Source organism: Protomyctophum parallelum (assembly GCF_964188405.1).
Source record: "Protomyctophum parallelum genome assembly, chromosome: 1".
NCBI lineage: Eukaryota > Metazoa > Chordata > Actinopteri > Myctophiformes > Myctophidae > Protomyctophum > Protomyctophum parallelum.
Genome location: NC_139697.1, coordinates 9,491,056 through 9,552,003, shown reverse-complemented (window position 1 = coordinate 9,552,003; position 60,948 = coordinate 9,491,056). Strand labels below are relative to the sequence as shown.

Genomic DNA, 60,948 nt, shown 5'->3' with positions numbered 1-60,948 from the left:
GGCGAGCAGGCTACCTTGTGGTAGGCCGTTCTTTTGGGCTTTCCATTTACTCCTCTGGTCATTTAACTGGACATAGAAGCGCCTGTTGTTGAGGAGGCTTTTCCTGACCATTGTGCGGTGTTGGACAGTGTCGTAGGCAGCAGAGAGATCTCTGAATGCTGCTCCAGTTATTTGTTTTCCCTCAAACCCATCCTCAATGTGTTGGGTGAGGTTGAGCTCTGTCCAGCACAGGAGCGGCCAGGACGGAAACCAGCTTGGTCTTTAGTCAGCTTGGTGTCTATGAGTGGCAACGAGGCGTTGGAGTAGCAGCTTCTCATATAGCCTTGTAGGTGATGCAGAGGGAAATGGGTCGGTAGCTCTTTGTGGATAATGGGTCTTTGCCAGGTTTAAGGATTGCAACCACTTTGGCCTTTTCCCAGACAGAAGAGATGGTTTTCTGTGCTATGCATGTGTTCAGCATCCCCACAAGCCAGGTCTTTGCGTTGGGTCCCAGGTGCTGTAACATTTCTGCCAGTAGGTCATCAATCCCTGCTGCTTTTCCGGGTTTCAACTTTCCCATTGCAGTTTCAAGTTCTTCTAGGTCGAAGGGTTTGGTTTGAGGGCTGGCTGATTGTGGTTGGTCTGATACCACTGTGCGATGGTATTCTCCTGTGGGTCGGTGGCGGTCTTGGTCACAACTGGTGGCCAACAGTTGTAACCAACACCGCCACCGACTCACATAGAATACCATCGCACAGTGGTATCAGACCAACCACAATCAGCCAGCCCTCAAACCAAACCCTTCGACTTAGAAGAACGTGAAACTGCAATGGGAAAGTTGAAACCCGGAAAAGCAGCAGGGATTGATGGCATACTGGCAGAAATGATACAGCACCTGTGACCTAACGCAAGGACCTGGCTTGTGGGGATGCTGAACACATGCATAGCACAGAAAACCATCCCTTCTGTTTGGAAAAAGGCCGAAGTGGTTGCAATCCCTAAACCTGGCAAAGACCCATTATCCCCGAAGAGCTACCGACCCATTTCCCTCCTGCATCACCTACAAGCTCTATGAGAGGCACTAACATTTCTGAACAGACTATATTTACATCAATATGTCTGGGTCCCCACCTACTCACTCAGGGTTGACGTGTCACACCTGCAGTGATGGGAGGGGCACCAAAATGTGGTGTTTTGATTGGTTGATGGGGGCACTCCCTTAGTATAAAAGTGTATGTTTTGTGTACACATGACCTGATGAAGATCAAATAGATCGAAACGTTGTCAGTATTTCAATACAGAACGTTTTTTTTATACCTGTGATGTGCAGGCTCCATCCAATACCTACACCAGTTGTGATGCAACAGAGTTTGCTGTGACTGTTGTGAATTATGGGTGGTGTGGTCTTTGCCAAGACGGTGGATTGTGGCTCATGCCTTCCTGCTGTTATTTGTCATGTTGGTGTTCTCTATATCTTTTCGTCCTGGGCATGACGTTAAACTGTTCCGTTCGAGAGTACCAGCGACCCTCGAATGTAAACAGCCACGAAAGGAAATTATGTGTGTGTGTGAGGTGTTCTCTATGGGTTGGGTTTAGGGTGGTTGTATTGTAGTAGCTTGACATTTCTTGGAGGGCACTTTCAAGGACAGACTCAATCTTCTGGAAGTCTGCTTGTTGGGTCGTAATGCAGAGGTTGTCGGCGTAGATGAAATGCTGGCATTAGGCATTGGGTAGTGGCTGGTAGTTTGTGTAGATATTGAAAAGGAGGGGGGCGAGCAGGCTACCTTGTGGGAGGCCGTTCTTTTGGGCTTTCCATTTACTCCTCTGGTCATTTAACTGGACATAGAAGCGCCTGTTGTTGAGGAGGCTTTTCCTGACCATTGTGTGGTGTTGGACAGTGTCGTAGGCAGCAGAGAGATCTCTGAATGCTGCTCCAGTTATTTGTTTCCCCTCAAACCCATCCTCAATGTGTTGGGTGAGGTTGAGCTCTGTCCAGCACAGGAGCGGCTGGGACGGAAACCAGCTTGGTCTTTAGTCAGCTTGGCATCTATGAGTGGCAACGAGGCGTTGGAGTAGCAGCTTCTCATATAGCCTTGTAGGTGATGCAGAGGGAAATGGGTCGGTAGCTCTTTGTGGATAATGGGTCTTTGCCAGGTTTAAGGATTGCAACCACTTTGGCCTTTTCCCAGACAGAAGGGATGGTTTTCTGTGCTATGCATGTGTTCAGCATCCCCACAAGCCAGGTCTTTGCGTTGGGTCCCAGGTGCTGTAACATTTCTGCCAGTAGGTCATCAATCCCTGCTGCTTTTCCGGGTTTCAACTTTCCCATTGCAGTTTCAAGTTCTTCTAGGTCGAAGGGTTTGGTTTGAGGGCTGGCTGATTGTGGTTGGTCTGATACCACTGTGCGATGGTATTCTCCTGTGGGTCGGTGGCGGTCTTGGTCACAACTGGTGGCCAACAGTTGTAACCAACACCGCCACCGACTCACATAGAATACCATCGCACAGTGGTTTCAGACCAACCACAATCAGCCAGCCCTCAAACCAAACCCTTCGACTTAGAAGAACGTGAAACTGCAATGGGAAAGTTGAAACCCGGAAAAGCAGCAGGGATTGATGGCATACTGGCAGAAATGATACAGCACCTGGGACCTAAAGCAAGGACCTGGCTTGTGGGGATGCTGAACACATGCATAGCACAGAAAACCATCCCTTCTGTTTGGAAAAAGGCCGAAGTGGTTGCAATCCCTAAACCTGGCAAAGACCCATTATCCCCGAAGAGCTACCGACCCATTTCCCTCCTGCATCACCTACAAGCTCTATGAGAGGCACTAACATTTCTGAACAGACTATATTTACATCAATATGTCTGGGTCCCCACCTACTCACTCAGGGTTGACGTGTCACACCTGCAGTGATGGGAGGGGCACCAAAATGTGGTGTTTTGATTGGTTGATGGGGGCACTCCCTTAGTATAAAAGTGTATGTTTTGTGTACACATGACCTGATGAAGATCAAATAGATCGAAACGTTGTCAGTATTTCAATACAGAACGTTTTTTTTATACCTGTGATGTGCGGGCTCCATCCAATACCTACACCAGTTGTGATGCAACAGAGTTTGCTGTGACCGTTGTGAATTATGGGTGGTGTGGTCTTTGCCAAGACGGTGGATTGTGGCTCATGCCTTCCTGCTGTTATTTGTCATGTTGGTGTTCTCTATATCTTTTCGTCCTGGGCATGACGTTAAACTGTTCCGTTCGAGAGGACCGGCGACCCTCGAATGTAAACAGGAGTAGCAGCCTCTCTTGTAGGTGATGCAGAGGAGGGAAATGGGTCGGTAGCTCTTTGAGGATGATGGGTCTTTGCCAGGTTTGGGGATTGCAACCACTTTGGCCTTTCTCCAGACAGAAGGGATGGTTTTCTGTGCCATGCATGTATTCAGCATCCCCACGAGCCAGGTCTTTGCGTTAGGTTCTAGGTGCTGTATAATTTCTGCCAGTATGTCATCAATCCCTGCTGCTTTTCCGGGTTTCAACTTTCCCATTGCAGTTTCGAGTTCTTCTAGGTCGAAGGGTTTGGTTTGAGGGCTGGCTGATTGTGGTTGGTCTGATACCACTGTGCGATGGTATTCTCCTGTGGGTCCACTACTTTGGGTAGTGGCTGGACGTTTGTGTAGATATTGAAAAGGAGGGGCAAGCAGGCTACCTTGTGGGAGGCCGTTCTTTTGGGCTTTCCATTTACTCCTCTGGTCATTTAACTGGACATAGAAGCGCTTGTTGTTGAGGAGGCTTTTCCTGACCATTGTGCGGTGTTGGACAGTGTCGTAGGCAGCAGAGAGATCTCTGAATGCTGCTCCAGTTATTTGTTTCCCCTCAAACCCATCCTCAATGTGTTGGGTGAGGTTGAGCTCTGTCCAGCACAGGAGCGGCTGGGACGGAAACCAGCTTGGTCTTTAGTCAGCTTGGTATCTATGAGTGGCAACGAGGCGTTGGAGTAGCAGCTTCTCATATAGCCTTGTAGGTGATGCAGAGGGAAATGGGTCGGTAGCTCTTTGTGGATAATGGGTCTTTGCCAGGTTTAAGGATTGCAACCACTTTGGCCTTTTCCCAGACAGAAGGGATGGTTTTCTGTGCTATGCATGTGTTCAGCATCCCCACAAGCCAGGTCTTTGCGTTGGGTCCCAGGTGCTGTAACATTTCTGCCAGTAGGTCATCAATCCCTGCTGCTTTTCCGGGTTTCAACTTTCCCATTGCAGTTTCAAGTTCTTCTAGGTCGAAGGGTTTGGTTTGAGGGCTGGCTGATTGTGGTTGGTCTGATACCACTGTGCGATGGTATTCTCCTGTGGGTCGGTGGCGGTCTTGGTCACAACTGGTGGCCAACAGTTGTAACCAACACCGCCACCGACTCACATAGAATACCATCGCACAGTGGTTTCAGACCAACCACAATCAGCCAGCCCTCAAACCAAACCCTTCGACTTAGAAGAACGTGAAACTGCAATGGGAAAGTTGAAACCCGGAAAAGCAGCAGGGATTGATGGCATACTGGCAGAAATGATACAGCACCTGGGACCTAAAGCAAGGACCTGGCTTGTGGGGATGCTGAACACATGCATAGCACAGAAAACCATCCCTTCTGTTTGGAAAAAGGCCGAAGTGGTTGCAATCCCTAAACCTGGCAAAGACCCATTATCCCCGAAGAGCTACCGACCCATTTCCCTCCTGCATCACCTACAAGCTCTATGAGAGGCACTAACATTTCTGAACAGACTATATTTACATCAATATGTCTGGGTCCCCACCTACTCACTCAGGGTTGACGTGTCACACCTGCAGTGATGGGAGGGGCACCAAAATGTGGTGTTTTGATTGGTTGATGGGGGCACTCCCTTAGTATAAAAGTGTATGTTTTGTGTACACATGACCTGATGAAGATCAAATAGATCGAAACGTTGTCAGTATTTCAATACAGAACGTTTTTTTTATACCTATGATGTGCGGGCTCCATCCAATACCTACACCAGTTGTGATGCAACAGAGTTTGCTGTGACCGTTGTGAATTATGGGTGGTGTGGTCTTTGCCAAGACGGTGGATTGTGGCTCATGCCTTCCTGCTGTTATTTGTCATGTTGGTGTTCTCTATATCTTTTCGTCCTGGGCATGACGTTAAACTGTTCCGTTCGAGAGGACCGGCGACCCTCGAATGTAAACAGGAGTAGCAGCCTCTCTTGTAGGTGATGCAGAGGAGGGAAATGGGTCGGTAGCTCTTTGAGGATGATGGGTCTTTGCCAGGTTTGGGGATTGCAACCACTTTGGCCTTTCTCCAGACAGAAGGGATGGTTTTCTGTGCCATGCATGTATTCAGCATCCCCACGAGCCAGGTCTTTGCGTTAGGTTCCAGGTGCTGTATAATTTCTGCCAGTATGTCATCAATCCCTGCTGCCTTTCCGGGTTTCAACTTTCCCATTGCAGTTTCGAGTTCTTCTAGGTCGAAGGGTTTGGTTTGAGGGCTGGCTGATTGTGGTTGGTCTGATACCACTGTGCGATGGTATTCTCCTGTGGGTCCACTACTTTGGGTAGTGGCTGGACGTTTGTGTAGATATTGAAAAGGAGGGGCGAGCAGGCTACCTTGTGGGAGGCCGTTCTTTTGGGCTTTCCATTTACTCCTCTGGTCATTTAACTGGACATAGAAGCGCTTGTTGTTGAGGAGGCTTTTCCTGACCATTGTGCGGTGTTGGACAGTGTCGTAGGCAGCAGAGAGATCTCTGAATGCTGCTCCAGTTATTTGTTTCCCCTCAAACCCATCCTCAATGTGTTGGGTGAGGTTGAGCTCTGTCCAGCACAGGAGCGGCTGGGACGGAAACCAGCTTGGTCTTTAGTCAGCTTGGTATCTATGAGTGGCAACGAGGCGTTGGAGTAGCAGCTTCTCATATAGCCTTGTAGGTGATGCAGAGGGAAATGGGTCGGTAGCTCTTTGTGGATAATGGGTCTTTGCCAGGTTTAAGGATTGCAACCACTTTGGCCTTTTCCCAGACAGAAGGGATGGTTTTCTGTGCTATGCATGTGTTCAGCATCCCCACAAGCCAGGTCTTTGCGTTGAGTCCCAGGTGCTGTAACATTTCTGCCAGTAGGTCATCAATCCCTGCTGCTTTTCCGGGTTTCAACTTTCCCATTGCAGTTTCAAGTTCTTCTAGGTCGAAGGGTTTGGTTTGAGGGCTGGCTGATTGTGGTTGGTCTGATACCACTGTGCGATGGTATTCTCCTGTGGGTCGGTGGCGGTCTTGGTCACAACTGGTGGCCAACAGTTGTAACCAACACCGCCACCGACTCACATAGAATACCATCGCACAGTGGTTTCAGACCAACCACAATCAGCCAGCCCTCAAACCAAACCCTTCGACTTAGAAGAACGTGAAACTGCAATGGGAAAGTTGAAACCCGGAAAAGCAGCAGGGATTGATGGCATACTGGCAGAAATGATACAGCACCTGGGACCTAAAGCAAGGACCTGGCTTGTGGGGATGCTGAACACATGCATAGCACAGAAAACCATCCCTTCTGTTTGGAAAAAGGCCGAAGTGGTTGCAATCCCTAAACCTGGCAAAGACCCATTATCCCCGAAGAGCTACCGACCCATTTCCCTCCTGCATCACCTACAAGCTCTATGAGAGGCACTAACATTTCTGAACAGACTATATTTACATCAATATGTCTGGGTCCCCACCTACTCACTCAGGGTTGACGTGTCACACCTGCAGTGATGGGAGGGGCACCAAAATGTGGTGTTTTGATTGGTTGATGGGGGCACTCCCTTAGTATAAAAGTGTATGTTTTGTGTACACATGACCTGATGAAGATCAAATAGATCGAAACGTTGTCAGTATTTCAATACAGAACGTTTTTTTTATACCTGTGATGTGCGGGCTCCATCCAATACCTACACCAGTTGTGATGCAACAGAGTTTGCTGTGACCGTTGTGAATTATGGGTGGTGTGGTCTTTGCCAAGACGGTGGATTGTGGCTCATGCCTTCCTGCTGTTATTTGTCATGTTGGTGTTCTCTATATCTTTTCGTCCTGGGCATGACGTTAAACTGTTCCGTTCGAGAGGACCGGCGACCCTCGAATGTAAACAGGAGTAGCAGCCTCTCTTGTAGGTGATGCAGAGGAGGGAAATGGGTCGGTAGCTCTTTGAGGATGATGGGTCTTTGCCAGGTTTGGGGATTGCAACCACTTTGGCCTTTCTCCAGACAGAAGGGATGGTTTTCTGTGCCATGCATGTATTCAGCATCCCCACGAGCCAGGTCTTTGCGTTAGGTTCCAGGTGCTGTATAATTTCTGCCAGTATGTCATCAATCCCTGCTGCTTTTCCGGGTTTCAACTTTCCCATTGCAGTTTCGAGTTCTTCTAGGTCGAAGGGTTTGGTTTGAGGGCTGGCTGATTGTGGTTGGTCTGATACCACTGTGCGATGGTATTCTCCTGTGGGTCCACTACTTTGGGTAGTGGCTGGACGTTTGTGTAGATATTGAAAAGGAGGGGCGAGCAGGCTACCTTGTGGGAGGCCGTTCTTTTGGGCTTTCCATTTACTCCTCTGGTCATTTAACTGGACATAGAAGCTCCTGTTGTTGAGGAGGCTTTTCCTAACCATTGTGCGGTGTTGGACAGTGTCGTAGGCAGCAGAGAGATCTCTGAATGCTGCTCCAGTTATTTGTTTCCCCTCAAACCCATCCTCAATGTGTTGGGTGAGGTTGAGCTCTGTCCAGCACAGGAGCGGCTGGGACGGAAACCAGCTTGGTCTTTAGTCAGCTTGGTATCTATGAGTGGCAACGAGGCGTTGGAGTAGCAGCTTCTCATATAGCCTTGTAGGTGATGCAGAGGGAAATGGGTCGGTAGCTCTTTGTGGATAATGGGTCTTTGCCAGGTTTAAGGATTGCAACCACTTTGGCCTTTTCCCAGACAGAAGGGATGGTTTTCTGTGCTATGCATGTGCTCAGCATCCCCACAAGCCAGGTCTTTGCGTTGGGTCCCAGGTGCTGTAACATTTCTGCCAGTAGGTCATCAATCCCTGCTGCTTTTCCGGGTTTCAACTTTCCCATTGCAGTTTCAAGTTCTTCTAGGTCGAAGGGTTTGGTTTGAGGGCTGGCTGATTGTGGTTGGTCTGATACCACTGTGCGATGGTATTCTCCTGTGGGTCGGTGGCGGTCTTGGTCACAACTGGTGGCCAACAGTTGTAACCAACACCGCCACCGACTCACATAGAATACCATCGCACAGTGGTTTCAGACCAACCACAATCAGCCAGCCCTCAAACCAAACCCTTCGACTTAGAAGAACGTGAAACTGCAATGGGAAAGTTGAAACCCGGAAAAGCAGCAGGGATTGATGGCATACTGGCAGAAATGATACAGCACCTGGGACCTAAAGCAAGGACCTGGCTTGTGGGGATGCTGAACACATGCATAGCACAGAAAACCATCCCTTCTGTTTGGAAAAAGGCCGAAGTGGTTGCAATCCCTAAACCTGGCAAAGACCCATTATCCCCGAAGAGCTACCGACCCATTTCCCTCCTGCATCACCTACAAGCTCTATGAGAGGCACTAACATTTCTGAACAGACTATATTTACATCAATATGTCTGGGTCCCCACCTACTCACTCAGGGTTGACGTGTCACACCTGCAGTGATTGGAGGGGCACCAAAATGTGGTGTTTTGATTGGTTGATGGGGGCACTCCCTTAGTATAAAAGTGTATGTTTTGTGTACACATGACCTGATGAAGATCAAATAGATCGAAACGTTGTCAGTATTTCAATACAGAACGTTTTTTTTATACCTGTGATGTGCGGGCTCCATCCAATACCTACACCAGTTGTGATGCAACAGAGTTTGCTGTGACCGTTGTGAATTATGGGTGGTGTGGTCTTTGCCAAGACGGTGGATTGTGGCTCATGCCTTCCTGCTGTTATTTGTCATGTTGGTGTTCTCTATATCTTTTCGTCCTGGGCATGACGTTAAACTGTTCCGTTCGAGAGGACCGGCGACCCTCGAATGTAAACAGGAGTAGCAGCCTCTCTTGTAGGTGATGCAGAGGAGGGAAATGGGTCGGTAGCTATTTGAGGATGATGGGTCTTTGCCAGGTTTGGGGATTGCAACCACTTTGGCCTTTCTCCAGACAGAAGGGATGGTTTTCTGTGCCATGCATGTATTCAGCATCCCCACGAGCCAGGTCTTTGCGTTAGGTTCCAGGTGCTGTATAATTTCTGCCAGTATGTCATCAATCCCTGCTGCTTTTCCGGGTTTCAACTTTCCCATTGCAGTTTCGAGTTCTTCTAGGTCGAAGGGTTTGGTTTGAGGGCTGGCTGATTGTGGTTGGTCTGATACCACTGTGCGATGGTATTCTCCTGTGGGTCGGCGACGGTGTTGGTTACGACTGTTGGCCACCAGTTGTGATGCAACAGAGTTCGCTGTGACCGTTGTGAATTATGGGTGGCTCCCTGAGGTCCTTGATCGCCATTGGGTCCAACAGTGGTCATTGTGGTCACACATGCACCTACACACGCACAGGCGCACATGCGTATGCACACCTGGACCTTTAAATGAACAACAACACAAAAACTAAGGCACTGGTGTCGGACTTCTGGTTTACCGGAACGGGGTTCAACTCCCTGCAGTGCCCTGCTCAATGTGTTGTATTTCATTCATTGGTCCATGGTCTCAGAGGTCATTGAGCGGCGCGCTATAGTGCGCGATTCTTCATCATTGTTGAGGATTTTAAAAAAAGGTGAAAATCAAGGAAAAGCAAAAGGCTATAGTCCATGGTCACGGACCGCATACTGGTCAAGGTCATTTATACTGGTGAAGATCATTTACTAGTCTTATGAAGGTCATTTATACTGGTCAAGGTCATTTACTAGTCTCATGAAGGTAATTTATAATGCCTTCCTGCTGTTTTTTGTCATGTTGGTGTTCTCTATATCTTTTCGTCCTGGGCATGACGTTAAACTGTTCCGTTCGAGAGGACCGGCGACCCTCGAATGTAAACAGCCACGAAAGGAAACTATGTGTGTGTGAGGTGTTCTCTATCATTTCATTCCAGTACTACTACTTTGGGTAGTGGCTGGACGTTTGTGTAGATATTGAAAAGGAGGGGGCGAGCAGGCTACCTTGTGGTAGGCCGTTCTTTTGGGCTTTCCATTTACGCCTCTGGTCATTTAACTGGACATAGAAGCGCCTGTTGTTGAGGAGGCTTTTCCTGACCATTGTGCGGTGTTGGACAGTGTCGTAGGCAGCAGAGAGATCTGTTGCTCCAGTTATTTGTTTTCCCTCAAACCCATCCTCAATGTGTTGGGTGAGGTTGAGCTCTGTCCAGCACAGGAGCGGCCAGGACGGAAACCAGCTTGGTCTTTAGTCAGCTTGGTGTCTATGAGTGGCAACGAGGCGTTGGAGTAGCAGCTTCTCATATAGCCTTGTAGGTGATGCAGAGGGAAATGGGTCGGTAGCTCTTTGTGGATAATGGGTCTTTGCCTGGTTTAAGGATTGCAACCACTTTGGCCTTTTCCCAGACAGAAGGGATGGTTTTCTGTGCTATGCATGTGTTCAGCATCCCCACAAGCCAGGTCTTTGCGTTGGGTCCCAGGTGCTGTAACATTTCTGCCAGTAGGTCATCAATCCCTGCTGCTTTTCCGGGTTTCAACTTTCAAATTGCAGTTTCAAGTTCTTCTAGGTCGAAGGGTTTGGTTTGAGGGCTGGCTGATTGTGGTTGGTCTGATACCACTGTGCGATGGTATTCTCCTGTGGGTCGGTGGCGGTCTTGGTCACAACTGGTGGCCAACAGTTGTAACCAACACCGCCACCGACTCACATAGAATACCATCGCACAGTGGTATCAGACCAACCACAATCAGCCAGCCCTCAAACCAAACCCTTCGACTTAGAAGAACATGAAACTGCAATGGGAAAGTTGAAACCCGGAAAAGCAGCAGGGATTGATGGCATACTGGCAGAAATGATACAGCACCTGGGACCTAACGCAAGGACCTGGCTTGTGGGGATGCTGAACACATGCATAGCACAGAAAACCATCCCTTCTGTTTGGAAAAAGGCCGAAGTGGTTGCAATCCCTAAACCTGGCAAAGACCCATTATCCCCGAAGAGCTACCGACCCATTTCCCTCCTGCATCACCTACAAGCTCTATGAGAGGCACTAACATTTCTGAACAGACTATATTTACATCAATATGTCTGGGTCCCCACCTACTCACTCAGGGTTGACGTGTCACACCTGCAGTGATGGGAGGGGCACCAAAATGTGGTGTTTTGATTGGTTGATGGGGGCACTCCCTTAGTATAAAAGTGTATGTTTTGTGTACACATGACCTGATGAAGATCAAATAGATCGAAACGTTGTCAGTATTTCAATACAGAACGTTTTTTAACTTTTTTTTATACCTGTGATGTGCGGGCTCCATCCAATACCTACACCAGTTGTGATGCAACAGAGTTTGCTGTGACCGTTGTGAATTATGGGTGGTGTGGTCTTTGCCAAGACGGTGGATTGTGGCTCATGCCTTCCTGCTGTTATTTGTCATTTTGGTGTTCTCTATATCTTTTCGTCCTGGGCATGACGTTAAACTGTTCCGTTCGAGAGGACCGGCGACCCTCGAATGTAAACAGGTGCTGGGACAGGGACAGGTGTTGTCTTGACGCATCCCGTGATGATGCGACAGGTGTCATTTAGGGCTGTGTCGACCAATTTGGTGTGACGTGATCGGCTCCAGCTTGAGCAGGCATACTCTGCTGTAGAGAAAGACAGGGCCATGGCAGTTGCACGGATTGTTTGTGGGTCTGCACCCCACTTGGAGTTCACTAGTTTTCACAGGATGTTATTGTGGGTGTTGACCGTGGCTTTTGTGTTCTCCAGGTGTTTTTTGAAGAAGAGTGTCCTGTCCAGTGTAACTCCAAGATACATGGGGTGGGTATGTTTGGAGAGTTTGTGACCATCCCAAGTGACGCTCAGTTCTTTTTTCGCGTCTCGGTTCCTCAGGTGGAAGCTGCATAGTTGGGTTTGTGTGTGTCTTTCTTTTTCTGTCTTTCTTTCTTAGGACGGAGATAAAGGTAGACGCCGTTGGAAGGCTCAACACAAGCCGATGCCCCTAGAGATCCATCCCAAAGCTTCCCTCAGGGAGCCCAGCAAGCCAGCTAGCCAGCAAGCCTGCCCAGTCAGCCAACGCAGCCAGTCAGCTCCGCCAGTCAGCCAGTGTAGAAAGTCAGGCTGCCAAGCCAGAGCATATCAGCCGTTGCAGTCAGCCATTGCAGCCATACCAGCCTTGCTCAGTCAGCTCAGCCAGGCCTCTCTCGAGGCCTGGCTCTCTGTCTGCCTGGCCCGGTCTGCCCTGCCCTGCCTTGCAGCAACAGAACCAGCCTTTCTGGCAAGCCAGCCAGCTCAGAATGCGAGCTGAGCAAGCCAGTGCAGCAGCAAGCCCAGACTAGGTTACCGCAGCCTTACTGTGCAGCCACAGCCACTCAGCCAAGACCAGCAGGAGCTGGCCAGGCTCCAACCCTTGCAGCGCAGCCTTAGGCCGGATAGTCCCCCTGCCTGCACTTTGTTGCCTTCCTGGCCTGTCTGCCTGCCTAGGCGCCTCGGTCTTCCTGTCTGTCTGCCCTGGCCTGCCGGTCTGAAACTGGTTTAGACTAACTGCGTGCTTGCCAGCTGCGCTGGCTTGCTGAGCTCGTATTCTGAGCTGGCTGGCTTGCCAGCAAGGCTGGTTCTGTTGCTGCAAGGCAGGGCGGGGCAGACCGGACCAGGCAGACAGAGAGCCAGGCCTCGAGAGAGGCCTGGCTGAGCTGACTGAGCAAGGCTGGTATGGCTACAATGGTTGACTGCAAGGGCTGATGTGCGCTGGCTTGGCAGCCTGACTTTCTACACTGGCTGACTGGCGGAGCTGGCTGGCTGCGTTGGCTGACTGGGCGGGCTTGCTGGCTAGCTGGCTTGCTGGGCTCCCTGAGGGAAGCTTTGGGATGGATCTCTAGGGGCATCGGCTTGTGTTGAGCCTTCCAACGGCGTCTACCTTGATCTTCGTCCTAAGAAAGAAAGACAGAAAAAGAAAGACACACCCAAACTCAACTACGCAGCTTCCACATGAGGAAGGCAGGCAGGCACGCACGCACGCAGGCAGGCACAAGCTGCCTGCGTGCTTGCTTCGCCCTCCAGTTGCTGCTCCAGTTATTTGTTTTCCCTCAAACCCATCCTCAATGTGTTGGGTGAGTTTGAGCTCTGTCCAGCACAGGAGCGGCCGGGACGGAAACCAGCTTGGTCTTTAGTCAGCTTGGTGTCTATGAGTGGCATGAGGCGTTGGAGTAGCAGCCTCTCTTGTAGGTGATGCAGAGGAGGGAAATGGGTCGGTAGCTCTTTGGGGATGATGGGTCTTTGCCAGGTTTAGGGATTGCAACCACTTTGGCCGTTCTCCAGACAGAAGGGATGGTTTTCTGTGCCATGCATGTATTCAGCATCCCTACGAGCCAGGTCTTTGCGTTAGGTTCCAGGTGCTGTATAATTTCTGCCAGTATGTCATCAATCCCTGCTGCTTTTCCGGGTTTCAACTTTCCCATTGCAGTTTCGAGTTCTTCTAGGTCGAAGGGTTTGGTTTGAGGACTGGCTGATTGTGGTTGGTCTGATACCACTGTGCGATGGTATTCTCCTGTGGGTCGGTGGCGGTGTTGGTTACGACTGTTGGCCACCAGTTGTGATGCAACAGAGTTCGCTGTGACCGTTGTGAATTATGGGTGGCTCCCTGAGGTCCTTGATCCCCATGGGGTCCAACAGTGGTCATTGAAGCGTGCACACACATGCACAAATGCACCTACACACGCACAGGCGCACATGCGTATGCACACCTGGACCTGTAAATGAACAACAACACAAAAACTAAGGCACTGGTGTTGGACTTCTGGTTTACCGGAACGGGGTTCAACTCCCTGCAGTGCCCTGCTCAATGTGTTATATTTACATGGTTTATTGGTCCATGGTCTCAGGTCATTGAGCGGCGCGCTATCCTCAACAATTCTTCATCATTGTTGAGGATTTAAAAAAAAGGTGAAAATCAAGGAAAAGCGAAAGGCTATAGTCCATGGTCACGGACCGCATACTGGTCAAGGTAATTTATACTGGTGAAGATCATTTACTAGTCTTATGAAGGTCATTTATACTGGTCAAGGTCATTTACTAGTCTCATGAAGGTAATTTATACTGGTCAGTCATATACTGGTCACGGTCATTTATACTGGTCAAGGTCATTTGTACTTGTCACGGTCATTTATACTGCTCAAGGTCATTGATCAATATCAATGACCTTGATGACCCCAAGGTCATTAAGTGGCATGCTATAGTGCGCGATTCTTCATCATTGTTTACGATTTGAAAAAAGGTAAAATCGCAGAAAAGCGAAAGGCTATAGTCCATAGTCTCGGAGGGCATACAAAAATGTGTGGTGCTATACAGGCCGTTCTGGAAAATGTGGGACAGAGGTTCATCGTTGGCATCCAGGGAGTGTGTGTGCAAAATTTGGCATCGACCGGGTTAATGGTGCTGGAGATTAGCTGTTAACAAACTGACGGACACACACACACACACACACACACACACACACACACACACACACTCACTCAGAGTGCTAAACATACTCTATCCCCATGGCTTTGGCCTGGTGCCATACCGTTATTAATTATTGCCTACAATGTCAATTGTGAAATTACTTTACCGTTGCAAAATTTACATTTCAACGAATGGACCTCGTAAAACAAAACAAAAACCAAGGCACTGGTTGTGGTACTTCTGGTTTACCGGAATGGGGTTCAACTCCCTGCAGTGCTCTGCTCAATTTGTTGTATTTACATGGTTCATTTTTATTTTCTGCTCGTTGTGTTGCCTTTTCATAGATGATAACCCCCAGGTTCTTTAATGTGTTTGCACTCCCTACAGTTAGGTTACCAAGTCTATTTATTTATTATTTCTGTTCACTAGAACTAGAACCAATTACCAAAGTAGGCTTTCTAATGACACAACTCGCCTTTGTTTTTATGTGTAGCAAAAACGTTATTTTTATTTACGCCAAAGAGTAGAGGCTGGTCTGCATTCATGCGAGCGGGGAAGTTTAGAGTAACATAGCTCTAAATGAAACGCATTAGAGCTATGGACCAGAGCTAGTAGTCATAGCACTTCATGGTATATGCATAGTTTATATAGTTTCATTATAGATATATTAAACAGAGAGGACTGGAGTCAATTGGGTTATATTATGTTTAACACTAATTTGAAGCTGTCAAAATCTGACAGACTTCTGGCGGCCATGGCCACGCCCACTTTCGGCCAAGCCCACAAAAAGGACCCCCCATGTCATTTGCCAGGCAGGCTCCACTCTCAGAGATATTTGGCTCCGTCTTATGAGCTAATTTAGAACTTCCTGTCTGAGAGCTAGCTAATTTAAGACATCCGGTTGCCTTCAGAAGAAAATAAGGTTATTTAATTCGTTAATTAAATAATTGTCAATGCCCCAAGGCACAGCACTTTTTTGAGCGTTGACCTCAGTAGAAGGTCTGCTGCTGTGAATTTTACACCTCTCCCGCTTAGCGGAGAGTGGGGTGTGGTACAGGACATCTCCCCGAACGCGTGGGTATACTGCATCTACAAGTAGTAAATTGTAAAAAATCAAGATAAATTGAAACCATTGACACCTACTTCGATGGTTCAGTTGTCATCTATGCCGGGGAATTTAGCAGCTCTCATTCAAGCGTTTTTTCAAAATCCAGGTCACACATTTGATTGCAAAACAATCTGGTGTCACTCAACAACTAGTGAATAGCATCTTACTTGGCCTTAGGAATGCACAATGACCCATTAGATTTTATACACAAACTAGTAGTTTGGTTGAGTATGTGTGGTGTCCACACAGTTGTTCAAGCAAAACATACAGACATCTGTACATTCTGTGCCTGGACAGTTGAAAGCAATTAACAGAACAATAACGGAGGACAATTTGGAAGAAGATGATGATGATGTGGTTTTATGCAATGAAAGTCTAAATGACAATATGTGTGAAGCTATACCATTACCAATTCTACATCTGCTATCAAAAAATGTCACACACGGCTTGAAGAAGCAGCAGCGCAGGACTCAACATTTAGACGGAAACTTGAGAAATTCAATCTAGCCAACACATCAGTGTCATTAGTGTCTCAGAAATGTTCTAGGACAGAAGTATGCACCATATTAAACAGCTTTGTAGAATACACACTTCGGTCTCCTTTCCTTGGAGATGACCTGCTTTGCCTGAAAAGTCTTAGTCTGTATAGTTGTACTCAATGTGGTGACAAGGCCTTACCATCTACAAAGAACATGTCACAATTCATAGTGCAGCCACTTGACGTGTCACAAAAAGGCATCTTAGACACTATTGCACAAATATTACCTGCTCAATCTGAACAATGTGAAACATGTCAGCAGGAAAAGAGCTTATCAACATATGAAGTAATTAACAGCCCACAGACCTTACTTCTCCTGTTAAGAGCTGGCACAAAAATTCCAAAAACGTTCAATTTATCCTGTCTGTACCACCAAAATGAGTATGCTTTGACCAGTATGTGTGTATTTTTCGACAGGCCACCATATGCGTCATTGTACATCCTTAAAGATCATAAATGGCATATCTGGACAAATGAATCGAATGACACAGCAGGCTATACCTTTGAGCTGATGCAAAGAACATCCGCTCGACAGCACACAAAGACAGTAGTCACAAGTAGTTTCTATGTCGTGTCATACGAGAAAATAAACAGTCGAGAAATAATCAAGTTTCGTCAGGACAAACAAATGCATAAATGCACAGACAGATCCAATCAACGCACACAAGTGACACCCATTCCAAAGCTAGAGGTAACTCCTTGACCTGACTTAGCTTGCGTAGAGAAAGTGATTTCATGTCAATGCCCCAAGGCACAGCACTTTTTTGAGCGTTGACCCCAGTAGAAGGTCTGCTGCTGTGAATTTTACACCTCTCTCGCTTAGCGGAGAGTGGGGTGTGGTAGAGGACATCTCCCCGAACGCGTGGGTATGTCCAGATAGTTGCCTCGCGGAGGCCTCTTTGTCCAGTGTCCATTCTGGGTCCGGAAACGGTACTTTTTTCAGCGTTGACCACAGTAGAAGGTCTGCTGCTGTGAATTTTACACCTCTCCCGCTTAGCGGAGAGTGGGGTGTGGTAGAGGACATCTCCCCGAACGCGTGGGTATGTCCAGATAGTTGCCTCGCGGAGCCGTCTTTTGTCCAGTGTCCATTCTGGGTCCGGAAACGGTACTTTTTGTCAGCCTTGACCCCAGTAGAAGGTCTGCTGCTGTGAATTTTACACCTCTCCCGCTTAGCGGAGAGTGTGGTGTGGTAGAGGACATCTCCCCGAACGTGTGGGTATGTCCAGATAGTTGCCTCGCGGAGCCGTCTTTTGTCCAGTGTCCATTCTGGGTCCGGAAACGGTACTTTTTGTCAGCATTGACCCCAGTAGAAGGTCTGCTGCTGTGAATTTTACACCTCTCCCGCTTAGCGGAGAGTGTGGTGTGGTAGAGGACATCTCCCCGAACGTGTGGGTATGTCCAGATAGTTGCCTCGCGGAGGCCTCTTTGTCCAGTGTCCATTCTGGGTCCGGAAACGGTACTTTTTGTCAGCATTGACCCCAGTAGAAGGTCTGCTGCTGTGAATTTTACACCTCTCCCGCTTAGCGGAGAGTGTGGTGTGGTAGAGGACATCTCCCCGAACGTGTGGGTATGTCCAGATAGTTGCCTCGCGGAGGCCTCTTTGTCCAGTGTCCATTCTGGGTCCGGAAACGGTACTTTTTTCAGCATTGACCACAGTAGAAGGTCTGCTGCTGTGAATTTTACACCTCTCCCGCTTAGCGGAGAGTGGGGTGTGGTACAGGACATCTCCCCGAACGCGTGGGTATGTCCAGATAGTTGCCTCGCGGAGCCGTCTTTTGTCCAGTGTCCATTCTGGGTCCGGAAACGGTACTTTTTGTCAGCCTTGACCCCAGTAGAAGGTCTGCTGCTGTGAATTTTACACCTCTCCCGCTTAGCGGAGAGTGGGGTGTGGTATAGGACATCTCCCCGAACGCGTGGGTATGTCCAGATAGTTGCCTCGCGGAGGCCTCTTTGTCCAGTGTCCATTCTGGGTCCGGAAACGGTACTTTTTTCAGCGTTGACCACAGTAGAAGGTCTGCTGCTGTGAATTTTACACCTCTCCCGCTTAGCGGAGAGTGGGGTGTGGTACAGGACATCTCCCCGAATGCGTGGGTATGTCCAGATAGTTGCCTCGCAGAGCCGTCTTTTGTCCAGTGTCCATTCTGGGTCCGGAAACGGTACTTTTTGTCAGCCTTGACCCCAGTAGAAGGTCTGCTGCTGTGAATTTTACACCTCTCCCGCTTAGCGGAGAGGGTGGTGTGGTAGAGGACATCTCCCCGAACGTGTGGGTATGTCCAGATAGTTGCCTCGCGGAGGCCTCTTTGTCCAGTGTCCATTCTGGGTCCGGAAACGGTACTTTTTGTCAGCATTGACCCCAGTAGAAGGTCTGCTGCTGTGAATTTTACACCTCTCCCGCTTAGCGGAGAGTGGGGTGTGGTACAGGACATCTCCCCGAACGCGTGGGTATGTCCAGATAGTTGCCTCGCGGATCCGTCTTTTGTCCAGTGTCCATTCTGGGTCCGGAAACGGTACTTTTTGTCAGCCTTGACCCCAGTAGAAGGTCTGCTGCTGTGAATTTTACACCTCTCCCGCTTAGCGGAGAGTGGGGTGTGGTATAGGACATCTCCCCGAACGCGTGGGTATGTCCAGATAGTTGCCTTGCGGAGCCGTCTTTTGTCCAGTGTCCACTTTATAAAGTCCATGCACTCCAGTGAATAGCATTTATCCATTTAGATAACTTTATTATTATTATTATAAGGATGTAATTACTTATTCTTACACAGAAACATAATGTGTTTCTTATAGCATCATATAGCATCATTTAAATGCTTAATTTGTAGTTTTAATGTGCAAATTAAATTTTTTTTCAATACTCTAGAGGGTACTCTTATTTTGAAGAGATCGTCCACCGGAAGTCTTAAATTAGCTCACTAGATTAGCTCACTAGACGCTGCCCTCACTGGTGTGGTACGTCTTCCCAAACTGTAGGTGGCGATGTATGCTGAGCCGAGTGACGTTTGGCTGCTGTGACGCATTGTGTGCGTGTTGCCGCTGTTGCGTGACTTTGACATCAAGAGGAGGTAAGATATAAATACAGTAAATAGAATAGAATATAAATACAGTTGATTAACTTGTGATCTGCGGCGTTATATGCTTAGTATATAACTACGGTTATATTTGTCTTAACGGAAAAGCGACATATTCGCGCTGTGGAGCTGGTAGATTCTAGCATAGACATTAATTACAACGTTCAGAATGCTGGCAGTGGTACATAAATCGGGCAGCAATCTTCAACCTTGCCAGGTTACTCTGGTTTAACCTAAATGCTATTGTGGATTTCTATTAACCCTCCAGGAGAATGAGGCTGACAGCATTCTTATCTATGGCAGCCAAAGCTGTTATCCCCAAAGACTATCGATATGGCACCAGCAGGCCCTGGACCGCCGCTGCAAAGAGACGCAATCCTCCAGGGAAGAAGAGAAATAAGGTGTTTGTGGAGCCCATAGCGGCTTGGGACTGGACTGTTCTCAGAGGTGACACGGTGAGCAAGGAGGGGATTACTTAGCCCCGTTTGGGCAACATCACTCTCCAGTCTCCACGATTGCTCAGAGGCTAGTGAGGTTCCAAACGAGGCTAGGAGGGAATGGGATAACGTGCGTTTAACTCTGGTTCTCAAACAGTTTGATTGATTGAAATATTTATTAACAGTTTGCAGAATTACAGTACATTTCAAGCACAAACTCAATACAAAGACTGTTAACTGTGAGTGGACGACCCAATTAAGCATTACACTTGTTTACAAGAGGGTCCACCATGTTCAATTCATCATCAAAACATTTAGAGACGTACAAATAGACACTTCTATATAGTCAAAGAACAGAACAGGAATTCATCCTGGAGGTAAAAAGGGAAAAGAAACATATACAGTGAGGGGAAAAGGGGGTGGGGGGATTCAGATTTTGGGGGCCAGTTTCGAATTGCAGCCGTCCGTAGGTGCCCTTTGAGAGCGGTTTTGAAGGAGTCAAGGGATTCACATGTCTTAATGACTGTTGGTAGGGCGTTCCACATTTTGGTGGCATAGGAGCGAAAATAATTTAGTCCCTTGTTTGTGCCGAATCTGGGTTGTACATGGTTTGTTGCACTCCCTCTGGTGTTGTGGTTGTGGACATCGTTAACATTAAGGAAGTATTTAGACAGGTACATGGGTATGTTGGTGGTGGTGTATCGAATCTTGTGGACCAGACCCATTGCAAGATGCTGTACTCTGTCGTCGACCATAAGCCATTCCAGCCTGTCAAAGTGGGCGGGGGTTCGGGGGGTGAGGCCAAGTAGGAGACCTGTTTGTTTTGGGAGGTCTGGAGCATTGTTTTAAGGGCCTTTGAGGTGCTGTGGTGGTCCGGGGCCTTGAGGGGGTACCAGGTGATCCCCAACTAAATGATGGAGAGTTGGTACTTGGTAACCTAATGGACCCTTATAGACCTTTAGGCTTTAACTCTTGAGACCGTAAGTAAAACAACTGCATTATTTTGATCGTTTGCCTGTTTATCCTATGGTACCACATCAGTACAGCATGGAATTGTGGACAAAATCTCATCAAATGGTTGTCCAAATGGTTGTCCATGGCTCAAAGCGTGGCTGCAATACAGAATAAATAATGGACATTGATATGAAAAGGGTTGAAAACCACTGGTTTAACTTCCTGCCATGAATTCACACATGGCAGCTGTCTGTGTGTGTGTGTGTGCGTGTGTGAGTGACATGTGTGTATGGAAATACAGTACTTCCCAGTTCCAGTACTGCATCTGCAGTACTGTTGTTTTATGGTGTTGTTTTATGGTGTCTGACTTACAAATAAAATAACGTGTGTGGGTATGATTGATTATGACTCTGAAGTCTGAATAGTTAAGAGTTTGAGTACTGCATAAACATTTTGGAGCTATTTGTAGTTTTGTACACTCAGAGTTACTGTAATGATGTCATTTAATGTTGTCTTTAATTTATGTCTTTAATGTTATAACTATTACACACAATTCAAAATCTAGAGCCACAATTATTGTATGGTGTCACACAACAAGATCTTTCTAGTGGATAGACAAACGGTGCTATATAGCACCAAAAGCGGTTCTTTGGCTCGTAATCATAGGGGATCCATTTCTGGTGCTCTATAGCACTAATCTTTAAAGGTGCTATATAGTACTGTAGCACCACAACTAAGAAGCACAATGTGTGTGTGTGTGTGTGTGTGTGTGTCTGTGTCTGTGTCTGTGCGCATGTGCGCGCGATATCTGTAAATCTGAACAATGCATTTAAAACTGTGTAATGTGTAAAAGTGAATAGTGTGTCCCTTTTCCCACAGGTTGAGATTCTAGCAGGGAAAGACAAAGGAAAACAGGGAAAGGTGACCCAAGTCTTCAGACACAGAAACTGGGTTATCCTGGATGGACTGAATACAGTAAGAAAACACAACCCTATTAGTTGAGATACCTACTATCCAGTACAAGTAACCTGCACTGTGTATACAACATAACTTACCCCTGAATAAGATGAGGACAATGTGTTTTTTAGTCAATTTAACATCACCTGCTAAAGTTTGCCCAATGTCATCGTGTTCTTTTAAGTGGCGTTTCAGTTTCATCTCCTTGTGTCTGGTCTTTAATAAATCACAATGCACATTGTCAATCATCTTTACATGTTATAAATTTGGAGTTTGCTGTTCTCCTGCCATTAGCACTGCAATAAAGTGTTGCACGTCAGTAGGAAACAAATTAATTATAAAATGTAGCTATTTAGTAGGCTACAGACTTACAAAGTGAATGAATGGCAGCAGCACTATAATCATCATCACCACCAATTGCCATCATAGTTAAATAACGTCTTGATTCACAGATGACAACCTTTTAGTTTTGCACCATACTGCAGTGACTGTTGCTATGACAGAACTACTGCAGCATATGATTACTCCTGTGCTCCACCAGAGAGCGCCAGATAGCATGACCGGGAGACTCACCAGTCTGATGACACAGGCTGTTTAGACCTCAGGCTCCAGGAATCAGTTGTACCACCTCACACTAAGTTCAAACTTAGCCTATAGTTATAGCTTAAATTTAAGCTATTACTTACATTTAAGCTATTACTAGGCTAAGTTTGAACTTAGTGTGAGATGGTGCAACTGGCTCCAGTAGTATAATTTAGAGAAATGTATTTTGATTAAATTATTTTGCGAAACTGAGACCTATGATTTTCTGCCTCAGCATTTCAGATTCATTGGCAAGTCTGGCGATTACCGTGGGACCTACATTGCCAGTGAGGCCCCAATTCTACTACGTGACATTGCCCTCGTCGACCCCTCAGACAGGTACATTTATTCCAATGCAAAACAAAATAATCTTTGAGCCTTTATTCCCAAGTACAGTGTAGAGTGACGACGGGACGGGACTGGACTGAGATGCCGAGAATGGTTCATTGCAGAATTGAACTTGGCATTGCTGTGTGCCTTCACCACTGGGCTATCGGGTCACCCCGTAATCTGCCTTTTTATTTTACTTGTATGTCTGTATGCAGTGACAGAATGTTGACTGAACTATTGGTCTGGGTTAAAAAAAACAATAGTGTTGTTTTCTTAGGAAAGTGAAGTTGTCCTTATCTTGCACTGAGGTTTTAGGTAGTCAAACAAGCTAAACTCTTTTAAAAACATATACACATAAAGACCCCATGGGCAATTTCAGTTCATTCAAATTCAGTGTTTTTAATGGCATCTGTCTCTTTAAACCTGTGATCATGTTGAAATATTGTAACTTGTTATAGCTCTTATTATAAATATTAGACATTTCTTTACACAGGCTGAATTATTTGACCCATTTTTTTTGTGTTCGTTATGATTCACTGATCTTATTTCTCCAGGAAGCCCACTGAAGTGGAGTGGAGGTTCACAGAAGAGGGGGAAAGGGTCCGGGTGTCTGTAAGGACAGGAAGAATCGTCCCCAAACCGGTCGTTGAGCGCAGGGATGGCATCATACCTCTACAATGGAAGGGTAAGCGTGTGTGTGTGTGTGTGTGTGTGTGTGTGTGTGTTCATGGTCACAGGTGTGTATTCATAAGAGTAAGGGCTTCTATTGCTCAATGCTCAACCATACTATTCAGCATAATGTTTGGTATCTCCAGAATCGTCCCAGGTAATTCTGAAACATTTGTATGATAGTCTAGATACAATGTTTGTGTCACTGCTTCAACAAAGTTGTGTAATAATAAAACTTGAATACCTTTCTACTCTAGATGTTAAGGTCAAGTAACAGACAGACCTTTTTCAAATGTGATTAAACTTACCACTTACACAGTATGATTGTGCCACCACAGATGGTCCGAAAGATACCAATCCAGAGGACACTCTTGATAAGACATACATACCATCATTGAAAACCCTAGAGGAGGAGGTGATGGAGAAACTGAACATCCAGGAGCCAAGGAGACAGCGGCGGTCCTACTGGTATTGAGAGGAGACCCTCAGAGACAATTATTACAAATCTCCTATTCATGCACCATCCTATTATCAGTCTGGAAGGGATTCTGAAGGTACAATGTGATGGTGAGAATCTGTGGAATGACATGTTGCTAAAAGAGTAAAGAGATTGATCATGTAAGCCATCTTCTTTAAAATGCTGGTGTGACATGCAAGGGAGAAATCTCTCGTATTGTCATAGACAGTATGTGAGACGGAGACTCACATACTAACAGTGTTTAAAATGCGATCACAACTTTTTTCCCCATTTTTATTCATTATAAATAAACATCAGAAGTAAACAAATTCATTTTAAAGTATTTGGTGTCAGTAAGATACTTGTGTGTATCATGTTCAGATGATTCTAGAAGACTTCAGATTGAGCATGACTTATAGATTTATCATTCATGCTATTTTATTCCAAAATTATCAACTTGTTTCAAGACCGTGGTCTGTAAAATGTGTTTTAACTGACTAAAATATTAGTTAAAAGTTAAAAAGTTATAAAAGATCAAAGTGCATAAAGCATAGGAAGTTGAATTCCATTAGTTACCCTACCATTCAAACGAGTGAATGGCGTCCCTTGAGCAATGAGGACTTCATTTAAGGCATTGAGTCAACACTTGCAGCAGCTAACTGAACCTTTTAAAAGCCGCCTTTCAACTGAGATGGTGAGCTTATAACTGGAGCCAACTTGTTGGTAAAGCTCTAAATTTGGTAGACAAGCTGACATTAAGGTTTTAGAGAACATGGTCAATTGTGTGCCAGAAACAATACTTTGTGTACCATCTGGTCTTGTAAAACAGATGGGATATGTGGGCCAAAACGCACATTATTCCTTGTATTGGCTAAGTATTGCTGCCAGTTTAATGATTTATGATCTTAAAATAGATTGAATAGTCTACAGTAGCCCAGGCATAATGCCCTCAACCACTGTAGTTGTCAAATATGAGTCTCTCTTTCCAATTCGTCTGGGAGAAGGTCTAGTAATGGGACAGAGTACTGCGTAATGGAGATGTTCCAGAAGGAAATGCTTTGATGCAAGTCGAGTCGGTAGTGCTCACAGTATCCTTATTTGACTTGATATACTGTGGAAATGTAGAAACCAACATGACCCCTCTATGAATGAGTGGCCTATTGTAAGTAATGACATATAGAGAATAATCAATTGAACTAATAGCCTTTAATAACATCTGGTCATGTAAATGTAACCTTTGTTCACAGAGGGATGGATCGCTTAACTGGAATGCTTTATTTCAGCATTGCCCTGCATAGTCGCACAGTGGTGTCTTTATAGTCATTGAGTGGGAGATGGAGCCATTAATTAAATTCCCCCAAAACTGAAATTTTACCTGAAAGAAGACATTTACTGAAAATGCATTTACTACTATTTTGAGGCAACCTAGATAATATGAATATTTGCCAATGTGGCCACCTCCACCATACCACATTCATGTTTTCCACCTAGTCATCAGTTCTTTCCCACTCCCTAACTGTTTATTTTATAAAGTATCTCTCTTTATGTTAGCCATTAACTGCCATTTTGTGTGTGTGTGTTCCTTATTCAGTGCCAGCATCAGTCACTTAAAATACTGTAGATAATGTGTCTATCATTCATCCCTAAGATGTAATGCCATACTTTTCTGTAAGGCTGCTAAGCTCTCGCCCCAATTGTATGTTAGTGAGATAGAAGGGACGAAGAGCTATCTGAGCTATACTTTGTTAGCAGATATACAACCTTACGTTTCACAGTGTGTGTTTGAGCTTGTAGATCCGCTATTTTCAGTGCACGACACCCATGCTAAAAATCCCCCGTAATGCCTATTAAGTCTGTAACCAGTTTTTTGCTCAGTTGTTTGCCACTGATTGATTTACCCAGTATAATGTTACCTCTTGCCAAGTCTCCGGCTGCAGCTATCTTTCATGCCAGATGGTGACACACAAGAAATGGTGTGTCACAGCTATTCAAATTGCGTCATGATTTCATTCTGGCCATACATATCAAAATGTTTGGTCAGTGTAATAATAATATGCTGAGCATGGTAAACCAATGGCTTGGCTGAGCTGGCTGTCTTACTGGAAGAGGGAGTGCAGAGCTACTTACCCAGACTGGTAGCTCTTTCCCAGTTTGCCTCTGCCACGCATCCCATGAGGAGAAAAAAAAGGGGACCGTCAGTGGAAACTGGGTTTTTGAGGTTTCTTTTAAAGGGAGGAAAAGTGATTCAACCACTGGTTGTCTTTCCCACCGTTGCATGTATTGTGGATTCCAGGATGGGATTAAGTTTGTGAGGTGGAAAGTTTGGTTGTGGTTTTGTGCAGTTACACCTGGTTACTAGGGGATTTATCTCAAGATATATTGCAGTGTCTTAGTATTCTTTCTTACTCATTTATTTGTCGCTTTTCTTTTCTTCCACCAATACAGTAAAAAATTACTTGAGCCTCCATCAGCCTTACTTTGAGACGGGTAGACCTAAGTGACCTTTTGAGAATAACCCGATCTTGTAATTATTGTTTCATGGTAAATCGTGGGGGATGCTGGCAACCCAGTTAAGTGATACCACAGAAGGTGATTCAAGCAGAGTAGATGAGACCGCACATAAACACAGCAGGCACTAGTCTGTAGTTTAGCTCATGAGTTCATGATGCCCATTCATTCATGGCAGCTAATTAATCCCAGTTGTAGATGCAGTATGCTGATCCCCGTAATCGTAGAATATAAATATTGGATCAGTTTTACTTGTTTGATAACAAAACAATTATAAGGCCCAAACCCCACACTGTTACGAGTTGTATTTCACTTTGAAACACTCCTGGGGTAATTTTAACATCTACTCTAGGAGATGGGATAGTTAGATACCTTTATTGATCCTGTGGGGGACAGGATTCAGGCGCCAGAAGCCAGCACAGCAGTACAAGCTATGATGAGGACAAAGAAGTACTACGGTAGCCTACAGAAAAATAACAAAACAGGGCTTATATTTTCCAATATACCGGTAATATCTTAATATTGAATCAAGCAACTTAAGAAACTGGGGTGTGCACACACAAAGCTAGAGTATACAGACAGATGTGGTTTAAAGTGAAATACCCCTTTAACTTATTTATGAATCTCTCATGGCTTGATAGCATTACTTTCTCATTGACATAAAAAGGGGATAGGCCTATATTTCTCCCCTTCATTTCTGTCAGGACATTAAACATAAAAACAACCTCCACACTACTCTCAAGTCACTTGTTGACTTTAGCTCAGTTACAGTATAATGGTGGTGTGTAATTATAGTTTTGAAGTTGCAGGAACTGTAGACACAGCCTAAGCCAAGGGTGAATAAGTATTTGTTTAACAGTTCCATAAATTGATTATTGTAGCGTAATACTCGCCTATTACTACCATGTTGCACATTAGAGGGCTGGCTCATGTAGTCAACCCTGTTTCCACTGACAAGCCTTTATGGTAAGTCTACATAAATTCATCACAATCCTTATTGCCATCTGCAACTAGTCAGAAATTAGTGATAGGAGAGAGCAAGGTAGTCGCAAGCTATACGCAATCAGATTACCTCTCCCACTTTCATTAAGGTTCATCCACTTTCATTCACTCCTCTCTGCCTTCTCCTTATCCACTGCTAATTCCTCTTTCGATTGTGCTAGGATTCAGACCTCTGCCAAGAACCGGACAGGCAGCTGTCATTTCACGAGATCCTTTGCGTTCTACACACTGTACAACATTCGGGGGATCAGACCCTTCTTCACGAAGGAGTCTGCCTGAGTGCCCAGCTCCTTACCTAAACTCCTACAACTGGATCAAAATGCTGTCGCACACCTCGTCTTCAACCCCCCTACATTTTCACATGTCTTCCACCTTTGTTAATTTCACTGGCTTCCGGTTACAGTGCAATTAAAAACACTGGTGATGATCTACAAGGCATTCAAGGGCACGGCATCCCGTCCCACTACCTTCAGGACATGTTCCACTTCCACCCCTATACCTCTTCCCACACACTTTGATCAACACAGGATGACTGTGCCTCCCTTCCCTACAACACCCTGGTCAATGCTCAAAGCATCCTAAACTCTTCTCTCTCCTGGCTACCAAACAGGGGTGGCAGACTCACTCCCTATCGTCCACTGCAGTCTGGAAACTCACCGCTTTTGACTCTACCATACCCTAGTTCGCCTCATTCCTTTATCACTTCTGGTTTCCTTTTTTTTTTAATAAATGCTACTATGCAGATATACTGTATATCTTTTACTTGTTCAATAGACATTCTGTTTGTACACAAAAAAACCAATTTACTCCTGCAAGCACATTGTTGGACAAGAGCATCTCCTAAATGATGAAATGTAAATTGTGAATTGTCTACCGAATATATAAACCCAACAAAGTCGCAGTATTTTCCCCATAGCAACGAAGAGGGAGAATGGAGGCAGACTGTCTATGAAATGATTTTTCCGCACCATTACATCACCGCTGGATCATCAACTCCATCATCCATATGTCTAGGTGAGTTGAAGTTGTCTGTCCACCAGACAGTTAAGCCAGTGTCTTGATGTTAAATTCCTCAGGTGTCCGCCACCTCATACGGGCTGCCAAGGCGGCAGACGACCACTACAAAGTTCCATTCACTCCCTATAGCGGACGCAAGTGTCATTAATTAGCCAGAGGCCGCTATGCTTATTTGATGGTCCTTGGCATGGGATTCCCAGCATCTTGGCAGCAGAAGTATTTTTACGGTGTCGGGTTATTACTACCAATAATGTTACCAGAATTATTTCTGGTCAAATAATAGTCAAATAATAGACATTAGTATTCCAAATATATCAAGCTGTTTATTTCCTACGGCTAAATTTTGTAAATGGATGCTATTATGACAATCCAGTGCAGACTATAAAGACATTCTTAGCCCAGGTGTGAGCTTTCAGTTCAGATAGGGCACAACAATCTTTTTCGGGCATCTACAGAAGATATCAGTAACGGTATAGACAAAAGTTACCGGTACTCCACTTGTCTGGCAATATTAAAAAGGTAAAACTTGTTACTTTTCTGTATAGTCTATTTAGTGTGTCGTATACTGTAGGCTTAGGCTACTCTGTGATGCTCATGATCCAAATTTAACATGACTGTCGCGTACACTGCCGAGTGTACCACTTAGGGAAAGGTGACTTTCATCCTCCTTGTGTTATCCTTATTTGACCCTGGAAAGGGGAAACATTCACTTACGTTGTAGAAGAGCCAAGAGTTTACCCAGCACAAAAGCCCCAGTGCTGTTCACAACAGAGAATCAATAGTGATGTGTGACAGCTCCCGCAATCCCAGTTTTCATCCACGCATGGCCCATGTCTCTGTGAGTTGAAATTGTCTGCCCAGACTTGATGTTAATTCCTCATACTTACCAGTACAGTATCTCTGTATTGTAGTGTAGGCTACTAGGTTTTACTGTACAATGCTCTGTGATGCTCAAGGATTTTGTGGTACATAATTGTTTGCTACATCTTGTGCATACATGTGGACATTAACAGTATAGGCTCTTTAGGCATTTAACTGGCACTCCTATAGGCCATAAGACAGACAAAGTTATGTCTGAACAGAACAGGGTTCACTAACAGTTACAGTAGGCTATGTAGTTGCCTACTCATTAACGTTAGCTGTTGCTGATTGTCCACAGCCTGCACCATGCAAAGAAAATAATGCAAAGTTGTTGAATGGTTTGTGACTAATATCCCTGTGAATGTTGCAGGACATGAATGTGGTTGTCTCTTTTGAAAAATGCTGCATGTAATCCCTCATTATTAGAGGAGCACCAGTATTCAGACTGATTGAGATGCAGCTGGTTCACATCACTCACTGTCTGACATTCAATTAAGAGATGCACCAGGGATTAAGAACAAAGCATTAAAACAATAGGGGGAAAACATTTTAAAACATAACTTTATTTATTTATTATTTAACGTGAAAGGGACACCAGCCTAAATGTGCCTTTGTCCAGTGTCATTGCTGTTAGTGTTGACTGTACTGGTGGTGGTGCTGCTGGCTGCTGCAGTACCAGATAGCATCTCAGCCTCAATTGTGCTGCGCTCGCTGCACTGAGTCAAATGGCAGCACCACTCTGCCTCCGCCAAGGCTGGCTTTATTCAGGAACGCGTCAGTGCATTTCTCATTTTTTCCTGCAGCAAAACATTATATTGGCTAACTCATGATTTCAGCTTTCGCCTAATAGCCTATGACATCAGTTAACTTAGATGTCATCCCTCCCCGTCCCCTTTGATGGGCATACACCACCGTGACCACCCTCTCCATCCGTGATTGAGTGGAAAAGTGGGCAGTTCGGGATTTCATATTGGTCTTTCTTCACTTTACCCGAACTCCCTCTTTCTCTGCATCCTTTGGAGTCGGTCGGCCGCCAGTGCCATACCTGCGCAGCTCTCCCATCGCCTATACCTCTGCCAGGATAGCCGGTGTTTGAGCGTCGCAGTGGCCGTTGCCTACGCACTGCACCAAGTTCTCTGGAGCCGAACAGACTGCGGCTCACCGGAGAAAACAGTAACTTTTACCATCATCAAGAATTAGATTGATCGCGATCAGCCGCTGAAATGTTAACAAGAATGCGGTAGGTCATTATAAGTTACGCTTTTAGATTGATGCAATATCCTACGTTGATGTAACTGCAGTGCATAGCGCATTTTGCTATTGTTTTGTTTCATTTATTACAAATTATTTGTAAAAGCAAATAGTATTATAGCGCAGCCTACTTTATTTTATTTGTTTATTTCAATGAATAACCTACTTTGCAGGCTAATGTAGGTTATGACGTTTCTACGTGACGTTGTTCTTTATCTACTTTTAGCCAATGATTGCATTTCCTTCATAAACTAAGATGATATAGAGAATTAAACTTTACTCTCATATGCCATGGTTTATTTTAGGTTAAATTATCTTTTAAATAGCTATATGTAGTTTATTCATTATTATACAACGGTCTTTTAACTGTTTTAAGTAATGAGGATACTGTAGAGCTCTGTGTCAGCCTATAGTAAGTTGCCGTGTCAGTCAATGGTGTAGTAGTGTAGCTACTAGCTATATTCCCAGAATTTGGTAATATGCCAGAGCATTGTTAAGTAGCCTAGCCTATACTAGGACAGCTACTTGTACATTGTAGGCCCTAGTGTACCACTTTAAACTAGGGAAAGTCGACTTTCATCCTCCTTGCCTTATCCTTTTTTGCCCCTGGCAAGTACATTTAGAGGAACATTCACGTATGTTAGCAGATCATGAGTTTATACCAACACAAAACCACCAGTGCTGTTGACAAAGTTTCACTGAGAATGTTTTATTTGCAATCCAATCTACTGATACTATTTAAGCATCAACTACTAATATTGGATGGTGACCAACTGCATTTAGGAAATTATAGAAATGATCATTTCTTAAAAATAAAAAAATAAAATCACTTATGTTATGAAAGGGGGAACACTACTAGGCTATTACTGTTTTAGGTGTGATATGTCTTTGTTTAAAACAAAGTGAACACCCTATCTGATGGTGCATTTTCAGGCGGGTTGCCAATTTCAGCCAATCGGCAGATCAGCTTAAAATGTGTAGTGTTTCAGTTACATTGTTGTCTCCTCACTGCTCACTTCTTCATGCACTTCCAATTTCACTTGTTTATCTTGAATTCTGTATGAGTTCTCTCTCCTGATTGGATAAACTTTGTATCCTGACCTGAAAATGCATTTTCTGTATACTAAAGAGCTGGACTGGAGAACATTTATTTTAGCAAAGAAAATGATGCGCCTTTAAATCTGAAACCCAGAATTTATTTTAAGGAATAAAACATTTACTTTAACCAATCTTATTCTGTATTATGTTAATACAATATTAAAACCCATTTTGGGGCGGGAACCCATTTTGGTGTTAGCATTATGCTTTAGCTATTGAAAAATAGCAGATCTACAAGCTCATAGCGCGCCACCGAGTGGCGTGCTACGAGCTTGTAGGTCTGCTATTTTTGAAAGATCGAAGAACGACTGACAGAAACATAGCTTTTTCAGAAAACTGTCAGGATGTAGAAGACATTTTTAGAATCTGATCTCAGGTAAAAATGGCTTAATAGTACATGTGCAGTGGTTTGAGGAGGTGGTCTTCCTGCTCTCCCATTGAGACATTTAGACCCTGGTGCTGGGTAGGATACTGGCTTGTAGATCAGCTATTCTCTGTGCGCAACTAAACGCATTAGATAAGACAAGGAAAAAAAACTGGTTACATCATTGAAGTCTGTCTGCTTTTCTTCAGGTCTGCACCTTGGAAGATGGGAGGCAATGACCAACCTCATTCCAGCTGAGCTTAGTACATGAACTAAGAAAATGGTGTCAAGCGAAAGTTTGACCTGGCTCAGCTGAGATCAGGAGTTATTTCCCAGGTCATTGAGCAAATAATTGCCTTGTCTGGACTGACCTTGAATTATAGTACTGCAGAGGCCCCATGAGTTTACAGTAGCTTGCAGCTATATGCAGGTCTAGGATGTATTTTTTCCACTTTCACAATAAACCGAAAGACATTTTCCTTTTTGAATAGTATTTTTAGAGAGATTAGTTGGAACATTGATACAGAGACAGCATCCCAAACCAGGGAGTAGGGACACATTTCTAGAGAGACCACATCTGTTGGTCTCACCATCCTGTACTTTCATCCCAATTTTGCATGCCATGTGCACAAAGGCACGAACATGTAATCATTGCCGCTACTGTTAATCTGCCTTTCTGTTTCTGCATGAGCATGAGTTAGGTTTTGTTCTACCACTACGCAATGCATTTAAAGCAGCTTTTATTCACTCTGCAGATCTGGAGATGCACTCATATGACTTGTCTTTAATCTTAGTTTGTTTAAAAGAGAAAAGATGCCACAGGAACTGTGACCATGAGGGCAAATACCTCCGTTCAAAGAAGGCACAAAATAACTGCTGGTATCTGGCATTAAGGTCCACTGTCATCAGTCTGACTACATTAGGATGAGCTCAAACTGGTGTTTAAACATACTCTCACAACACTTATACCATTTGAGACAGGACAGCGCCTTAATGTGACCACTCCTTCTCTAGAAAGCCGGCTCTAAATGATCCTTAGTGGTTTTTCAACTTCCCTTGCCGTCCCTGAAAAAATAGAGACGAAGACAGAAAGTGAGCAAGTGTGCCAGTGCCCTGTCCTTTAATTTTCCCCCGAGGCTTTTTGTGAGGGAGTTGGTGCAAAGTGAAAGCTAAGTGTGCAGCTGTCCTCCTTGCCTACTGCTCGCCTTTTGTAAGACGCTTTCTTGTCAAGAATACTAATAGTCATACAGCCTATGGAGTCCACCCAGCTGGCCAGAAAATAACAAATAACACTTATTTGACCACCAAACAAGGCTATTTATTAGACACAAGTGTGTCATGTTTGCAACTGTTAGGAGCAGTGTATTTGATATACAGCTGCAGGCAGCAAGAGTGGAGTTAAGGCTAATTCATACTTTGTCATTATAAACAGAAAAGTTTTTATTGTAGAAAAATAATGTTTTAATAACCCTGATTAATGGCATTCTGCATTGTAGCATCTTTAGTGCACAATTGTATTGATGAATGTCTATAGTCTAGAAAGATGACTGACTGATTAAATGTAATACATATCGCCTAGATATGAGTGAATTTAATGCCTGTTCATTAGCAATTTATGTTGGCACAAAGAGATGGGCCAAACGTTCTGACACACACACACACACACACACACACACACACACACACACACACACACACACACACACACACACACACACACACACACACACACACACACACACACACACACACACACACACACACACACACACACACACAGAAGAAACAAATGCAGACAGACACTACCTCCTCTGTGCTCATTTATAGATATGTTGAGAGGCTCTTTTTTCACAATTTACCAATGGAGACAGTGATTTAGGGGCAGAGTTAGTAACCGCAGCAGGAGTCCAAGAGACTAAGGAGTTTCCCTCAGTCACATCAAAAGCAGGACTAGCCCAAATAGTATGGGGCGACTGTGGCTCAAGAGGTAGAGCAGGTCGTCCAATGATCCATGGGTCGGCGGTTCGAATCCCGGCTCCTCCTGTCTACATGTCGAAGTGTCAAGTGGGCAAGACACTGAACCCCCAATTGCTCCCGATGTGCTGGTTGGTACCTTGCATGGCTTCCGCCGCAATCGGTGTATGAATGGGTGAATGTAATGCACAATCTATGTAAAGCGCCTTGGATAAAGGCGCTATATAAATGCACCATTTACCATTTACCAAAATTAGATACAATGAAGATGCTAAATATTATGAACACTTCAATCTGCCTCCTCCTGCAGTAGGCTACTGTACATCTCGGCTTCATGACTGAAGTTGAAGTCATTATGGATTTATATCTTTCACCTCTCATCAGTGTATTGTAATATAAATGTTGTGTATGTGGCCTATGAACACAACTAATAAAGAAATAAAACACTGGAGAAGGGAGCTCAGGTTTACTCGTCCAGAACTGACACACATCAATCAAGGGTATACACTGCAGCTGCGCAGGACCTAAGAGCATCTAGCACAAGGCAGAGTGGTCTGCCACATAAAGTAGATTAATTATACAGTAGTCTCATGCAGTTCAGTGGTTAACATCAGTTTATCTAGTACAGCACTGAATTATGTTGGAAAGCAGACTAGCAAAATAACAACAAAACATCTGTAATATTTGCTTATAAGGGCATCTTAACAACCTTGAAGTCTACTTTCTAAGTGTTAGACTTCACTTAGAATGGACATCTCCAGCTCATGGCTTCTGCGTCGAGGTCATACTGTATACGGTCAGCAGGGAGTGTGTTAATGACAGGGGTCCGACTGGTGGTGAAGCATTTGGCAGCATGTCCCCAGGCTGTGGAGATGTGTAATAACTTTTGGAGGTGATGATAACTAGCATGTGGTCGGATACCAATGCTCCCAGCTTTCCCTGGGTAGCCAGAGAAGCTGCACATGTTCATGTCTGGGTCTTCTTATAGGCTTTTACAGCCTAATGTGCATCAGTGACAAGCGCCACTCGCCCAGTCTTTGAGGGGCGTTAGCCCCTCCTATAGCCTATACAGGTTTAATTTTGTTTTTCCTTAAAGAAAACGCCATTGACATGGACAGAGTTTAATGTTTGTTTTGTCCATATTTGTTTTGTCTGATAATTACGTCATAAAATATGTATATATACTATATAGCGCCCCTCACTTCACACAGGTGTGATTTTTTGTTTTTGAGGGGCGCTAGCCCCTCCTATGCCCAGCTTTTGTGTGTTTGTGTGAATCATAGCAATGATTTTATTGGCTGAGCACGGAATTGAGATGATTTGATTGGCTGAGCAATGTACGTATTGAGGATAAAAAGTGAGGAAGCCAATTGTGATTGGCCGGAATGTGATGATGTATGATGAAAAGAGAGACAAGAGTGTGATTTTTTGTGTGTGTGTGTGTGTGTGTGTGTGTGTGTGTGTGTGTGTGTGTGTGTGTGTGTGTGTGTGTGTGTGTGTGTGTGTGTGTGTGTGTGTGTGTGTGTGTGTGTGCGTGTGCGTGTAAAGTTGTCATGTAAAGTGCTGGGACCAGAGAAGAAGCTTCCTTCTAGGGACTTTTAACACTATGGTATTGTTCGACTCTGTTTTATGATCGCCTTGTGTATATTCATGCCCAGAATTGAGGGATATCCTCTATTCCGCATCTATTTGATCCCATACATACAGTACAGAGATAGAGTAATCAGCAAGTCATTCATTATACTTCTCTCACTATTCCCAACTGTCTTTAGAAAGTGAAATTGAGGTAAGAATGCCTTCCAGTCAGGAACAAGTATAGCTATAGTATGGCAAATTAAGTAAATCACATCCAATTAGGTGCATCAGCTGACTGATGTGGATTTCTTTTGTCTTTCTAGCCCAAGCATGCATGCAGTATATCTCTACTGTCGGCCTCTTAAGTAGGCTATAACCATTGTTGGCAAATACAGAAACACAGACGTGTCGGTATGGTCTTACTCTGTAGGTGGTCCCTGCTGCTGGAATAAGGCAAAGCAACCTCACATGATAATTAGCTGTGGAGGAAATAAAAGGGTACAGTACCATGTAACCATTGTTCCCTGCTAGTGACTGGAAACAGAGCGTTAGGCTAATTTATACTTCATCGCACAACTGTGTCAACACTTTCTTTAGTTGAAAATAGATATTTTGTTCGTCATACAACACAGTCAGTCGCGTGACACCATTTAAATAGCCTTGTGGGACATCTAGGTACGTACAACAGAGCACATAAAATACTAACTGAACAGAAAGCTGAAATGGTAATTTAACTGCATTAGTCCTTTTTCTAGTGTTACTGTTTACATTGTATACGGTTTTGGCGGAGGCAACCAGGTGTAACAGACGTGATCTTGCGTTGTGTTGTATATGAAGCACCATAGACCAGGATCTCAGCAGTCAGCAGTGAGTAGATTTATTCTCTGTACAACATAGAATGAGGCAATCACTGCTCTGCTCTGACGTATGTTTTCCACATTACAATTGCGCTTTCAAAGCTAGTATGAAATAGCAAGATGACGACAAATACAATATGTACCTGTACAACATAGAATGAGGCAATCACTGCTCTGCTCTGACGTATGTTTTCCACATTACAATTGCTGGAAATAAAGCAGATGCAGTACCATGAAACAACAACTTTGGGTACATAAAATAATAAAAGAATCTGCAGAGCAAAATAAACACAACCTACCGCTTTCAAAGCTAGTATGAAATAGGAAGTGCGGTAGGTTACGTCATTAGGTTATAGGTCACGTCAACCGCCTGAACTCTTAAAGTGACAGAACATTGGATCACAATACAATATAATGCCTGGGCAAGTGGAAGCACTATTAACCACGTTACACTCTCCCCCAATGAATTCCACTTGCCCTTACAATCAAACAAAATACCATTCGAGGCATGCAAAGCCTTGCAAATACGTGTCACCAAACATCCCTGTCTTACAAAACCATTCCATACCAGAATGAAGGACTAAGTCCCCAGGTAAACATGCCTATTACATGTTAAATACATTTGGCAACACTTTGAAAATGGGCCCCCAATGGAGAAAAAATAAATAAAACAAAAACAAATACTGAACCTTGCTTGGGTTTTCTTTTTTTTTTTTTTTTTTTTTCTACACCCATACAGGTATTCTCTGAAATTCATCACCCAAAACTCTCTGTGTCTGCATAGTTTCAATGAGTCTCTGAACAGGTTTTATGAAACGCCCGGCCTTAGACCTAGCCCTTGTCATGGCCCCGCGCGTGGCAGACGTATCCACGGTCTCAGAGCCATCGTCCACAGCCGTAGACCCAGCTCTTGTCATGGCACCGCGTGCGGCAGTCGAATCCACGGTCTCAGAGCCATCGTCCACACCGTTCCCCACAGCAACATCAGCCAGCTGGCCGGAATTAGGCTCAAACTCCTGTCCCTCACACAGTCCGTCCTCCTCTTCCACGGAAGCCGTCTCCCCATCACATGAGATATCGCTCATCAGTTCCGACACCCACACACTTGTCCTCTCCTCAACACCCATCTCCTCAGTAGGTGCATCGCTCTCATCAGAACTGGTAACATCATCCAACGCCTGCTCAGCCGTGTCAAGCAATGGCAGGAAGTTGACTGGCATGATGAGATTTCGGTGCACAGTCTTCTCACGGCCAGTGGTAGTATCGCAGATCTTAAATGTATGGATGTCAGTGTTCTTCTCCAGCACAACATAAAGTGTATTCTCCCATCTGTCCGCGAGCTTCTTCTTGCCACGTTCCCCTTTATTTGCAAGCAGCACACGATCCCCGACCTCCACAGGGGACCCCCTGACTTTCCTGTTGTACAGGTCTGCATGTCTCTTCAGCTGTTTAGTAGCCGATGTCTGGGCAGCCACCATGGCCTCCTTCAGATCTCTCCTGAGAGACTGGACAAAGACATCATAGTCCACAACCTCTGGATCATGGAGCACCTCCCCGAACATCATGTCAACAGGCAAGCGAGGTATCCTCCCAAACATCAGGTGGAATGGGGCGTGTCCAGTGGTCTCATGGATCGTACAATTATAGGAAAAGGTCAGAGATTTCAGCGACTGGGGCCACCTGTGTTTAGCTCTGGCTGGCAAGGCACGTATCATATTGCCTAAAGTTCTATTGAATCTCTCAACGCCACCATTACCCATGGGGTGGTAGGGCGTTGTGTGAGACTTCTGCACCCCTGCCACACTGAGAAGTTCCGCAATCAAGTTACTCTCAAAATTGGCCCCCTGATCAGAATGAATGCGACGGGGAAAGCCATACACGCAGAATATGTTGTTCCACAGTTGGTGAGCAACAGCTTTTGCTGACTGATTGGGACACAAGAAGGCATGTGCCAGCTTGGTAAAATGGTCCGTGACAACGAGGACATCAAGTGACTTGTTAGAAGCATCTTCAGCACACCAAAAATCAATGCAGACCAGTTCGAGGGGTTCGCTGGTGATGATGCTCTCCAACGGTGCCCTAGCCTCAGGTTCAGGGGCTTTGCTGAACACGCACCTCCTACAGCACTTAACATACTCCTTAACATCAGCTTCCTGTCCCTGCCAGAAGAACCTCTGCCTAGTCAACCACAGTGTCCTTTGTTGACCTTGATGTCCAGCCTCATCATGTACACCGTTCAGGACCACTGACTTGAGTGAGGCGGGCACAACATATCGATAAGACTTTTTCTTGGACACAGGGTTCCTGGACACACGGTACAGTACCCCCATTCGCAGAGACAACTTCTCCCATGCCTTAAGTAGCCTCACAGTCTCCAATGGCTCATGAAGACGTTCCCTCCTGGAGGGCCTCCGACCCCTCTCCACATAGAAGATCACTCTGGACAACGCATCATCTTGTTTCTGTGCTGACATCAAGTCCTCCTGTGACAGCGCACCAACTGCAGCCACTTCAGCAGGCACCAATGACTGAGTCAATTGTGGCAGCAGGATCGCATGACTTGTAATCCCAGACTCTCCAGAAGAATGGGAAGCCAGAATAGCAGAGACCTCGCCACCCGACAAGGTCACACGGACGGATTGGCTATCGACACCAAAGACAACCTCCTCGCTCCCCACAGTCGAACATCTCTCCAGCTCTGCCCCACATGGATGGTTGGACCAGCGGAACACATCCTGCACCTTCTCAGCCTGGACTCCAGCAGCCTCCTCCAACAGATCCTTGTAAGGGACCCTTGTGAGCTTGTGGAGAGCACTAGGTTTCACAAACGGCTGCCTGCTCAATGCATCCGCCACCACGTTCCTGGGCCCTGGGATGTACTTGAGATCGAACTCAAATGGGGCCAACTTTGCAACCCACCTCTGCTCGCATGCATCGAGTTTGGGCTTAGACAGGATGTAAGTCAGCGGGTTATTATCTGTCCAGACTGTGAATGGCCGCCCTCTCAGCCAGTGGCTAAACTTATCACAGACTGCCCAGCGCAGGGCAAAGAATTCCAGCCTATGAGCAGGATACTTAGACTGTGCATAGTTTAGCGATTTACTTGCGAAAGCCACTGGCCTGGCCTTGTCTCCATCTTCAGGCACCTGAGAGAGAACGGCACCCAAACCATTGCTTGACGCATCCACAGACAACAGGAATGGCCTCTCAAAGTCCGGGTGGGCCAGGAGGACCTGGTCCAGAAGAGCTTGCTTCAGGAGATTGAAGGCCAATTTGCAGTCATCCGTCCAATCCGAAACAGAGAGCTTTCTCATAACTTTTCGCTTCGCTCTCCCTTTTCCATGGCGCGGAGCCTTGGGTCCAGTGGTCAACATGAACAAAGGCTTGGCAATGGCTGAGCAGCCTTCTATAAATCCTTGATAGTAGACCACCATTCCCAGAAAGGACCTGATTTTGGACTGAGAGGGCACATTTGAATTGTCTTCCATAAGATCCTCTTCTGTCATGTCGGCGATGGCCCGGACCTTCTCAGGATCTGTTGCAATACCAGCCTCGCTGACTACATGGCCTAAGAACCTCACAGACTTTTCCAGGAAGTGGCATTTCTTCTGTGCCAACTTGAGATTGTGCTGCTTCAGACGACCGAAAACCATCTCCAGACGTTGCAGCCCCACCTCCTCACTGGGAGCGAAAATCAGAATATCATCGAGGTAACAAAGAAGACTTAGGAAATTCTGGTCACCAAATATGCTCAGCATCATTCTCATAAATGTGGCCGGGCTATTGCATAGGCCTTGAGGAAGTCTATTGTACTCATAGAGTCCAAACGGCGAGGTGAAAGCCGTGAACTTCCGGTCCTCCTCTTGCACCTCCACATTGTAATAGCCAGATGTCAAATCCATTGTTGAGAAATAGGCATTCCCGCCCAAAGCCGCCAGAGCATCTGCTTGGTGTGGCAGAGGATGAGCGTCTTTTATCGTGCGAGCGTTGAGCCACCTGAAATCCGTGCACAGGCGTAAGTCACCCGACTTCTTCCAGATGAGAACAAGCGGAGAGGCAAACTCGCTGTTGCTCTTCCTAATTATCTCGCATTCCTCCATCTCATCCAATGCCTGTCTGAGTTTGTCGTACTGATTTGGAGACAACCTCCGATAAGGCAATCTGAAAGGTTTGTCATCACTCAGCCTGATTCTATGCACAAATCCAGTTGCTTTTCCACAGTCCAACTTGTGCCTTGAAAAGATGGACTCATAGCGGGCTATCAGTTGCACCAACGTGGCTCTGCCCTCAGGCGACAATTGGGGGGAGTCAACATCCACGTCCCCAAGCCCCAGCTTTTGCAGCACCTCATTACGCTCGCCTTTGCACTCAGATGCACTGTCAATGGTCAAGCTATCAGCACTCTTATTGTCATCCTCAGGTCCACCATCCACCTTCAGCACCTGCTGCTGCAGAGCCAGAGGGGGGCCTGACACCACCGGCTCATCAGTGTCAAAGTCCTGCAACGCCATACAAGGGAATGCATCAGCCACCTTAGCATTTCGTCGCAGTGTCACCGACTGAAGAAGCGGGTTTATAATCTTCACTGGAAGCCATCCATCATTTCTCAGAAGTGCCACAGTCCTCCCAATGAGAATGTTTCTAGGCCTTGAACGTGCACTAGTGGGTTCAATGACAACAGCACTCCCAGCTGAAATGTTTTGAGCATTTTTCAGTCGTGTCCACACCAAATGCTCCTGCATTGGCTCCAAAGTGACTGCCTGCCTCAGCCTTAGCGTCCCCACTTTGTCCGGCACATCACTTCCTCGCCACCTCTCCACATTGGCCAGAAGGGAGAAGAGCTGCTCATCATCATCATTACACTCTGTCGACTGTGTCTCAGAGAAATTGCTTTTCCTCATCAAACGCAGGAGGTGTTTGATCAAGTTGCTGCCAATAATCAGTTCGTCGATCTGACCATCCACAACCAAGACAGGGACAGAGGCTTTATGTCCATACGCTGTGAGCATCAACTCACACATTCCCACAGGTCTGGTCTTCAAACCCCCACACCCAACCAGCACCACATTAACTGGGTTGAGTGAACCGTCCGATAACACTCCTGCTCGCTGCAGGCGTGGCAACATGTCCGAGCTCAGCGAACATGCCATAGAACCACTATCAACTAACGCTTTCAAATCCATCACATCATTTACAGTAACACTTGTATAGAACAATTTGTCAGTTGAAGCCAGCCTCTGTATATTCTGATAGATTACTTCCACACCAGGTTCCACAGAATCACGGGCATTTGAATATACAGACTCCACATCCTCATCACAGTCAATTAGGGGGGCTTTTATAGGCCCAACACTTGCCCCCTCTCCGTGTGGGCCATCTAGTTTCCCTGCTGGTTGCTTGAGCCCTGCTGTGGGAGCCCTGCTGGCTGGGGAACCTGACCCTGTGACGAGGCTTGAGGACACGACATGCGTGTATGTCCAGGAGCATAGCAGAGGAAGCATAAACGATCCGTTCTACAGTGTTCCACTGTATTGTGGTTAGCATCACCACACACTGAGCATGGGGCCACCCTTCTCTTGGGTCGTTGCTGCGGACGAAACCCAGAATTGTTCACTGTCAGGGAGCCTTGCTCCAACACACGCTCCAACAACGCGATAACTTGGGCCAGCGGTTCTGACGAGGCGAGTGCATGTGCTGGTGACGAAGCAGATGTGTGTTCAACAGCGGTCACTGGCTTAGCTGCTGGTGAGGGCTGAGCCATGGGCAAAAGCACTGGAGAGGACACCTCCTGCCTCAAAGTGGAGACCATCACATTCGATCGTGAGAGCTGTCTGGCTTTTCTCTCCCTCTGTTGTTCCTCCAGCCTCTCGTGGACATCACCAGCAGTCCACTGATGAAGAGGTTTGCACTTGAAAATCAGACATAATTCAGGATCAGGGCAGTGCCTGATAAACATCACAGTCACCTCACGAGTAGGATCTTCCAACCTTTTGCCTTGTCTCTTCATGCCCTCCTCAGCCACATCAATGGCCCTGTTCAGTCTGATCCAATAGTCGAATGAGTTCTCACCAGTCATGGGTAAAGTTGCATAAAAATCTGCTAACGGCATATCAGAGTATACTGCATCGCTAAAATGCTGTCTCAAGATGTGAAACATGGGGTCTGGACCTTTGCTCAAGTCGGTTTTGGGATCACTGCGCAATCCAACTCGGACAACATCTCGTGCCCGTCCCATAAGCTTACTCATTACTTCATCAGATTGTTCTTGTGCATTGAAACCCTTCTTTCGCATGTAACCCAAAATAACCTCCTCCCACTCCTGTACAGTGCACTTCTCAGAACCATCCCCCCTGAAACAGCTTGGTTCTTTTACATCAGATTTTAACACCAGCCCCAAATGAGAAATGTCACCAATGGTAAGTCCCCCCATCCCACTATTGTTCTGAAGACCCCCAGTACCCACTGACTTTGTCGCTTCCAAGCATGATGCTATGCTTTCACCAATGGATTTACCCACTCGCTCAATAATTCCTGCCAATATATTAGCTGACACCTCCCCGTTCCCCGAAGGTAAAGCTGGCTCAGGAACATTTTGGGATTCAACCCCACCAGCGGTGTCAGAATGTGTAATGTTGAGCCTTGGCATTGGCGTAGAAGTGAGTAGTGGGACCCTATTTGCTGGTCCAAGGGACTGAAAACTAACACCCCTACCTCTGCCAGGAGAAGCAGCTGCATGAACGCCCCTCCCCCTGCCAGGCAAACCAAGCATAGAAAAACCCCTCCCTCTACCAACACCCCCCAGCCCAAAGGAATTATCCATTATTAACCAATGCACAAAATAAGTACCGGGTAAAAATAAAACAAAAATATCAATGTGCAATTGACCATATGCTATAGCTTACAGCAGAAAATATCCCAACAAAACTGTGAAAACAAAAACAATACACAAAACATGCACAATTCACCACAATGTGATGCTATTCCCTTGTATAGAAGTCTAAATGATCGCACATAAAGAACCCATCTCATTCGGACTGACAATATGGGAGAATAGTAATACTGCCCCACGCTAAATAAACCCCCGTCAGAAAACGGCAGTGTAGCATTAAATGCAGTGTCCTACTACCACCGTGTGGCCAAAATGGAAACTGCAATTGGCGACGCACAGTTGCATAACATGTCGACTACCAGTGACAGCCCCGGTGTTTCTCGTCCGTAGCGTCGGTAGATTTCTTCTTCCAACGCCCAGTGGAACAAGAAGACCGTCACGGCACCAGTGTAACAGACGTGATCTTGCGTTGTGTTGTATATGAAGCACCATAGACCAGGATCTCAGCAGTCAGCAGTGAGTAGATTTATTCTCTGTACAACATAGAATGAGGCAATCACTGCTCTGCTCTGACGTATGTTTTCCACATTACAATTGCGCTTTCAAAGCTAGTATGAAATAGCAAGATGACGACAAATACAATATGTACCTGTACAACATAGAATGAGGCAATCACTGCTCTGCTCTGACGTATGTTTTCCACATTACAATTGCTGGAAATAAAGCAGATGCAGTACCATGAAACAACAACTTTGGGTACATAAAATAATAAAAGAATCTGCAGAGCAAAATAAACACAACCTACCGCTTTCAAAGCTAGTATGAAATAGGAAGTGCGGTAGGTTACGTCATTAGGTTATAGGTCACGTCAACCGCCTGAACTCTTAAAGTGACAGAACATTGGATCACAATACAATATAATGCCTGGGCAAGTGGAAGCACTATTAACCACGTTACACAGGCACTAACCTGCTCATTGGGCACAGTTAGGGGTTCAGTGTTTTGCTCTGGGTCCAGGGACACTTTGACACGCAGCCAGGGATCGAACTGGGAATCTTCCCACTCCCAGATGGCCACTTAATGTCCTGAGCCACTGGTGCCCAGTGTATGAAATTACTAGAAATTGATCAATTAATCTTTTATATAATTAAACGTTAAGTGTGAAAGAGAGAAACAGAAAGATATTTATGATATGTAGCTTGCAGAGTTAGGTCAGTAAGATATACTTGAGCGGCTTCATGCTATGCTCAAGTAAAGGGCACAATACGCTGGGGTTAATACTATACTATCTGGGTATATGTATTATGTACAGTGTTTGCAAGACCCACATATCATACGCTGATGTGGCAGTCAGCTGACCAATTGGGCGGGGTATTTAAGCTCAACTAAGACTGGATTCTTCCTGCGTTCCTTCCTCTGCATAATGCGTTCCTGGTGTTGTTATGCACTGTTTGCTCCCACCGCCACCCCAGCACCACCGGTGGGCTCTGCTATTTCTGTTCCCCATGGGGGGTTGTTATTGTATATCTATCTCCCTGCTCTTAATGTTTAATGATGGTGTTTAATTGTGCCGAGCAGGGAGAAAAATGTAGCAGGGCCGAACACCAAGATTAAATATTATATGCACACTTATTATTATTCAATAATAAATATTGGTTACATCTATTTATCTGACTGTATATGGTTATGTTTCAATTTTCAATTCTATGCTCTTTTAATCCCCGCTGTCTGTTCCTCTTTACCTTCTCAGACCATTTCAACTTATTTCGTTACTGTGTGCAGTCTCCCATCTCACCTTGGCCTTCCCTGTCCAAACTCCACCTGCACAAGGTACCGTATCATGGATATATTGTTTGTAGTTAAGGATCTTCAGAGAGAACCTTTTAAATAATATTTTTTAACTACTTTCAACCTGGTGATGTTCATTATAAGTGATCATAAAAAAATAACATAACAGATGTACAAGCTCACAATGCATAGTAGTAACGTGATGCATTGTGAGCTTGTAGATCGGCATATGACACTGTCGTACGACTCGCGACAAAGTTGTTTTTAAAATCTGCGGAAACGCTCTGTATGTGTTATGTGATAGACTAACTAGAGGAGCCATTCTGCCTGTTTGTATTTGGCCAGCTGTGGGCGGGTTCACCTTGATGGGTGGGCTGTAGCAATTGGCAGGTGAAGAGATTAAGGGGCACAGGTGTAACAAGCCAGTTAATTGCAGGTATGGGCACATGGGGAGATCATCCGTTTTTTACCGTCTAGGTGCCCATTTCTATTTGTAATAACAAAACTATGCAGTGATTCATTCTACTCTAAATAAATTGCAGTTTCCCGTGCCCAGCCGAGTGGTTAATCGTTTAATAATAATCATTATTTCATAATCATGCATGTTCCCAAAGGTGATTTTTAATAGGAAAATGGTATCAAAACTCTAGTCTTATTCATAAACACGCCATGGTTTGCGCGGTTTCTAAAGATTTCTATGGAAATTGCCAGCAAAGGTTTCTTTTTGGCTCTTCTCCATTAGATGTCCAGCATCTCCAGGTGAATGTCCCCCACGCAGGTGTTCTGTCTGTCGCGCTGGGAAGCTCCATCACTATCCCCTGCTTGGTGTCCCTGTCCCCCACACCGGCCTCCGTGTACCCTCCCGTCGTACCCCGGACCAAGTGGAGTGTGGTGCAGGCTAATGGGGAGGAGACGGAGATCCTGGTGGTACGAGGTCACAGGGTCAAGGTCAGCGAGGCGTACCGAGAGCGGGCCGCCTTGCTCAACTACACCGACTCGGCCGAGGACGTGTCACTGTGGCTGGGGGAGCTGCGCTCCAGCGACTCGGGCTACTACCGCTGTGAGGTGCAACAAGGCCTGGAGGATGCCAGTGACCTTGTTCAACTCCAGGTCAAAGGTACCTACATTAGGTTTTCTTCCCACTCATCCATGTGGGGCGGTGGTGGCTCAGGGATAGAGTGCCTGGATGGTAACCGTAAGGTTGCCAGTTCAAACCCGGGCTCCCCCAGAGTTACTGTCGAAGTGTCCTTGAGCAAGACACTGAACCCCTAATTGCTCCCGATGTGCTAGTTGGTGCCTTGCATGGTTTCCGCTGCCATCGGTGTATGAATGGGTGAATGTAATGCACAATCTCTGTAAAGCGCCTTGGATAAAGGCGCTATATAAATGCACCATTTACCATTTATTACATTTGAATTATTGCCTCCACCAGGCTGAAGGCATGGGGAGAGAGTATGTTTTGCAGTCCGTGTGTGTGTGTGTCCGTCCGTCTGTTACCAGCTAATTTCCGGCACCGTTAACCCCGTCGATGCCAAACTTTGCACACACACTCCCTAGATGCCAACGATGAACCATATTCCATCCTGATTGGCTAACATTGGCTTTCAAAATTTGCAGGATTGGCCTGTTTTGAACAAAAACCCTCAAATCATGAACGCAGTGTGCAATTTACGTGAAATCTTTCACAGACGTTCCTACTAGGCTGAGGAATATATCCCACCATTTTCACATTGGCCTGTTATAGCGCCACCAACAGGTGGATTTCTGCAAAACACATTTTTGGAACAAAAAATCATCCAATTGCCATCCAAGGCGTAAGAAGAAATGGCACCCTTTTCACATTGGCGGAATTTGGCGCCACATTATAGCGCCACGAGGAGGCCACAACCTGACCTGCCCTGGTGGAGACCTGTACTTTTTCTAGTTTCAATTGTTATGTTATCTAAAATATTATGAAGGAAAGAAAAGCTTTTTTTAAGTGTGTGTGTGTGTGTGTGTGTGTGTGTGTGTGTGTGTGTGTGTGTGTGTGTGTGTGTGTGTGTGTGTGTGTGTGTGTGTGTGTGTGTGTGTGTGTGTGTGTGTGTGTGTGCGCGTGTGTGCGTGCGTGCGTGTGTGCGCAGGGGTTGTCTTCCACTACAGGGATGCTGTGGGGCGGTATGGATTTTCCTTCAGTCAGGCCCAGCAGGCTTGCGAGGGCATTGGGGCTCACATCGCCACTCCTGACCAACTGCTGGCCGCCTATTATGATGGCTACGAGCAGTGTGATGCTGGCTGGCTTGCAGATCAGTCTGTTAGGTAGCCTATATTCCATAGGTTTCTAACCACATCCACATGAACCCTTGTGTCTCGATTCTGGGCATGTTATGATAGCAGAGCAAAAATAGACGAACATTCAGCGAAAATAGCAGATCTACAAGCTTAAAATCAAAAAGTTTGTAGATCTGTTATTGACGTACGATATAGTATATCGCTGCTGTCAGGCAGAAACCTCCTATCTCCATATTAATGTTTTTGTGTAGTAGGAGCTTGTCGATCTGATACTTTTGATACTTTTGAATTTTAATCGTGAAAATTAACAGTTTTGGCCATACCCGATAGAGACGATATATGGTTCAAACGGTTAATTTCCAAAATATAGGGATTTAAATATGCAAGGCATTTATTTATGCATTACAAGACCCTTACTCGGGAACGATGCAAGTTGGGAATGCATGCCATATACCCGGTAATGTATTACCCATTGTACCTGTCTGTTTCTCTTTTATGCCCATACATGAAGATATCTGTAGGCCTACAGACATGCAGATTCTGTACGTCTGTCTTTGTCCCTTTTATGCCCATATATGGAGATCTGTGATGTTTGGTGGACAGTTTTAGTGGGATTGTACAATGGAAAGAGATGGGACATTATGTGTTGGCAATCTGTGCTTACATCGTTCATATTAATTACCTATGGCTGAACCACTACTTCAGCCTTTGCACTCCGTCCGTCTGTCCGTGTGTCCGTCCATCCGTTACCAGCTAATCTCCGGCACCGTTAGTTAGTTGTTGATTCAGATTGTTTGCATTCTTGCACCACATTCACAGATATCCAATACAAGTGCCACGTGAAGGTTGCTATGGAGACATGGAAGGGCAACCAGGAGTGAGGAACTATGGTGCACTGGATCCAGATGACCTATATGATGTATACTGTTATGTGCAGCAAATCCATGGTAAGAATAGCCATCAGTGTAGGAAGATACAGTAATGAATCCTGCATAGGGAAAAATATTGTCCCCCCCCCCCCCCGCAAAAACCCCCAGAAATATTTGTCTACACAGTCATATAATAACAAGTGCAGTTACTGTTACTGCATCATCATATTCAGTCAAAAGAAGGAAGCATTTCAATACAAAATGCTACAGTAAAACAGATCGATCAAATGAGAAGTATTCCATGCTGAAAGTGATACTGAATACATTGTTTTTTTCAAACAAGCACAAGCTTGTTTGAATCGGTCACAATGCTCAGAGTTCTCCTATTCACTTTTAATGCCGGCATATCGATTTCTGTATGTTTGTAAGTAACGATTTGTGTTCACAGGGGAGGTGTTCCATGACCCCAACCCACAGCAGCTGTCATTTGAGGAGGCGCAGTCGTATTGCAAGGCTGTAGGGGCGGTGCTAGCCACGACGGGGCAGGTGTACCTGTCCTGGAGTACGGGACTGGACCGCTGTAGCCCTGGCTGGCTTTCTGACGGCAGCGTGCGTTACCCCATCATCACGCCCAGGGAGAGGTGCGGAGGTCACCAAGCTGGAGTGAAAACCGTCTATCGTTTCAGCAATCAAACTGGCTTCCCAGAACCTGCCAGCCTTCATGATGTATATTGTTTCAACGGTCTGTATACCTTTGATTCATTTTGGGTGGTTGAATGCAGAATGGAAAATCAAATGTACGGTATTTGGTGTTTTTGTGGGGGGGGGGACGGACATCTTAAAGTTTATAATTGATTATCTTTCAAATATAGTATTCTGGAAACCTAATTTTGCTAGCCACGGAATTAAGTTACATACTATCCTTTAAATATAAACAACATGACGTGCATACAAAAACGTGTTTTTTTTAAATGGTTGATGTGTAATCAATTCCATGTCCATGTTATCAATCCCTACAGAGAATGGAGGTCCTCATACCGAGTCTCCCATGGACTACATGGCCACAGAACCTGAGGACATTGGACAAGATATGGTCATTCTCATGGAACCAGCACAAGAAATTCGTTTGACCCTCCAGTCTGAGCAAGTGGAACGAGAGGCTCAGAGCGTGCTAGAATCCATTGCCATTTCCCCAGGTCCTTCTGTTGGAGAAGACCTGGTTGAAACACCACCCACAGCTGTGTCCATCATCACAGAAACTCCAAACGGCACCACAGAAACTCTAAACAAGCCCACATCCTCTTTGGACTTCCTCCAGCCCTTTGATGAAACTTCACATCCCACAGAAATGGATGACAATCTCCAACATCCTGCGGCATTTAATGCTAGCAACACAACCAATGCCTCTTATCCCCCATTTACCACATCATTACTGCCCAGTGACAACAACGAGACCGCTTCCATCCATGACCGAAACGTCAGCCTTCCACAGTTTGAAGTATCAAACCCAGACTTTCCTGAACCATCGCATGAGCCTCACAGGCATTATCAGCCAATGCCAGACATGAACCTTACAGAACACGACTCCCAGCTATCTGATGGTTCCAAGCACTTCCAACCGATGCCTGAGACCAACTTAGATTTAGACGGATCCGAAGCCAATTTCAGCAGCCAGGGTCAAGTAAATACCACAGGAAGCACCTCTATGACCCCTGATGCCACAATTCACCCAGTGCAGACATCTTTCTCAACTTTGTCCCCAGGAGAAGTAGGAGAAGATCTTAACCGAACAGCCCAACCTACGTTCTCTTCCCACAGTGACCTAACCTCCATGTGGATCCCTTCGGAAGGCTCTGCAGATGATTTACAAGGTATATGACTAGTGAAATTGTATAATTCTGATGGAAACAAAGGCTAAAATGTAATTTGCAATCATAGCATGTTATGTATAGATGCCAAGTGGATTTCCTATAGGCATCCTATAGTGTGTATTGCTTAGACTGATGATATGTTCTTGGTTTACCTACTAGATTGCTATTACTATGCATAGTTTTTTCCTTATTTACTCTGGATTAAGAGCATCTGCTAAATGCCTAAATTGTAAATATTTACTCAGGTCTCATAATGTTGTTTTTCAGACACTGAAACAGACGGCCCCACTGCAACGGCACAATCCTTCACTTCCAATTCCATCCCCCGCCTGTCAGCTTCTGTCGAGGCCACCGCCATTCCTACAGAGTCTCAGACTGGACGCGCAAATCCTAGAAACTCGTCTGACGTAGGCCAAAATATGAACTCTACAGCAGCACGTTCTTGGGCGACCTCAGCTTCTAGACAGGAAGGTAGCACCAGCATAGAATTTGGTGAAACCAAAGAACACATAGTTTCTGAAGTGGGTTTATCCAGCACTAAAGCCTCAGAGCTGTCCAACACCTCCCAGTTATCTGCAAAATATCACACATCGTCCTACCGGTTAGATGCCGATCCGACAACCACTGACCATGAGGATGGAAGTGGGCATGAGCTAGCCACAGCTGAACCAACGCTAGGAGAAGAGATAACTGTGCTTGCTGTGAATCCCCAAACAGCTCAGTGGGAGCTGCTGCACACCACTGACACACCCCAAGAGTCTCTAGATGATGTGGAGTACACCAAAGTTCCCTCTTCGAATTTCTCAGCAGTTGCTCCAGGTTCCACAGCAGAATCAGACGTCTCCAGGACAGAGCCCAAGGCTGCTATGACAACCTCCGTGCAGTCGACATCACACAGTTGGAGTCCAACCACTTCAATGGCACCGGGTTTCCATGAGCCAGCTGATCCACGGAAGGTGACAGCTCTTACTATACCACCGGTGAATCAAGGCCGGGTGGACCCTGAATTTAGTTTCACCCAGCCGCCCACGCTGCTCATTTTGCCCAATGAGAGGGCTGCTGTGGGCAGTACAGGGACACTTTCAGGTAACCTCAAATTCACCCTAATGACCCTAACTGTCTTCTTGCTTCTCAATACAATGATTCACTAAATCCCTGGCCTCCTCAACCTGCCTTGCTCCTTTTTTCTGTAAACCACAACCTTTCAAATGACTTCCTCAACTTCATCTCTCACTCCCGTCTAAATAAGACTACGTTGACTGTTCCCACTTCCTCTTAAAATACCCCTCACCCTTCTAATTGTGACTACCCTTCAAGATACTCACACCTGGGATGTCTTCCATTTGACAACTCACAACTTTCAACAAGCCAGTCTGGTTGTGCATGATGTCCCCCCTCACCCTTCCCTCACCTAAAGAATGACTTCTGTGAAGTACTGTATTGTCTGGAATATCTGAATGTTTCAGTGCTTCTTCTGTGATGAGTTTCCTCTGTGAGAGTGATGTCCAGGTTAAAGTGCTGCTGGGCCTTCAACATTATGCCCCTCCCCAACCTTAGTGTTTTGACTGCACATCAACATCTTCTGCCTAAACTGTCAGAAACCATTGAAAGTTTCTTTCTGCGTTGATCTGGAATTAACTAGATAAGGGACTTGAACTTTCACTTGACTGTAGCAGTACTAATGTTGAATGTGACAACAGAAATATTGAGTGATCAAAGCAACTGCAATAATGTTTTTTTTTATAGATGATTGTTGTTTAAGAACAGATAGAGTTTAAGTTGTTTAGCTCCAAGTTGCGCTCTTTCATCAGATTTAAAATTCTCATAATTCTAAATGGACTTGTAATGATATTGTAGCACAGAATACCATGTTTGTTAAGCACAAACAATGTTGAATCTAATGTTAGACAGGCCTGGTGATAGACCTGCATTGTATTAGTAATACTGTGTTGGTTAAGTAACCCCATTCCATATTTCTTTATACTATAGGTCACTATCTGGGTCATGGACAGTAGTTGAATGAATCACTGACAAATGTGTTCTTTTCCTTCAGCTCCATAAATTATATAGGCTAAAAGTTTGATTTGTTTACCTTAGTGTTACCTACTTCTTTACTGTACTGCCCTACAAAGCCAGAGTGCATTAACTATGAAAGTACATATACCAGTAGGCCTAAGTGATATTACACTAATTGTATAAATGTTCTTCAGGTAATATTGTTTGACCCCCCCCCCCATATAGTTTGACCTTTTTAATTGGGATACACAAATAAGTTGGTGTGACCAAAAATGTATACTTCACTTTGGCTTTGTAGGGCAGTGTACATTGTTCAGGCCGTCAGAATATAGGTGTAGATAGAGCTGTGTCAGCAGCATTTAATTGGAGGATTAATTCATTGGAGATTAAGCTGACTGCTATGTGGAGACAATACCATTAAACTGTAAATCTGCATAAATGGTTAGCCTTTGATAAATTGTTGAGATTCTAAGAAGCTGACATGGAAATGACCCCCACAAATACTTACACCACTTCAAATCATTACAAGGATGTTTTGTTTTTCCTTAATAATGTTGTTGATGCTTCTCAATACTGTGACAAATTCAAATAATCTCTAACTAAATATGCCACCACAGTCAATGCCAGGCAATTGGCAGGCATACATATCCCCTTCATCATTATCGTCACATTGGATGCACTTCCTAAAACAAACCTAGGCCCAAACCGCACCGGCAAATCATTGGTGTGGTTTGGGCCTAAATGTTCTTGTTTTTCTTACAATGAGAGTCCTTTTTTAAACAATCAATAGGTTCCATAACCTGCAGCTCCTGCAACATGCTTAGAAGAACCCAGTGTACATTTTCAAAAACATCAAGGTCTATTTATTTTTTTATTCCTGGGGTGATAGAATTAACTGATATTCAGTTATCCACAACTCTTTCTTTCTTTCTTTCTTTCTTTCTTTTCACTTGACTGCATGTAGCAGTACTATATTGAATGTGACAACAGAAATGTTGACTGATCAAAGCAACTTTCTACCACTTTGGAACAAAACATATCTTAATGGTAAGATCTCCTGGTCTATTAAACTGTTTATGGCCTGGTGAATAAGGTAGGCTACAACAGGGAATAAGCCCACCTTCATAATCGGCTTCATATTGGACTTTTATCATAGGCATGGAACTAGTTTGTCTGCGTCATAAGCAGAACACCTTAGTTTACGGTATGTCATTACCTTTCTGTAGCATTTTCAGATTATGGTTTAATGTATTTTAAATACAACCAGAGGAACAGCAACATACAGTTAGTATACTCAATCTCATGTCTCCAATGCTAGGTATTTATTTGTTTTACTCTGAAGAAAAGAATAAGATATATAAGAGGCGGTCCTTCCTTGTATAGTCACAGGTTGTCTTTTAAACCCCATCACAAACTTTGAACACATTCTTTCTGCAGCAGCTTGCTTTGTTTGCACACTGCACTCCCTGGTGGCTCTTAATGGTAATTACAGATCATTACAATCATTTGGGTGCTATGAAGTTTAATCACCCTTAGAAGCAGAAAAATACACCTAAACTACAATAGACATACTGGGATAACCCATATGGTTTGCAGATATCCATCCTATAACTGTATAACATATAAGTGTATATATAACTATGTGTCTTTATGTTCTTAGGAAGTTAAGCACCACTAATCCGACAGCTCTTTTTGCCTATGTCTTTCTGACCTTTTCCTCTTTCCTGACTTCCTTGCGCTTGAAATTTACACTCTCACAAGTCTTAAACAATATAAATATATATAAAGTTGCCCCTTTGTTCTGTCTCAGATGTTTGTCTGGAAGACCCCTGCACCAATGGAGGCACTTGTACTGAACAGAGTGGGCTCCCCAAATGCCTCTGTCTGCCAAGCTATGGAGGTGACCTCTGTCAGATAGGTAAAGTGTTCCGCTCATTTGCGAATCGCGATGGAATGTATTTTTTCATTTCAATGTATTCCCAAAACAGGTCCCACATGATACATTGTATAACAACAATGCAGATCTCTGAGTATCAGATGAAATGCACTGCAATGCATACAGTACCTAATAATTTGCACTACTCTAATAGCAGATTGCTCATAAGTATTCCTGGAACAACTGAGTAAAAACTGAAATACTGAACAAAAACTGTTCAGGCTGACTCTGGGGGGAAAAAAACGGCTACAGATTTGGTTTTCCTTTGTCGTTCTTCCAGACCTCGAGCAGTGTGAGCCAGGCTGGGAGAAGTTCCATGGTTTCTGCTACCGTCACTCTAGCCAGCGTCTGAGCTGGGAGGTGGCAGAGCAGCACTGTCGCATGGTGGGCGCTCACCTTGTGTCCATCATGACCCCAGAGGAGCAGAACTTCATCAACAGTAGGTGCATGGGTTGGTGCATGGTTAGTGCTACACAGAGTGATCTGTAAGGGTGGGTGATTGAGGTAGACCTTTATTGATCCCACGGGGAAAATTCACGAATGCACAATGGACAGTCTTAACATCACGTCCTGTGTTTTATGATTCAGCTGACGGCTTTGCTCTGGGGGGAGCTGTTTGCGGGGCAGGGCCAAAGTGGTGAGCTTCTGATTGCCTGCCCTGTTGACCTCTTTACTCACTAGGCTCTAAAAGCTGTAACAGCCGCCCCATCTTTCCTTATGCAGTGGGTTTACTGGACATGAATCACTACCACACAGTAAAATCTTCCATGTTCATTTAAGAATTATGTGCAGTCCCCAACCCAATAGGTCTAATGCTCGTACTGTATGTGAAACTGACTAATATTCAACCCCAAATTAATGTTTAGGAACTGTCACAACCTGCAGGCCTCAGCGGGCCATGACAGAAAGAAAACTCCCAAATCCAATTTAATTTAAAGCCGTTAATGAAGAATTTCTGTAGCATTAGAAGATTCAATCTTGAATGATTGTGGAATGATTGTCTGGCTTGAGAGACTATTAAAATCATGGATTGAGGACTGTTTTTCATCTTCTCTGCCACACCAGGTAATTACAAAGAATACCAGTGGACTGGACTAAATGATAGGACCATTGAAGGGGATTTCCGCTGGTCTGATGACAACCAGATGGTGAGTCAGATATCATCCACTGAGCAGATCATACTACAATCTCATTCTAATCCTCAATTTGCAGTTTTTTGTACTGTAAATCACTGTTGATGTAATTGTACAGTGATGTGTTTTTCTGTACTCTTTCTGTCTGTAGCTCTATGAGAACTGGTATAAAGGACAGCCAGACAGCTATTTCCTGTCTGGTGAAGACTGTGTGGTCATGGTATGGCATGACGAAGGGCGTTGGAGTGATGTACCATGCAACTACCACCTGTCCTACACATGCAAGAAAGGCACCTGTGAGTAGAAACCACATGTTTAATCCCCTGCCGAGTCTGGGGTAAGCTTGTGTAGATCGGCCATTTCCAAATTGCCAAAGTATATAGGTCTTAACCGAAGTGGTTTTGTAATAATAAGAATCAAAATCTATGAAGTAACTAGTAACTAATGTTTTCAAATATTTATAGTGGAGTTAAAAGTACAATATTTGCCTTTGAGATGTAGTAGAGTAGAAGTATAAAGACGAATGTATTTAATACAGTTCTAATGGAATTAGAACCGTAAGCAACAGATATGTAGTGATGTGGAAGGGGAGGTGCAGTGCCCCATCTAGCGACTGAATGTTGCCTATAACACCTTTAATGTCTTTGACATTCCATTCACATGACAACATTTTACCAACAGCTTCATGCGGTCCACCACCCAAAGTGAAAAACTCATCAATTTTCGGGAAGGTTCGCCAGAGGTATGAGACTAACGCAGTCATCCGTTACTACTGTGCAAAGGGCTTCCAACCAAGACGAAACCCCCTGGTGAGATGCCTCCCTGGGGGAAAGTGGGAGAAACCCCAGCTCCTCTGCCACCCTGGTAAGTTCAAAGATCAGCCTACTACTATGTTTAAAATGGGTAGCGTTAGAAAATGGTTAAAAAAAGAAATAAATAATATAATAACTCAGTTAACATAAATGATGTGTCATTTATACACACAGAATCTCAGATATGATAACAGTAAGCCTTTTACAGGTATTGTAAGTTAGTAGTTACAGTGTTTTTTCACTCATGCTAAGCTAGATGTGAATGAGCTGAAGTACTTTTGCGGTTGCTGTACTTTATAAGAGAGATGTCATCTCAGAAGACATACTGTACAAGGCAAAAAAGTGCTTGAGTCAATCTATCCAAGGGGTTGGAAAACAAATGCTATTTGTTAAGTGCTTGAGTCAAGGGCTTGGAAAACAATGTAATGTAACATTTTTAAATGCATTATACCTTTTACGGTTGAACGCTTCTTTTCTTTTTTTCATGATATTTATACGTATGTTCGGTGTTTATTCCTTTCAGAAGTAGCAAGATCGGCTCAGATCACTAGAGTCACATCACTGACCACTGGAAGCCCTGAGATGATTGAGGAGGAAATGACAACCACAACTGAGCCTCCACAGTACTGGAATATTATGTTCACAAACTAAATTATCCCGTAGTTTTATCATTTCCTATCTTGAAGCTCTACTGTTGTAATATGATAAGGTAAAACAAATTAAACAAATGCTTTCACCAATGAATGCTCTAAGACAGGATAAGGGATACTGGCACAGCAGCAGCAGGACACAGGCCAAGGAACCATAGTACGATTTTATTACTCAAGACCTCTAGTCTCACAGCAACTGATTTATCATTTGTGGATGGGGAGATTTTGATTGTGAGCCAAATTATCAATAAAACCGGAGCTAAGCATTATGACAAAAGGTAGTTTCAAGAACCAATTTATAATTTGGGCTTAATCAGATTGGGGGGGGGAAATGGCATAGGAAAACAACAGCAGGTCTGTTTTAAAAACTAAAAAACTATTATATTATTAATTTTAATATCCAAAGGTGCTTTACCCTCTGTTTCTTCTGGATGTTCTAAATTATGACATGCACAGTCCAATCCTGAGTGTTTTGTATAGGTAAATCTTTACACGTTCTCAGAGTTAGCACTTTGGCTTTACTGTGTGCCAACTCCAAATCCACAGAAAGCGCAACTCAGCAATTAACATTTCTATATATTTTCTTCCCTTTGTTTTAAAGAAAACGGTGCTAATACCCTAAAAACCTTTATGAAGAGAGATTTCCAGATTTGATACTATTTAAAATGCAAATATCTTTTTAGTTTTTGTTTTTACAATGCCTTCAAATTGTTACAACTCATTTCAAATGTACAAACTAGGATAGAAAGCACAATGGCAGACAGTGTATTTTGTGGCACACAGTATTTGGCAGAGAGGTCAACCATGCCTTTATGCAATGAATTTTAAATATACATTGTCATGATTGTTGACCATATCTCACTGAAAGATAGCTTTCGTTTCCTATCGACACAGTTCTGTTCATCAGCTTTATGTTGTAATAAAGTTTGGTAGAACAGAACAATGATTAAATGGCACATTCATCTTAACAGTGTGTGTGTGTATGTGTTTGTTGTTATTTGTTTGTTTGTTAGTTGTTTTTATTTCATCTCCAAGTAGGACAAGTGCTTAAAGACAACAGCCTTCTTGTTTGCTTTATTTTATTATTATTAATTATTATTATTATTATTGTTATTTTAAAGAATATAAAAGGTTCAATTAATTAGAGTGACAAAAATCTAGAAAACAAATATGCTTAGTTTGACAGCAAAATCTGATTTTCATAATGAGCACAAATCAATAACCTTTCATAAATTGTGCCCTGGCTTTGATACATTATCGCCCACTTGTATGTCTCCAGGATGCAATGCCCACCCAGGTTCTATTTTACAGCCTGAGTTTGCAGGGTGGGATAGGATAGGTCACTGATGTACATCCCAGTGGCTGTCACAAGAAACAGAGGTAATGTGGTAACTATAACTAGCATGATATGTAAGCAGCCGTTTCATGATCCTACCACCAGATGGCATCATTGAGCCATGATTCGTTTGGAATGGTGCATGGGATTCTGACTGATGTGGAAATGTAATCACACACTGACCACCAGTGGAATTAATGTAATGCCACTAATTAATGACATGGACAGCCAATACAACTGTAACTGCCACTGAAATTAGCCATTTAACTGGTGTGATGCTATTAAGTAAATTAATTATGTGATGACATGACTACAGCAGTCTACAGGCAGTAAAACTTATTTCGATACACAGCACTTGGCTCTTGTGACTAACCCTTGCACTCCCTGCTGCTTTTAATGTTTGGTGCTGAGTATACGTTTATTCGATTGTTGCACCAAATACATAGACTGGTTTTCCCTGGGATTTCCATTGTAATTTCAAGAAAGAATTGCCTATATTATTAAATGTATACTTATAGACTTCTATTTTCCAAAGTGAGGCCGTTTTCACTTTCACACCCTATTTTATACTTTGTTATACGACATGTCGGACAGCAAAAATAGCAGATCTACAAGTTCACAACGTGTCTCATTTTTGCAATTTTTGGTAATTGTGAAGATTTGTCAAATTTGTGAAAATGTGGGAGATTTTTTTCAAACCTTTTGGAATGTTTTAATTTCTCAAACTGTTCTACATACCCAAAATAGCGATGCCGCATTGAAAGTGCCTAAATTAACACAGAGTATTATTGACTAAACGATATTAAAGCATATTCCATTCCATTACCAGCAAGGTTGCCATTGAGCAAGGCACTTAACCCCCAACTGCTCCACAGCGACCAACAATAATGGATTGTGTGGGCAGCTCTTCTATAGTGTGAATACGAACATGGGGAACTCTCCCTCCTTTCACACTACTATGTCAATAAAGACAGGGCGTATTAGTAGACCTGATCATCAGTGGGAAGAATATAGATTGGCGGATGTTCAGAGATGTGGTTTCTGGTAGAGCAGGGCTACGGTTCTCAGGCCTTCAATAGACTGACATGACATGGTATGAATGCCGAAGGTTGGTGTCCTTCCTTGGCTTCCCCTCTGCCATAGGGCCAATGGCATGGCTCCAGATGGGGCCGCATTGTGTCCAGTGACCCCAAAGGTCATGGGGTCAGAAGCGGTTGAACAGAGGCCATGTGTTTAAGAGCTGTTAATGGAGTTCCACCTTCTTCCAAAGGACGTGTGGCTCACTAATTGAGGACCAGCCTCAAGATTTGTCTCCCCACCTCCCACACCCCAAGTACAAGGTCCTTGACACCCAATAATGACCATGCAGCGAGCATGTGCACTGTATTTTGAGGTGACATCTCTAGGGAATTTATAGGAGGGAGGCATATATTTAGTAAAAATTGTAACGTGTTTAATCATGGGGAACATTTTTATTCATCATTTACATTAAACATTAGTTTTTATTTTGTTTAACAAAAGCTTTATTCCTGTTCTACACCAAGGTACTTAACTTTATTTACATAGCATTTTAAAGATATTGGCACAAACAGGGCATATCCAATATGTCCAATACCATTTTTGCCTTTACTGTCTGTATGTGCACTGGAAATACTGGAAATGATTCCAGGTAATTAGCAAGGTTAGGCCGGTTAACCAGAAGCAGGCAGTATTTTTCAATGAACTCTTTGGATTAAATGCACAAAGGTGGTGGACTTCACAAGATGCTGTTTTCCCTATGAGAATTAAAGCCGTCGGGTAAAAAGACCAGTTGAAAAGGCGTGCCAAGTTGGCTGGGAACCCTAATGATACGCTTTACCCACAACCCCTCACCCCACCACCACAGCATGCTGAGATACAAACAACCATTGTGGCTAATGTGTCTTGCATTCCAATTTGGCCAAATGCTTATTGTTATAGGGACTGAGTTGTCGAACCTTTCCTCTCGTATACAGATGAAATACACATGTAATGAAAAACTAATTATACTGCCTTGCAAATGCAGTCACATACGTGAACACACACACACACACACACACACACACACACACACACACACACACACACACACACACACGCACACACAGCACAGCACACAGAAAAAGAGACAGATATCTCAATTTTGATGCATAATCTCATTTTGGAGTTCTGCCTTTTCTATTTCATATATAGTTAGGTAAAATAATCAAAACTATTAAAGGCCTTCAGTTGAAAATAATCTCAAACACATTGTCAACTCCACTGTAACAGTTCAGTTCTGTCCTGCTCGAGTGTTCAATAATGGCATAGTTGATATATTTAACTTTCTGTGAATTACTAATAATACTTGCTATTGACATGATAAAAAAAACCCTCTCCAACCCTGAATGATAGTTTTGTGAGATGGGAGAATGCCAATTCTCTATTTACTTCCCCACTAAATGAACAGTAGCGTAGGCTAATGGGAAGGGCTTTATTGTTGTGCCAAGAAAACAAAGCTACTGTATTGTTGTGCCACAGTACCCTATACACAGGCTACATTCCAGGCATATTGATAGTACGACATAAGAAGTTCAGTTTCATGGCTGATGTAATCTGGCATCTATGCAAGATAGAAAATCTTTGAGATGAAAGATGTATCCATATTTACCAAGGCAAGGATATAGGCCTGTGTTGTCTTGTATGGACAACAATTATTAACCTCATGGTAATCACTGGCATTACTATTCTGGGCATGTAGCAAAACATTCAGACAAAGTAGGTAATCGACAAGTTCACAACATGTCTCAATGCAATGTGTTGTGAGCTTAGATTGCTATTTTCGGCAAAGAGATTTGGTGTGGTGGGAAAAAGGTGGTAAATAACTCATTTAACAATAATTATTATTCGAACTCGAACTTAATTACAAATACCAAATGTAAACACAAGTAAGATCAAGTAAAGATGTTTTCTGATAAATATTAATGTACTGTTATATTGTTTATATTTGAGGTTTTATGGGGTGCTTTGTGCATGAAAAGCTTTTCAATTGTGTAATTTTGTAAAACTTGTTAGAACACAGTTATACTCATTACTGAAGATAGGCTGCCATGGAAGAAGCCAATTAGGTCTACACTACAGGATGTATGGAAATGGAAGTTTCACACAATACCAATTTGCACCAGAGGTGGGAGGAGTGATTGCCATGTGAAACAGATGAGACATTATAGACTATAATATAATAGGCCTGAGGACTATTTTCAAACATAAA

The 60,948-nt window shown here is 44.5% G+C and overlaps 2 protein-coding genes across 2 annotated transcripts; both read left to right on the top strand.

Moving 5' to 3' along the window:
• The first annotated feature begins 19,203 nt into the window (after positions 1 to 19,203).
• mrpl24 (mitochondrial ribosomal protein L24) lies at positions 19,204 to 24,008 on the top strand. Its single transcript, XM_083788566.1, has 6 exons — positions 19,204 to 19,273; positions 19,548 to 19,734; positions 21,550 to 21,645; positions 22,445 to 22,548; positions 23,094 to 23,224; positions 23,547 to 24,008. Exons 2-6 carry the CDS (start codon positions 19,552 to 19,554, stop codon positions 23,681 to 23,683), a joined length of 651 nt encoding a protein of 216 aa, XP_083644692.1. The 5' UTR covers positions 19,204 to 19,273; positions 19,548 to 19,551; the 3' UTR covers positions 23,684 to 24,008.
• Positions 24,009 to 29,990: 5,982 nt separating this feature from the next.
• Positions 29,991 to 56,414, top strand: LOC310867812 (brevican core protein-like). Its single transcript, XM_083777959.1, has 14 exons — positions 29,991 to 30,293; positions 44,752 to 44,831; positions 45,532 to 45,906; positions 46,910 to 47,084; positions 47,877 to 48,004; positions 48,375 to 48,668; positions 48,946 to 49,797; positions 50,065 to 50,883; positions 53,624 to 53,731; positions 54,030 to 54,188; positions 54,815 to 54,897; positions 55,034 to 55,178; positions 55,564 to 55,746; positions 56,218 to 56,414. The coding sequence occupies exons 1-14, from the start codon at positions 30,277 to 30,279 to the stop codon at positions 56,343 to 56,345; spliced, it is 3,546 nt and encodes a 1,181-aa protein (XP_083634085.1). The 5' UTR covers positions 29,991 to 30,276; the 3' UTR covers positions 56,346 to 56,414.
• The last annotated feature ends 4,534 nt before the right edge of the window (positions 56,415 to 60,948 follow it).

Bases quoted from the DNA above. Each gene is read 5' to 3' on its own strand.
- LOC310867812 (XM_083777959.1), top strand. The intron at 49,798-50,064 runs GTATATGACTAG...GTTGTTTTTCAG, and splicing joins CTCTGCAGATGATTTACAAG to ACACTGAAACAGACGGCCCC. The intron at 53,732-54,029 runs GTAAAGTGTTCC...TCGTTCTTCCAG, and splicing joins AGGTGACCTCTGTCAGATAG to ACCTCGAGCAGTGTGAGCCA.
- mrpl24 (XM_083788566.1), top strand. From the start codon at position 19,552: ATGAGGCTGACAGCATTCTTATCTATGGCAGCCAAAGCTGTTATCCCC. The intron at 19,735-21,549 runs GTGAGCAAGGAG...CTTTTCCCACAG, and splicing joins CTGTTCTCAGAGGTGACACG to GTTGAGATTCTAGCAGGGAA. The intron at 21,646-22,444 runs GTAAGAAAACAC...TTTCTGCCTCAG, and splicing joins TCCTGGATGGACTGAATACA to CATTTCAGATTCATTGGCAA.